Source organism: Neltuma alba, unplaced genomic scaffold (genome assembly GCF_004799145.2).
Source record: "Neltuma alba isolate B1F8T4 unplaced genomic scaffold, ASM479914v2 tig00011161_pilon, whole genome shotgun sequence".
Lineage (NCBI taxonomy): Eukaryota > Viridiplantae > Streptophyta > Magnoliopsida > Fabales > Fabaceae > Neltuma > Neltuma alba.
Window position 1 is genome coordinate 412,447 of NW_021635892.1, and position 72,089 is coordinate 484,535.

The following is a 72,089-nucleotide window of genomic DNA, read 5'->3' on the forward strand; positions in this document are numbered from 1 at the left end:
TTTTAGTCGGATTTTATTAGGATTCTCTTTTTTTTTTTTTTAATTTTCCAGAAGGACCTCCACTCAAACCTTCGCAAAATTTTAGGCCCCATTCTATAATTAATATATTAAATGGGCCTTTATTGCCAATTTTATCAAATTATTAACACTAATTTGTACACATGAAGAAGAGACACATTGATGCCTATGCTTGTGTTGCGTAATGCTGAGGGCATGAGTAGTATTGTAAAGGATGACCCTCAAATCAGTGCAATTAATTTCTCATGCTCCATAATGATGAGTAGGTGCTTCTGTTTAAGGTCTGCTTCATCTGCCCTATTTTTCTTTATGCTTGTGTTGCGTAATGCTGAGGGCATGAGTAGTATTGTAAAGGATGACTCTCAAATCAGTGCAATTAATTTCTCATGCTCCATAATGATGAGCAGGTGCTTCTGTTTAAGGTCTGCTTCATCTGCCCTATTTTTCTTAATTCCCTTCCAAACAGAATCCAATGCTATATATTTCTTCCGCTCCCGTATACCCCTGGGCCATCAACCCTCCCATATTCCTCTGCATTCTTATTCACAAGACATTTTTAATATGCTTTATTTGAATTAAAAAATTAAATTTTATTAATTCTGTTTTAAAATTTAATAATTTTTTTAATTTTATTCTTATTTAATATATATGTACACACTTTCCAAGCAAATAACTATCTGTTTGGTTTCACTACAAATGATAACTTTAACACTTTATAAAACAAAATTTATCTCATATTTATTTGGTAAATCACAACTTAATTAGAAATTAGATGATATTTGGGAGTAAAAATTACTCCATGCTTCGAATCTCTACTGGAAGAGGTGTTTATTTTTATTACCTAATAGTGTTTCGAACAAAAAATTTTTGATATGAGGATACCAGTGGTTAAAAAAAAAAAGTACTCCATCCAAAATATTTATTATCTCATTTCCTGAAATATCATTTATTTATTTTCTTATTCTCTCTCATATCTCTTTTCATAAATAAGAGTAATTTTTTTAAAAAAAGTTTACAATTTCTACATATTTGTTATCTTTAATCAATTTTAATTAACTTTTAGATCCACGTGATTTGATCAAATGTTTATTATAAAAAAGGATAAGGGGAGCATATTAACCTATTTTTTTTTCAAAAAAAAATCTGTGCAGAGTCAGTAAATTGGAAGAAGTCAGGAGACTTTTCAAATTTGAAGAGGTTGGATTCATTTTGAAATTTCAATTACGAAAACAAATCAAAACGAATTGGACCTATCTTTTAATTTGGAAAACAAATGCAATTTTTATTTATTTATTTTTCTTGCATGTACGTGGATACAGACGCCTCCACAAGCGATTACGTCAAAATAAAACGCCAATGTTGTGTCTTTTAGTGGTGTGATATTCTTGTTATTGCCACTAATAGGGAAACAAATATCTCTTGAATAATACGTTTTATTTATTTTTTAAAATTATGGGTGTACCCATTAATTCTTTTAAAAAAGAAAAGGTGGGCAGAAATTTTATTTAAAGGTTGTCCTGTCATAATTTTCTAAATTACTAGTATATGCGCATAGATTTAGTCAACCCATTTGGGAATCCTGCCATGTTCTGAGTGGGTGCCAGTGCCCAAGTTAGGTCGGAGGGGAGGTATGCACTTCGAATTTCAAACCAAGAACTGATAAATAATTGAATCGTCTAAATAAAAATATAGTTAAACTTAATTTAAATAGAGTAAATATTTTAAAAATATAAATTACTTTTTATTCTTATCCCTCTCATGTAAATAGTAGTTCAGGCTCACTTAGATAAGTAATGGAGTTTAACTAAATATTATTACTAATTAGTGAGATAAAATTTTAAAAAAATAATAAATATTTTAAACAAATCATTAAAGTATTTTGTAAATAGGAATAAGTTATGTCTTTTTAAAATTTTTATAAAAAAAGAAAGGAGGAGGGAGTGGAAAGTTTGAATGATTCCATGTTTTATTTATACTGAATCAATGATTAAATTATTCATCAATACAATTGAATGATCCAACATGGTCATGTGTCGCTCCACTGTTTTCACTTTCAGACCTGTGTTTGAATGTTCAGAGACGACATTATAATTATAATTATATACAATTTGCATGAACCTAATCCCTTGGTTTACGAGTTATTGGCAAATCTTCCTTTCTGATTGTGCCTCCGCGATTTGCTCCTATGCTTATCTCAACAAGAAAGTTCAAACTTCAAAGGACATGGAAAGTTCCTACCTTTTTTCCTTCGTTTTCCTGTAAAAAACACATCCTCCATGACGAAAAAAAAAGAAAAAGGTTCTTTTTTTACTCATTAGAATAATTAGCAGCCTCTTATTCTTATACTCCGTTCACATCTGGTTGATGACACATGTTATGTAGTGTATGTTAGTCTTTAGTGGAACTAAAGATGAATCATGGAACCGAGAACATTGTAACAGCTTCCACTTTGAAATTTGACTTTTAAAAGAAATGTGTCAGAGTGTCTTTAAGTCTAGGATTAAATATGTTTCCAACTAGTGGAAGCCCTCCCCTCCGATTGTGTTATGATTTGTTTGGTAGTGGTTAAAGATAAAGAGAGAAGCACTAAATAAGGAATGGGGCATATGATGAAAAATGCCAAACAGTGCGTTTGTTTTAGTTTCATACGGTAAAATCCATCCCCCCCCCCCCCCCCCAAAAAAAAACCTGTTCGGATATGTGTTATGAATATCAACCTGTCTGTCTGTCACCAACCCATAAAAGTTAAATCAATTCATAATGCTCTCTGTCTCATGATACTTCTCCTATTTTCCCATTCAGAAACCAAAGAAAATTCAAAGAACAATAACAAACAAACTCATACCGGGTGATCAGCAAACACACTGATATGGTTGTCTTTCTTTGAGCTTCTGCTTGAAGAGGCTAAAGGAAACTTTCTTTTTTCTGCTCCGGAATCAGAAATGAATTCTGTTCATTTCCTGGTTTCTCTGCTTCTTCTCTTGCTCGCATTTCCTAGTCTGCAATCTGTTCGAGGAAATGCAGAGCTCAGAGCTTTGATGGGGTTGAAGTCGTCTCTGGATCCAGAGGGCAAGGTTCTTGGTTCTTGGACTAGTGATGGCGAGCCGTGTAGTGGCTTGTTTGAAGGGATAGCATGCAACGAGCACAGGAAAGTGGCAAACATTTCGTTGCAGGGAAAGGGGCTCTCAGGATGGCTCTCTCCTGCAGTGGCTGAACTCAAGTGTTTGTCTGGTTTATACCTGCACTACAACAATCTCTCTGGAGAGATCCCCAGTGAGATTTCAAATCTCACTGATTTGATTGATCTCTATCTTGACTTTAATAATCTGACTGGAAGCATACCTCCTGAGCTCGGCAACATGCCCAATCTCCAAGGTTAGTATATTGTGAATTGTACTTTTGCTACAGATTATGTATCAGTTTGGCCTTCTCTCTTCTCCCAAGGATGCAGTGGCATGTTAGTGCAGATCATACATATCATCATAACTGAAATGATGAATAGGTTAGGGTAAAATCATCATTACTCAATCCTGATCCCCAAGAGTTCCATTATGCTGGAGACCTTAAAGAAAGAGAATTTTTTATGTTTGCAACTACTAATAGCGATAACTTAGTTCTGTTCTGTTTATCAATTTCCAGTGATCACAGCTATCTACTATTATATGAATTTATCCCTGGTTTCAACTCAGTCATGAGTTATTTAATCCCCCTTGACCCCTTACAGCCTTTGGAATTTCGCAGCCAGCGGAAAAACTGAAAAAAATCCGAGTCCTATTCTTGATAACCTTTTAGGTGGTTGATGTACCTGAGAGTTTGCCATCAGCATTACTTTGTCCAACTGAATTAGAAATTAATGATATTTCGAAGTGTTACATGTCTTCATTCCGTGAACCTCACTTCAAGTCTGGTATGATTAGTCTGAAGCGGGGTGCCATCAATGAGCCAAATAGTGTAAAGACTGTGTGCTTTTGTTTGTGTTTTGTATGCTAATCCCAGTTCAATGGGTCTGGATGCTGTTTAGTGCTGCAGTTAGGATATAACCAGCTCGTGGGAACTATACCAAAAGAGATGGGCTCCTTGAAGCAGCTTACTGCCTTAGAATTGCAACGTAACAAATTAACTGGTAAAATTCCTCTGAGCTTGGGGAATTTGGAGAAGCTAAGGATGCTAAATCTGAGTTTTAACAGCTTCAATGGTTCAATCCCCGCTACACTAGCTGATCTTGCAAACTTGCAAGTTCTTGATATTCGAAACAATTCTCTATCAGGAAGGGTTCCTACTGGTATGCCTCAATCCTTCTTTGCTTGTATCAAAATTTCACCTGGTTATTTTTTCTGCATTCTTTCTATCCTTTAAACCTGTCTTCTTGTTTCTTTTCATTTCGATGCTTACTGATTTATGTTTTTAAATTGAATGAAGCTTTGAAGATATTGAAGGATGGATTCCAAGGTGCAAATAACCTGGATTTATGTGGACGTGGGTTTTCTACTTTGAAAGCTTGCAGCAATGATCCAACTTTAAATCCTAACCAGATTGGCACTTCAAATCCAACCACAGAAAGTATTCCTGCAAAGGATTTTCCTGAACCTGCGAATTTTCAGCTGCATTGTAACCAGACCCATTGCTCAAAATCAAGAATGTTTCCTCAAGCACTCATTGCAGCAAGTGTTATAACAGTCATAATCACATTCATATGCGTTGGACTTTTTACTTTTCTCAGGTACCGTCGCCAAAAGCAAAGAATCACAAATTCATCAGAATCTTCTGAAGGGAAACTTAGTCCTGATCAGCCTAAAGAATTGTACAAAAGAAGTCCATCGCCACTCGTTAATCTTAATTACTATAATGGATGGGATCCAATGGCTGATGCTCAAAATGGAAACAGATTATCCCATGAATACCTAAACCGTTATAGGTTTAATGTGGATGAGATTGAATCTGCTACACAGTACTTCTCTGAGGCTAACTTATTAAGTAAAAGCAAATTATCAGCAGTCTACAAAGGAATCCTCAGGGATGGCTCCCTTGTGGCTATAAGAAGCATTAATGTGACATGCTGCAAGAGTGAGGAAACTGAATTTGTAGATGGATTGAACTTGGTACTTTCATTGAGACATGAAAACCTAGTTAGGCTCAGAGGTTTCTGTTGCTCAGCAAGTAGAGGTGAATGTTTCCTTGTCTTTGACTTTGCCCCTAAGGGTGACCTGTCTAAGTACCTTGACATGGAAGATGGAAGCGGTCAAGTTCTTGACTGGTCCAAGAGGGTTTCTATCATCAAGGGCATCGCTAAAGGTTAGTGTTTCTGACTACCATTATTCTCTAAGCAACGTATAGTCTGGAACATTTTTCCCAGCAATTTCCCACTTGCAAACAGATTACAACGTGCATTATCATTTCCCATTCAGTTGCAAGCGCACTATTTGTTGGTAGAAAACTTTTTTCCCCATATAAAAAGAATTATAAATAAGGACCTGATGACATTACTTAAAAAAAGAAAAACAAAATAAAAAAGAAAAAGGGTCCAATGAAAATGTTGTTAGTCTGAAACACCAAAAGAAACTGTCTCTTTTTCACCAAGTACACGTAGTCTTAAGGCCATACTTGAGTCAATCTAAATGATTAAATCGATGGTTTATTGTCCCACTTGGTCCATTCACTTTTAACATAAAACTTCTTTAGTCACACTTGAATATCAACAAAAATATCTTCTATTTTTTTTCTATTTTGTTTATACATCAACTAATTTTTACATAGCTGAGTGGGATCTTTAAAAGCATAAAAAGTAATGATTTCAAAGGTAATGATTGCATCACATGTGCTTTCTACCTTATCTTCCACTGAAAATCTTTCCATGGAAACAAATGCAGGCCACCTCACAGGTGCATTTCTTGTTCTTTTAAAATTGCGTCTAATGCTACATCGGGTTCAACTTTGTTTGATTTTGCTATTACCTTTTGATCAGGTATTGGACATCTACACAGCAATGAAACAAACAAGCCTACAATGGTGCATCAAAATATTTCTGTTGAAAAGGTTGTCCTTGACCATCAATTCAACCCCTTGATTATGGATTCTGGCCTCCCAAAGCTTCTTGCAGACGATGCAGTTTTCTCAGCTCTGAAAGTAAGTGCTGCCATGGGATACTTGGCTCCAGAATACATTACTACTGGGAAATTCACTGAGAAAAGTGACATATATGCATTTGGGGTTATCATCCTTCAAGTAGTATCTGGGAAAACTGTCATAGGTAGTTCAATAAAGATGGCAGTTGAGTCATTCAGATTTGAAGATTTTGTCGATTCAAATCTGAAGGGACGATATGCGAAATCTGAAGCAGCAATGCTGGCGAAGCTTGCAGTTATGTGTACTCATGAGCTTCCCGACCAGAGGCCGACAATGGTGGAAGTGATTCAGGAGATGAATGCATTTCCTGCTCAACATACTTCTTGATTCGTGTATTTCGCTTACTATGTGGGAATTAAGAGACGCTGAAACATCTTCCAAATAAACGTAAATTTAAATGGAATTCTCTTGCTAAATACAAGGACTCTAATAAAGGTTATGTCCCAGAACTATGCGGCACTCTTGAATTATAATTTTTTTTCCCTTTGTTTTAACATTCAATCTAAGGACCCTAATAAAGGTAATGGCCCAGAACTAATACTCCTCCGTCCCATTTATAAGAGAATTTTTAGGCTTCTATTTTGTCTCAAACCATAAGAGAATTGGAAGTTATGGGGGGTAGTAATTAATGCACATTTCCCATATTGCTCTTCATTGAATTATCATGGATAAATTAATGTGTCACCCTACAGTTCCAAGACAATATTGTTCTTTTGCAAATTTTTGGAGAAAAAATAATCTAAGAAAAATGCACAGTGATGCCCATGCAGGATCATACACATGGCATAAGGTCAGACGTGATAAACGTCCTTTTGGTTACTACTAGTGCAAGGCAACATTGTTCATGTTTTAAAACTTTTGATGTGATATTAAATTTACAAAAAACTTTTGGATACTTAAAGTTTCTACATAAAAACTTCAAGAGCAAAATTGAACTTTAACCTTTTAATCAACAAAACTAAAATTTTTCTTGATATCTAGAAAATAATATGTTTCTTATATCTACAGAAACAGGTAGTACCTTTAATAGTTTAATATCAAAATAAATACTACTTCCGGTCCTTAATATAAGACTTTATTTGACTTTTATTTTGGTCCTAAATATAAGATTCTAATCCATTTTGTCTCTTGTATTTATATTTTTTTTTTTTCAGGATAGTCCTCCTAATAATGATAATTATAACTAATACATTTAATTAGCAAGGATATTTTAGGAAATACAACACATATTTATGACAAATAACTAACTTAACTTCTTTCATTAATCTCCTCAAATTAGTCAACTAGTTCTTATAATTAGGACCGAAGTAGTAGTATGCATTTATAAAGAAAAACAAGTGTTTGCACATGTCAAGAAAAACAGTTAAAATCAGTAAATATGTCAACTAATTAATTTTTTTCCCCAAACCTTACTAAAATTACTCAGCATATAATCAGCACATAATAATAATTTGGTTGAAAAATTTTATTGGGGATAAAGCTAGAAAATTGTATTAAATACAGAGAATAAAGTTTAGGTATTTAGTCATTTTTCTTTTTCTCGTCCATCCAAATAGGAGAGATAATATTGTTTTTCTTGTTTTCTCCTTTTTTCATTTTTTTCTTTCTATTTTCTTTTTTTCTTAACTTTTCTTCCTATCCATACGAGTATTAGTTGTTTCTTGTAGTAAAGCCAATAATAGGAAAAAGACTCTGGTTTTTCCTTAAAATGGGTTGGGGGAGTATGACTTGTAATCTTTTTTTCCCCATCATGATTTATAAACTAAAACAACTTGTAACCATGAGATGAAAATTAAATCATGGAAACAATTGCTCGTGTGCGATAGTATCCTTGACCTGCCTGCATCAAAACAATAATCAATTATTACTCAGTATTTCCAGTTAGACAAGTGTTTTTGAGTTGGAAAAGGGCTTGTTCTCCGGAACTTCAAAACACCTGTCAAATCAACGTCAAAACTATAGTACGAGCATTGATTTCAAAAGCTTGGTTTCATGAGAAGATCAAGTAGTCATTCCATTGAAAAAATTTTCAGCATTGATTATTGATTTTGAATTAGGGTATAAATTCGTCCTACAAATTTTTATTAAGGAGAAATATTACCTCAAAATTTTTTTTTTTGAGTTTAAGGTTGTCTCAAACTTGTTAAAATGAGGCAACATTGCCCCTTGCTATTAAAAATATTAACAATCAACATAATTTTGTAACTGTCAATGTTAGTTATTTTAATTAGACAGGACAATATGTTTTGATACTTCTAGGGTGACATTAAAAAAAGTTTTCAGGACAACATTGCTTACGAATGAAAAGTTTTGGACAACATTGCTTACGAATGAAAAGTTTTGCTCCTTGATTATTTGAGTGTCTCTCTCTAAATATAGACAGCTAAATGTAAATATGGTCGAGTCAATCTGGTTCGATCATGGTCTTTATCAAGCTGAGATTTTCTCACACTGTAATCAATTCTTGTAGGTTTTACAACGAGATCACTTACAATTTATTCAATTACTTCGGGTTTTCATACAAGTCACTGATAATTAGTCACACAATGTTTTTAGACAACTCCCTCAAAAGTAATACTCCTCCGGTCCTTATTATAAGACCCAATTTGACTTTTTATTTGGTCCTAATTATAAGACCCAATCCATTTTGTCTCTTATATTTATGCATTTTTTTCCAAGATAATCCTTCTAATAATGATAGTTTTAGCCAATATACTTAATTAGCAAGGATATTTTAGGAATGACAACACATATTTATTATAAATAACCAACTTAACTTACTTCCTTAATCTCCTCAAATAAGTCAATTGGGTCTTATAATTAGGACCGGAGGAGTATAAAAATATGATCTTAGATTTGCCAAGGCACCTCTCATAATAGTACTCTTCCGGTCTTTAATATAAAACACATTTAACTAATTTGATTATATTAAGGAAGTTAGATAAGTTAGTTAATTATAAGAAAAGCGACACATTTTTCCTAAAACACTATAATCATCTTTCTTAATACCTCATCTCCCTCTTCTACTTGATTATGATTGAGGGAGTATTCATAGAGGTAATTTAGAGAAAATTGATAAATATGAGAAATGAGTCTTATATTTAGGACCAAAACCAACTCAAAAATTGGGTCCGACCGGAGGAGTATTACAAAATGTATTTGGACATTTAGAACTCGTTTAAAAATATTCCTGGAATCCATAATGTAAATTTAATTTAACTATTGCTCCGAAACCAAAAATAACCATTAAAAAATATCATTCAATATGAAAAATTTTTGTATAACTTTTCAAACATCACCTTATCAAAAGTGAATGCTACATTAATTATAATGAATCAATTACTTATAAAATTTAATTGTACCAAAGTGTGAAACAGGAAAAATATTAAATGTTATAAATATTATCAAACCAAATTTATATTTTGGATCAAAAGAGTACATTAGCGATAGGCAAGGCATAAGCATGACCCTTGCTTCATGCCTAACATGAAGAATGAACACGTGGTATTTTGCGACATATTGTAAAAGTCCAAATCATTTCTGGTTGGACAAAGGTGAGGTTTCTTATCCAAGTAGTGATATCTGCCTCTCAATAATAATAATAATAATAAAATAGCGATATCACACGTGAAAGAAACTCCATCAAATATAATAATATATTCATAATTCTATACCTTATAAATACTCAAAAAGAACAAATATAAGGGCTCGTTTGGTTCAAGGAAAATCTTGCAATAGAAATGGCAAATTAGGATTTTTTTTATTGGGGGTGAGCGTTTGGTTCAAAGAAAAGGCAAGAAAGTAATGGACCGCAGGGCCTGATTTTCCCTTAAAGAGTTGAAAATCTATCTCCACCAAAAATGTGGGCATAAATTTTCAGTTGCCCATGCTAAAGGCAGATTGACCCATTTGTCTCTGAAAACTCGATTATCAAATATGTCTAGTGGTTGGCCAGAGAGGACTATAGAATACTTACCGGCGATTTTCTCAAGCACAAGGTGAAGCTTGAGCACCAGCTCAACTCTTCTGCAAGTGTGGGCTTTCAAGATAATGAGCAATAACTATAGACACGCAGATTTAGTGGCTATATTCATACACACATATATGGGTTTCCTTCAATGATAACCGACCGCATCAAGTTGGGATTTCAACCTGAGCATATATTGCATAACAAATCAGAAGCAAAGAAGAGAAGAAAATGCACAGTATCGTGTATATAAATTTTACTCCTTTTTTTTAATATATATTTTCCTTGTAAATTAATCTTCTCTTGGTGGAAAAAATGTGAACCCAGTCCACCGCCACCCTTTATTTTATTCCTCACATATTTAATTCTTGTTTAATTCAGTTTGCTTCTTTAGTCATGATTGTGCCTGTAAAGACTATATACATATATAAATATATCAAAAATAAATTATACGTTCATGAGTTGTTATGGGTGTTTATAGTATGTCCTTTTTTGTTTAGAATTTTACTCTATTTCGTGCATAAAAAACAGAGTACAACAGATTGCAGTAGAACGGGAATATTGTGCGAGGGTTGGGAATATAGTGCAGGAAATTTGAATTTGGTGGAGCAAATTTGAAATTGATGGACCAAATTCGAATTTGCTACATCAAATTCAAATTCACCTGCTTTTTTCCTTGTCATATTAAAGCTTAAATTTGAATGGACATGACTTTAAAAATAATTTATTTTTGAATGGGTTTATTGTATTAGAAATTAGCCTCGGGAAGCTTTTTAGTGATATGTTATTTGTCTAATTTATACTCCTCTGGTCCTTAATATAGGACCCAATTATTGAGTTGGTTTTAGTTCTAAATATAAGACCCATTTATCATATTTATCAATTTTCTCTAAATTATCCCTATAGATATTTCCTCAACCACAATCAAGTAGAAGAGGAAGATGGGGTATTAAAAAAAGATGATTATGATATTTTAGGAAAAATATGTCACATTTCTTATAATTAACTAACTTACCTAACTTCTTTAATCTAATCAAATTAGTTAAATGGGTTTTATATTAAGAAGCTAAATTGAGAAATATATGTCCACTAAAAATTTAACTTCAAATTGAATTTGTTTACGTAGTTTGTTTATGTTCTGCTCAATACTTGAAAAATGCGACATTATATATATTATATAAATTTTTAAAATAAAATTATATGTTTTTCGGGTAGAAACAAATAGGCAGGGCGGCATATAGTATCCAATATCCAACCCTACTTATTAAGTAGCCTAACTTTTTTTTTTTTGGTTGCCCATTCTTTTGGGTGCAGCTGAACATTATTTTAAGTTTTGAATCACCACCATGATAAGCGGAGCACACAGTATAGTACAAAGATTTGAGACTCCAGTGAAGAGTCCAACAAATGATGATGTTGTTCTCATTTCCCACTCTGTCCTACATTTCTTGTTTTCTTGTATGTTTTTCAATATGTAATTACACATACTTTTAAGTTATAATCACATTCTAATTACCGCAATATTAGCACCAAGCTCCATACTCTTAATTTTCTATAAGAAACATAAAAAAGAGAAATTGTTCAAAAAGCTGCACAAGTCATTAGACCCACATCCTTTCTAATTAATTAAGATTGCTTCATTGGGCCATTTTGCATCCTACTAAACCAAGTAAACACTTTTTCCAATTAGGAGGCATTTGGATTAGCTTTTTGAAAGTGATTTTATGATGTACGGGATAAGTATATGTTATGATCTATGAAGATAAGACCCAAACCCACACAAAAAAAAAAACCCAAGTCTAGGATGCTGGCCAGTTGAGAAGTGGCCCCAAAAGTAGCACACGTGCCAGATGTGCACCCTGGAGGCTCATGGAATAAAAGTCATTATGAGTGGGGAAGAGGGGGTGTAGAATTTTTGTGAAGATCTTCTCCCTCTACATTATAATTCTAATTTCTCTTCTAGATCCTTATGGTTATTGCTTGTTATTCTCTGTGTTCTTCCTTATTTCCCTGTGATTTTTTGTTATTGCTGGATGATGATATTTGTAATCTGGATTGTATAGTTATTCATACTCTATGGATAACTAGTTATATCTATTTTTATCAATAAGATCTAGATATACGCATTTACATTAGTATTTGTTTTAGAGTCATAACATTTTGGTGCTTTCATTGAAAGATCCGTCATGACCGAAGCAACTCGATTCAAGGACATCCAAACAAAGTGAAGAATATGCAAGAATACATGAAACAAACAGAGACTTCATTGAATGCAAAGACTGAGTAGATTGAGTCATTGAGCTAAATAGGGGAATGCATTTGGGACAAATAGAATCAAATTCTAATACTCGATTTGATAGACTGGAAGCTACCATTGAAGCTTTTACTTGAGCTCTAGATACTCAATTTAAAAGGATGAATGATATCGTAATGAGCCTGGTAAGAAATGTGAAATGCATGGTCGTAATATCAAACGTCTAGGCCAACTGATTTTGGCGGGTGAAATGAAGATCGAACCAAGAATAAGGTCGAGTAACCAGATACCAAACAGGCCAAGATAGACTTTCTTTAGTTTGATGGCACTAATCTAACAAATTGTATTTTCGTGCAAAGATTTTGCCTACTATGAGGCGCTGGTTCCTCACCATCTCATGTTGGCTAACATTAACATGGAAGGTGATGCAGTACTATGGTTTCAACTATTGCAGAAGATGAAAGTCATCCTGCAAAAACTAACCCTGGTAATGGATATGAAAAATTAAGTTGAGGGCCAATATGGAAGATAGACTGGCTGACAAAGTTAGGCATGACATAAAATCTGGATAGGGTTCAGATCGGTATTTTTAGAATTATCGATTCAAGAAGGGCAAAATAGAAAAATTTGAAAAAAATTCCAGAAAATTCTTAGAAAATGGTAAAAAGATAAATTAGAGGTTTCAAGACCTCAATAGATGCCCTAGAGGTGAAAATAGTTTATTATAAAATTTCCTGAAAACAGAGGTTTTTCCAGAAAAATAGTGAAAATTAAGTGAAAATAATTATTATAATTATTTAGTGGCCTCAATAATTCTAGAAAAAATATGAAATAATTATCTAAGTATTTTTTTAGAATTTATAAAATTTATGTTGGGTCCTGGAAGTACAGGAATTAATTTTAGAAAGTTTATTCCCAAAGGTCTTACTGATAAAGCCCTATTCGGGAAATTTTAAAATAAATACTTAGAGGTGGAGAAAAATAGAAAAATTCTAGAATTTTTTAGATTGTATTCTTATAGTAAAATAAAAATTTTTATGGAGAAAAATATAATTTTGGAGGCCTAAAAAATTATAAAAAGTTACAAGTGAATAATAACCAATGAGCTTCAATATTCTTTGGAATTGATATCTAAATTGTGGGCCACATTTTTTGGGCCATTTCAGATCAAAAATGGGCCCCACATTGGGCCAGGGAAGGCCTAAAAATTTGTGCAAACTTGGCCCAATAATTAAAATAAATTTAAGCCCAATTTTCACATAAAAAATCAATGGAATATTCTTAGAATAAGGGTGGCATAATCTGAAAATTTTGAGGGTTTGATTGAAGTCACATGGCCATTTTTGCTGGCCAAATTTTGGCCATTCATTAGGGGAGGAAGTCAGAGTTTTTGCTTTATAAATACCCCCTAATTACACTAAAATAGCTGAAAAATTGATAAAAGAGGAGAGGTACTGCGAAACTGATTTCCTGATCTTAAAAGTAAGTCTTAATTAGTGCATTTGAAGGAGGAATTACCAAGTTTTGGTCAAGGATTCATCAAGGTATGTTTAAGCTCTATTATGATTAAGATTAAAGCTTGTTTTGGTTGGAAATTTGAGCTATAATCTAAGGCTAAGTTGCTGCTGTATTTTGGTTGAAATGAGTATGCTTTAGGGGAGGATAGATACAATTCGGCCACTATGGTTTCTTGGGGTAGGAATTTGTTTTCCTATGATTTAATGATTCCAATGAGTTTTAAATGTATTTTTGTGGAGGGAAACACCAAGAGAAAGTGTTTAAAATCATTAGAATCAGAAGTGGAAATTTTGGAACATAATACCCACTATTCGGCCAAGTTAAATTGAAAAGGAAGGAGTGTGATTTTGTAAAATCTGATTTAATATTTGGATTCTAAATAAAAAATTATATAGGAATGAGTTAAGAGATTGATGGAATCAAAGGAGGAATAATTATGTTAAAGAAAAAAAAGGAGAATTAAGAAGATTTAAGGTTAAGTGTTTGTATTTAAGCTTGAATGATTGTTAATATGGCTTGTAATTACACTTAAATTGATAGATTTTGTGGAGGAAAATCAAGGAGAGCATAAACCCCTTGAGAAGGCCGAATTGGTTCAAGTGTAAGAGGTAGCATTGAATTTAATTTGATTGTTTTCTTGCTTACTTAATGTGTATTTGTTGCTTGTTTTGCTTTGCTATGAAATGATTGATTTATACTATGGTATGGAAGGTCCTTTGATGTTTGACATGCTTTGGCCAAATGCATATTGATATGAAATGTGAATATGTACTAAATTTCCTTGATGGAATAATTTGCTATTCATGGAATTGAAATTGATTATTATGCACTGTGACATATCATATTTTGTAAAGTATGATTAACATAAAAATTATTATTCATTGCTACTGAAATTTCTATGAAATCTCATTCCTTTATATTTCAATATTCACCGACTAGGAGTTGGATCAAGTAAGGAGAAAGGAAAGGGATTCACTTGGAAGATGATTGAGTTTATTGTTATTAAAATGATATTTTGTATATATACATTATTATGTATCATTGTGAACTATGTTGAAATGTTGTATCAATGATTAAGGATGCTCCACCTATGAATAATTGGCTAAGGAATTATGTTTAACTATGTGTTATATGATTGGAAAGGTTATATAAAATGAAAGGAAAAGAGAAACCAAGAATTTCATGAAGAAAGGATAAAAGTTAACTTTTTAAGGGTTAAGTTTGACTAATGTGATTTTAAGCAATTGGATGAGTCTGGAGCTAAAATTTGGCATGCTTATAAATCTCATTTTTTGTTTTAAAACATGTGGTAATTCACTAAATTTAGAGTTTTATACAGAAAGTTATGCTCTTCTAAAATTGGACATAAATCCTAAAAAATTGAAAAAAGACCAAATGAACAGTATCACTTTGTATGAAATTTGAAACTAATTGGTAAATTCTGGATACCAATGAGTACTTTTTTCTTTTAAAGATTGCATTAAGAGATTTAAGTAGAACTTGGAACCATCTCATTTTGATTTGTTTAGAATTAGTTATGAATTTTCAAAGTTTGGCCTTAAACCAAATTTAAGAAAATCTAAAGTTTGAATTTTTCCAACCCAAGGCCATGATAAGTGATTCCAAATAATTCTAATTGGTATATAAAATGAGGTATAAAAACAAGGTGTGACAATACATGACTGAGCTTTGTTGACTCAGGCTTTAGAAGCAGAATATGACCTATTATTACTGTAGCAACCTTGGCCCAAACTATTCAAGCTTATGTAGACTAGGTCAGTAGAAGAGTATTGTCGACAATTTATGGTGCTAGCTAATTGAACAAAAGGATTGACTAAAGGTGCCCTAATAGACTGTTTCACTAGTGGACTTAACATAGAAATTCAAAGAGAAGGCATCTCTAGGAGACCATATACCCTTTAAAAGGCAATTGAGCTACCGAAACTACACCATACTAAGGCAAAAGCTTCAAGTGTGTCAAATGCAAGGGTTAGAGGCTTGGCATTTGGTGTGCAAAATTATACGCCCTCGTAGGGTTTGAGTTTTGTAACAAAAAACACCCTTCCTCCTTTGTTGCCAACTCCAAAGTTGAAGCCATTACATGTGTTGAAAAAGATATCCCTTACTGAGATGATGTTGTGACATGAGAAGGGCCTGTGCTATACGTGTGATGCCAAGTTTACTCCAGGACATCATTACCCAAATAAGTAGTATATACTTATCGAAAGTAAAGAAGAAGGAACGAATGCGGAAGTACTGGTATAGCCAATTGAGATCATTTATTGCTATAAGCTTACCATGGGTCACTCAATAAGGCTATTAAATGCTTTATGGGTTCTATTGCTAGCGCTAAAGTACAAATATTACTGGATGGGGAAAGCTCTGACAGCTTCGTTAAGCCAAGAATAGCTCAATATTTAGATTTTCCAATTAAGAGGACTAACAATGTTAAGGTCATGGTCAATGATGGGAATTCTATGTGGGGAGAGGGCTTGATTAAGTATCTTGAGGTAAAAGTCGAGGTCACATGCTAGAATTTCTAGCTTATGTTTTGGTAATAGCAAGATCTGATATGGTGATAGGGGTATCGTGGCTAGCTACTCTGGGCCACATATAACTAATTACATGATTAGGGAATCCTACATAAAGTTCTATGACAAGAATGATTTTATTACTCTAAGAGTAACTACTAGACCAAGGGTGACACAAGCCGGGTACAATCATTTATGCCATACATGAGTGCTACATGTTACAGTTGAATGTAGTTCAACAAGAACAAGATAACAACTTGGAAGAACAAGGAAACTCCTACCACCTGATAGCAATTTGAGAAACTCAGGGACTTCCTCCTAACAAAGATCATGAGCACTGTGTAATTGTAAAAGATGGGATAGAACCAGTAAAGGTCAAGCCATACCGATATCCATTTAGCTAGAAGACTGAAATAGAGAAAATGCTTTTTGAGTTGTTGATAGTCTCATCTAGCCTAGTAACAGTCTTTTTTCAACACTAGTGATACTTGTAAAGAAGAAAGATGGCATGTGGTGTTTTTGTGTGGATTGCAAAGCCTTGAATTCTGTAATAGTGAAGGATTCTTTCCCAATGGCCACAGCAGATGAGTTACTGGATGAGTTGGGAGGGTTTGTGTACTATACAAAGCTAGATTTATGCTTAGGGTATCATCACATCCTTATAGATCTGATTGACAAAGCAAAAGTAGCATTTAGAACACATAAAGGCCTTTATTAATGACTTGTAATGTCATTTAATTTGTCAAATGCCTCTATCATATTCCAGGCTATCATGAATTCAGTATTCCAACCATTTTTTAGGAAATTTGTCCTCATTTTCTTTGATGATATCTTAATTTATAGTATCACCTAAAAGCAACATCTTGATCATGTAGAAAGTGTATTACAAGTGATGGAAGTGCACCAACTAAGCTCTCAAAATATTCTTTTGGAAAGATTAAGGTTGAGTATTTGGGGCATGTTATTTCTGCTTGTGGGGTTGGAATGAATCCTGCCAAGGTTGTATCCATTCTATATTGGCCTGTTCCTTAGGCAGTGGCATAGCTGAGAGGATTCTTAGGCCTCTTAGGGTATTACAGAAGTTTTATAAGGAATTATATTGATTTACCACAACCATTGACCAAATTACCGTAGAAGAATGTGTTCGTGTGGAACCAAGAAGCATAAGAAGCTTTCAAAAGATTAATATTGTCCTTACACAAACCCTAACACTAACACTACCTGATTTTTCCAAAACATTTGTTATCAAGATAGATACGTCAGGGAAAGGATTTGGCACTGTGTTTAGCCAAAATGGCCATCCAATAACATATTTTTCGAAATAGATATCTTCATGAATATAGGCACAATGTGCATATGTCAAAGAGTTGTCTACAATCATTCAAGCATTAGCTAAGCTTCAGCATTATGTCTTTAGCCAACACTTTATTATCCTAACGGATCAAGAAAGTTTGAAATATTAGAAGGGGTAGGTGGTGCAAACTCCAGAGCAAGAAGCATATTTACCGAAGTTAATGGGTTATGACTTTACTATTGAGTGTAAGCTTGGAAAATCAAACCAAGAAGCCAATGCACTTTCCAGAACCTCTTACTTATCATTAGTTTGGTTTCAATCAGATCAGATGGCTGACATATAGTGTAACGTCGCCACTTACCTAACTATAACGAGCCATGATAGAAAGAAATAAAACCAATAAACATACCCTAGCATGGTTAATTAGAAGCAATCTCATCAATAAGGGGCTAACTATGATAGAAGGGCATTCGACCTCAATTAAGACTATCATGGTAAAAAAAAAAAAACTTATATCTGTAATCAACATACACTATCATATAGCACATTTACATACAAATCCATGTTAGGAGAGATTAGTCATAGCTAACATAGTTATAAAACAACATGCCTCCGATTGATAAATTATAATAGCAGTTCTGATTTGGCTATTTCAATCAATACTAATAATGACTAAATTCGTAGAAATTGCCATTGTCACATCATGGATCCATAGATAATTCAACCACACACAACCTAAGGGCCTCAAGCACACTACCAACACTTCAAGCCAGTATCTCAACAAAATAAACCAAAGATAGAAGATGTAATATGTTCATCAAGACAAATAATATAAAAATATGAGAAGGTAAAATAAGATCCAAATGAATACAGTCCTGACGCATGACAATATACTAAAAGATTGCATAAAGTAAGGCACAGAAGCTTTACACTGTTAGCTGCAGCTATTAGCCTCAGGAGTCTTCCCTGAAGGTCCTACTGATATATTATTTCTTGAAAATGGTAAAATAATAGGAGTGGATAATGTCTCAATAACTAAATCCTTTCATATCACACATCCTAGCATGGGCTAGCAAGGTGTCAAATGGGATACGCAGAGTTAATAACAGTCAATAGATATTAATTTAACATTTAAACTCACAATAACCATATAAGTTAAATATTCTCGCCAATCTCATATAGCTATAATTTCAAAAGAGAAAACATACTTTTGATTTATTTAAAAGATATAAATATCAATGAAGATCTCATGTCATATGCAATTCTTGAACCCAAATTCATCCTTATATCCTTCTTATTTCCGCTGACTAGACCTATGGGCTAAGTTCTTTCTATTTGACTGGCTATTCCGACAAACACACTACATGAGTGATATGGATTGGCCAAAGACTACAAAGCACTCGGTGGACCATGAGTTCTACCTCGAAGAAGTAGTAGGGTGTCGCAGTTCCTTAAAGAACTAGCGGGACAATAATAGTGGCTAACCATAGAGCTCTGTATGGACGCCAATACCACATGGCATGTATATATCTGTATACCCCATCATTTCCTCCCCTAACCAAACCAAATGCATAGGGTTCACAATAACACATTTATATGCATAATCAAATAAATTCAGAATAATACTTCATAGTCATAATCATTAATTTCTAACAACATAAAGATTTCAACCCTTTTCAAAATAGCATTCTACAAGGTAGTTCATATAAAACATAATATATATATATATATATATACAAAAATTGGTTATAAAATCACTCATTAACCTTTATATCAATTTCAAATCATTCCAATATTATTGACCTTAAATCTTCTAGTCTTATCTCCTCTTTTATCATTTTTACTCTTACATTCCAACCATTATATTTAACTTCCCCTTCAACCTTCTTAAAATGTTCCTTTAAGGATGTTGACCCAATATTACATGTCTTTTTGCATTCTAACTTGTAGCAAAAAAAAAAAATCCATCACAATGTCAGTTCTCTAACAAAGATATTTCGTCAATTTTCAAAATCAACCCAATATAGTCACCTTTTGTATTAACAACTTCAATATAACGTTTTACAACTACACTTTCGTTATTAACTATACACTTCACAAATTATTACTATTCATATTCAGACTCCCAATCCACATAATCATCACCAAGCTTCTTCAAATTTTCCCAAACTTGCCTAGAACCCAAATCCTGTCCAACACTAACCAAGCCATATGTTCAAATTTTTAACAATTCTCATACCTAAAAAAGGAGGAACCAACACCTAACTTGAAGAACCTTCGACTTCCGTAATGCGCACTTCAGCTCTGTCTGAATTTTCAATTACCCAGAACCCAAAACCATCAAAATGAAAAAAAATAGAACACCACAATAATGTTAGGAGGATGAAAAGAGTCATATGATTTCAAAAAAATACTTACACTTTTGAACTAGCACCTTCTCCTCACCTTCAAACCAACATTATGCACATTCTCTATCTTTTCCTTCTTGCCAAACTTCATCTTATGCAATTGAATGTGGCTGTTCCTGTTTTGTAATTGATAAGGGCAGCTTGGTCATTTCATTTCACTTGTCTTGTTAGTTTATTGTGATATATCTATCCTATGATTATTTGTAAAATTTGTACATTTTATGGAGAGGTTTTCAAATTATTTGCTTCCCACTTAATTTACCTTTCGCTTAGTTCATGAATTATATGTTATTAGAAGGCTTCTCTATTATATATGTTACCTATAAGTTTGGCTTGGAATCTAAATGTCAGAAAATTAAGGAATGTATGTATTACATTGTTATTGATTTCCTAGTCTAATTGTTCATACATTGCATTTTTATAGTTAAAATAAGAAGCTATAAATTTGTTAGATGAGTCAACTTGTTTTGGTCATTAATTTGGGGTAATTTTTTTTTCTTCATTTGATAGATAGATTTTGAAGGGGATTTTTTTATATAATGGTAGGAAATGCGTCAGAGACTTGTAGCCTGCCTTATTTATCTTGTTCAGTATTGTGTGGCTCAAATATATAATCATAAGAAGAAAATAACTTATAATATGAGTTCCACAAGAGAAGTGGTGCGTGAAGAAGTGATGTATCGAATAACTTGTACTTTTAGTGTAATAGATATTGTTAGAATGAGTCTTGAAGTCTTCTTAGGATTGTGTGACATGTTAGAAAGAGATGGTGGCCTGAAGACCATAAGATACCTGAATGTGGAAGAACAAGTTGCTAAATCCCTTTACATCTTATCATATAAAACAAAAAACCATGTGGTTAAGTTTTGATTTAAGCATTCTAGTGAGATGGTTAGTTGCCATTTCCATAGTGTGTTTGTTTCTATCATTGAATTAGAAGATTCCTTATACAACCAAATGGCTCTAGAGTCCCTCTTGAAATTCAGGTTAATGACAAGTTTTACCTATATTTTAAGGATTGTGGTAGAGCTATAGATAAACACATATATGTGCCAAGGTACCTATAGTAGATGCTCCTCGTTATTACTGTAGGAAGGAATTCCCTACACAAAATGTGTTAACAACTTGCTTGTTTGATTTAAGGTTCACTTATATTCTTGTTGGATAGGAAGGCACTACATCTAACTCAGGGATTATAAAAGATGTATTAAGATGAGAAGATAACCTTAAGACTTCTCAAGGTAATTATTTCACTAATAAGTAAAAAGTGACATAATTAAATAACCTCATAAATTTAAAACTAATAAAGTGACTATTTTATTTGATGATGGGGAAATATTACTTGGTCGATACTGGATTCATGTTAACAAGTGATCTTATAACACCTTATAGAGGAGTTTGCTATTATTTGAAGAATATTTAGATAGAAATCTACTCTAAAATCATAGAGAACTTTTCAATCTCTGATATGCATCATTGCATAATGCAATTAAATAGGCTTTTGGGGTATTGAAAGAAAGATTTGTAATTTTATCAAGTGCCATAGAGCTTACTTATAGTGTCAAAGCTCAAAAGTTGATCATTGCCACGTGTTGCATTAATGACTTGATGAATGTAGACCCTGATGAAGAGCTTATCCATGAAGTAGATGATGTACTTGCAGCTCAAGATGAGTTGAACAATGATAGTCATACTCCAAGAGGCGATTGAACTAAGGCAGCTCAAGGTGAGATTATAAGGGATGCAATAGCTCATTAAATGTGGATTGATTATGAAAATAATCCTAGGAATAATGCGAGGAACTAAACTTTATATGTTCGTTTATTGTATGGTTAGTGGTTAATTGTGTTTCTTGAATATGAACATTTGATGTAATAATTGAAAATCTTGTGTTGTATTGGTTATTTGATGTATTTGTTTGATATGAAACTTTATTGTATTTGTTTGATATTGTTATTTGTTTATTTAATGAATCCTTTTCAGCACATTATTTACTTATATGATATTTTTATTTGGTTTAACTTCTATTAGTATGGCTCTAAAGATTACTGATAAGAACTTGATTTGGACCTCCAAGATGGATGATGCCTTGATTGATGCATTCATGCATGAACTTGATATTGGGAACAAAGTTAATGGAATATTTACAACTAGTATGCTTGTTGAATAGGAAGGCACTATATTTAACTCAAGGATTATAAAAGATGTACATGGGAGTTTCGGAACGTGATTAAACTATATTCAAGCCCAAATAAATTTCTAAAAGGCCCATACATGCTTATGGACATGAATAGGATTTATGAAGATCCATTTGAAAGGTCTAAGAACATTCAAGAAGGTCAAGAAGGCATCGTTTATGAATTAATTATGATTTAAATTCATTTTTAAGAAGTTTTCTTTTCTTTATTTGCTTTGAATAAGGCCTTTTGGTCAAGGATTATTCTAAAAGATCATGTTCTAATCTAGTTTCCTATTTTCAAATAGCAGACTTGTTCTTGAAGTTTAAGTTATTTTCTTTTATTTCTAAGTAATAAATGGTGCCTCCCATAGTCAAATAATCATTAATGAGACATCATCCGTAGCATTTATGTCTTAATATGTTGATTCTAGAGTGTTTTATGGTTACCTATATATAGGCTATGTTTTTTTGTAATTGAATCCAGACTTAGATGAATGAGAATTGAATTTATTTCTCTCTATGTGAGCTTTGCTTGCATCCTTGTATTCTTATGAGAATACTCGATAGTATTAAGGGATCGATCAACCTTGTAGTGTCTTCATGGCTAGGGTTGTAAGAGATAAATTCTCTTAAAGTCCTACCTAGATCAATCGTCTGTTTGTTACTTGATTTTAGCCGGCCGTATGTCCCCTCGTATCAGTATGAGTGGCTTTTCATAGAACTCATCCACTAATAGATGGGAAGCTGAGGACCAAGTCTGTGATCAATTGACTGAGGTTAGAATAGTAAATCTTTCATTTTGATATTCATACTATTTTTAGGTTAAACCAAATATATGAATCCCGCCATCATGCTAGTAAATTATAGGACAAATTGGAATCAATTAATAACATGTTCCATGATTTTAAGTGGTAATATGATAGTCAATGTTCACAAGCATTCTTAATGTCCTTCCAAGTAGCTAGTAATAACAAACATTTTAACATTGCTTTCTCATTTACACAAGTTGGGCACTTAGGCAAATGAGAAATCCGTGAAATAGGGGAAAAAGAAAAGAAAAAGAAAGGCATATATGATAATAATTTGTTCAACAATGATATCACCAATTGCTGCTTTACCTTGCTTTACCTCTTAGTCAAAATAAATATCATCACACATAATCTCTACCATCTCTCAACAAGAATTCATTCAATCATATTATTTTTCATTTTGATATTCATATGACTTTACATGTTCACTTTCCAATGAATCTGTCATTTGGATATTCATGGTATAAAATGTATTTTTCAGGTTAAACCAAAAGCAGCACTTTAGAGAAATACGCATTTGCCCAATTGTAAAAAGATGTTAACTCTTTATAGAAATGATAGAGCTGATGGAGATCATGGTAATACCCCTTCAAATATGAAGAAACAATGATGTTTAAATCTTCATGAATTTGTTTATTTTAAATCCTCAAAATGAAGTGACTTTGGAGAATTTCTCAATCAATATGGAAACTCTCCCACTTGATGACCACTCTCCAGAAGTAAATAGTGAGACTAGTAAAAGGACCAAAAAGAGTGGTACATCTAAAGATAGATATCTTTCTTAAATACATCTAATTGCAGAAAAGATGGAATTCATTGCAAATGCTCTGAGTGAAGGAAACGAAATATTTAAAGATAGATATGTCTCACAAATTTTAGGAGAAGAAACTTTGAAGATGATTGTTGATGCTGAATGTGAGCAAGACAACATATTTTTTGCCTACTCATGAATGATGTGGCTAAGCTAAGGACAATAATTCAATATTCACCTCTATTGTGCAAGCAAGTGATTGTGGAGATGGTTTTCGGTTCTTAGTGTGTTGTTAATTGGAAGGACAACTCTCTTTTATTGTACACACTTTGTAAATACTTATTTTGGCATTGTCTCTCTTTTGATGTTTTTTTGTTCGTCCACATGATGGCATTTCATGCCATGTCCAATGATATTTTGTAGGGTCATGTAATGGCATTTAGACATTTTATGCCCAGCCTATTGATATTTTGTAAGGCCATATGATACATGATACTGACATTTTATGCCGTGCCATGATTTATGCCCAGCACAATCAATATAATTATTTTCATGATGACAGGCATTAGTTCTTGACATTTTATGCCGTTGTTCTTGATAATTTGAAGCATATGTAATATATTGTACACAATCAAGTTTATAATTATTTTCATTATCTTCAGGCATTAGTTCTTGTTATTTGTTCTTGATAATTTTAAGCATATCCTAATATATTGTAATGTTTATTTATAATATATAATTATTTTTAAATCAGAATAATATTTATAATTACTTATAGCTTTTAGTATAATTTTGGATATAAATATAATTATAGTTATTAATATGTACTATCATTATATTTATCTAATTTTGCTAATTATAAAAGTTGATCTTATATATTAAATGTTATTTATAATTATATTTTATTAATTACTCTATAAAGTTTGTAAAAAGCAACTTATATTAGCCCATACAAAGATATTTTCTCTCTCCTCCCTTTCTAAACCAAACAAGTAATATTAAAATCCCTCATCTTCCTTTCATCTCTTTTTTCTCTATTAAAATCCTTCCTCTCCTATCTTTTTTATTGAGCCAAGCACACTCTTAATATCTTAGACTAAATTTTTAAAGTATTTAATATTTTGGAATATTTTTTCAGGAACATTTAATATTCTAAGCGTAAAAAAAAAAAAAAAAGAGTATATGCCTCCACGAGCACGAAATACGTAGCCCAATGCCAAATTTTGGCGGGCAAATCACACTTCGGATGATATTAAGAAATTTTAAAATTCTAAGAGATTTCCAAAAAAAAATGACAAAAATTACAAAATCCCAAATCAGATATTTTTACAAAAGTATATTTTTGGTCCTTTAACTTTGTACAATGTTTCAATTTGATCCCTTAACTTTAAAAGTATTCTTCAGTTCTTTAACCCTAAATTTTTTTTAATGATGATATTAAGATCTTAAATATTGATAAAATATTCTCAAATGTTAACATATTAAATTTAATTTTTAAAACATTAATGATTGTTACAAAAAAAAAAACATCATCGAATCATAATAATCTTAGGATTAAAGGACCAAATGTATACTTTTCGAAGTTAAAAGACTAAATTGAAATATTGTAAAGGACCAATATATACTTTATCAAAACATGTTAAAGTGTAGTAACGAATTCTAATTTCAAATTTAATAATTTTGAAGGTTTTTATTTGTCATTGGCCTTTTTCTTCCTTTCTAATAATACAATTTCCCATTTCTCTAAATGCTACATTTCAAATTAAGAAAGATCAATTATAAATGTCTGTGCAGACATTTAATTTGAAGGCCGCAAAAGAAGAAAGGTCGAGGATGGAGACCGGCGAGACAATCAGATTTTAGGATGTGAAATTCTTGACAATCAGTTGAATATACTTGGGATATTCACGAAAGAGGATCCCCTCTTCTATTCTCCCCTTTCTCTACCCTCATTTTTCTCTTGAATCTTCATTATCATTGGATCAAAATTCCAATGGTTCGGATTTAACATTTCATTAAAATAAACGTTATAACTTAGAAAAAAATGCGTAATTTAATTTACTTTATAATTGTGAATTGTTTAGATTAAATGTTAATAGTTTAAATGGAGAAAGAGTGTTGAGGAAATGCACTACTCATTTTTCCCCCTCATTTTTTCCCCAAGGTTCCGGCAAAGACAAACAAAAATTCCATACACATTATACGAAAAAATAGAACCATAAATTATTCATACAAAATGTTCATGAACAAATGACGATATTATTCAAAGGAACGAGTAAATCATAACCAAAAATTTTTGCGCTCATATTTATTTCAAATAAGGGGAAAAAATATTAATTTTGACAAGTTTCTTGTGGGCACACGTACTGCCCTATTCTATTCTTCTGTCAAATGATCCTATTGCTGGAGTTTGAGCACTGGGAATGCAATTACATCTCTGATGCTGGGTGAATTTGTCAAAAGCATCACAAGCCTATCAATTCCAAGCCCCTGAAACAATATATTTATTCATTAATGTTAGCTCATGAAAACAAAAGCTCAAGAAGTTAATAAAAGTAAGTAAAAGGCAGCAAGCAAGCTCAGCTAAAACTGTGTGTGGAAGTAAAATGATCCGCCCAAAAACAAAAAACACACACACACAAAAGGTAAGCTTGCTACATGACTTTCAAAGACAGACATACAGGGTTTACTTTCATAGGTCTTATCAGTCTGTTATAAGAGAAAATACAAATCGCCATGAGACATGAAAAATAATATAAAGCATGACAGTGCAGCGAATGCTAATCATAAGTGGGGATTTGACCAATTATCAAACTTGATACGAAGACACGTGCGGCTACAAAATTAGCGCCTTGAATTGGCTTTGTTGTAAGGGGTTAGAATAAAAAGCATTCTGAGTTCTGACATAGAATTTCTACAGAAAACCGGTGTTTTTGTTACTTCTAATATATTTCAAACTAAATAAGAACATGGAAACAGATAACGATACCATTCCAGAAGCTGGAGGCATTCCATACTCCAGAGCTGTCAAAAAGTCATCATCAAGAGTGACTTCATATGAGACATCGTCATTTTGCACCCCCTCCTTCTTATCCCCATCTGCTGAAATGGTTCCCTCTCTCTTCTTTTCATGCTCTCTAATTTGATATTCGAAACGTCCTCTCTTCCAAGTGAAAATAAAAACCATTTTATAAGAAAAATCAAACCAATATCAACCAAACGCAAACAATAAAAGTAAAATTGCCCACAAATAATCACCCTGAAATTCATTTATCATCCCGATATATTGCCATAAAACAGTCTCTTTGTCCATTTCATGCAGATTTGAAAATAAGATAAAATCCTCTGAAAAAATACGATGATTATCACAAGATGAACACTTCATATCAATTCGGGGCAACATTTTCCAGACATACACCTTCACTACAAAGTCAGTGCTACTGTTTTTAAAACAAATAGACCCACACCAACACAGTTAATAAATGTTCCACAGAGAAAAAGCCATTAAAAGTGAAAACCAAGGAAGCATCAATAGTTACCAAAAATACATAAGCTAGAAAAATCTTCAGTATATTTTCAACTTACACAGCTTTGCTACAACTTTTATATAGCTGAATAGCATGGACTCTAATAAATACTCCAAAAATTAGCATTTTTCTAAATAGTCACTTCATTACCAGCTTCATGAAATATTATTATCCACACCCATGAATATTCATTGTTTACCTGTAGATATTTAGTTCCTGATAATTCCCATGCTTCAGAGTTTGGATAGCATTGTATTGTCTAAAGGACTACAAGTTTTAAAAACTCATCTACAATCTGAAGGCTTCTAATTTGGGCATGTTTTAATGTGTTAGACAAAAGAAAACACAATGTTTTATTCATTAAGAGGGCATCAAAAGACAAATACCCAAAGCATTATGTTAATTTGCAGACATTATTGCAAACACCCATTGGACATAGCTAGAATATACCCTTAGAATATGGATCAGTTATCCACAGTCTGATAGTCATTTGAGTTTCTCAGTCAGAATGTACCCCCATCATATAAGCGGTTGTTTCACTGTTATTTGGCTTCCAGTTCACTTTTCTCTATCTTGAGTTTGTCCCTTTTCGCTCTCCTTTTGTCTTGATTTCGTTCACCAAAGAATGACCGTCTCTGTTGAAGCTTCAGAGATTTCACTTGTGATGCATTCTGATATAAGCTGTCATCTGGCTTCCAGCTCACTTATCTCTCTCTAGTTTGTCTTTTTTCTCCTTTTTTCCTGATTTTGTCCACCACAGGATGACTCCCTTCGGAAGCTCCAGAGATTTCACTCGTGGTGCATTTTGATATATGTTGCTTCAATCTCGGTTCTCTTTTGACTGCTATGAAGGATGTGTTTTGAGAAGTTGATTTATGATCTGGAGAAGTTAACTATTGATTCAGTTTTCTGAAGTTCTCCAAGTGTAATCATCCTTAGAATGTATTTGTTGCCCAGGGGAGCTGTGAGCCAGTAATTGTGTATAAATAATCAATTATGTCTGCAAGTTGTTGGTTAAGGACTTGATGTTACTGATCTTCCTAAGGTCTCGTTATCATCATATTAGCTACCCAATATACATGTTGAGGTTTGTGGACTTTAGTAGCATCAAAATTTTGATTGCAAAACTTAGTTACTAATGTCTAATAAGAAATTGATTTTGAGAGGCAGATCCAACATTCAGAATTTTTCTATCATGTAGTTCAATTCTAAGCAAATAAGCCATTGAACATTCAACAATATGAAAGCTTGGAAGCCTCAAATCAATGATCTCTTGATTTCGGAGAAAGATACCATAAAAATTTTCTTACCTGATCTATAGGATCAGTTAATTCAGAGAATGCATTGCCCAGCTCACGACCACAGATGAAAAGTTCAAACCTCTCCGTCAAACCTGTGAATCTACTGGGAAAAAAGGGTATAATAAAAGACCTTGTCCAAAAACAATGTAGGAAGATCAGAGCTAATTAGTTAGAATTGCTTATCATGTTTTAAAAGAATTTTTCTCACTGCATTCCAAAAATTGAGAAGTAAAGACATAAACCACTATACAGTTTTTATGCCAGGCATGAGGAAACAAGGAGACCGTTCAATAACAAAAATAATGGGAAGCTTAAATATATCAAATGCCAAGAAAATTGAATGAAATTGATGAGAACATAGTACAGCATTTAATCTAAAGACAAAAGGCAAAGAGCCAAAATATTAGTTTCGGGCAAAGAGCAAGGAACCTGAAATTATCCTTGCCCGAGATCATATAAGCTTACAATATTTTGCAAGCATTCAACAGATTTTATCAAAAAGAATATGTTCATCGTGCTCTTGCGTTTTGATAAACCAATGAAAAAGGCACCTGACGGAATCAATGTACGTTGAGATAAAACAATAAAACTATTAACTAAATGAACACAAACATCTCACAAATAGAAAGCAGCTTCCATCAAGTATTAACCAATGTTATCAAAACCAGACTGATTATAAAATTAGACGAAGAATTAGTTCAAGATATATTGGGTGGATTGTGGTTGAACTGGGTATAATTAAATTAATATATTTTTAATTTTGCATATTAAATAGTAAGAAATGATATTTTATAACATATTATTCTATACGATGAAATTAAATAAAGTTTTGCTTGGTTTTATGAATTGTCCTTTTATCAGCATATAATATTCCAAAAATCTTGATACCATGTATTATTTATGGCACTAGCTATAGGAGACAAATATGTATTTTGGATGATTTGTTAAATTAGTTGGAATATCTAGTTGGAGGTTGATAGGACCCTCTTATAAAAACTTACAAGAAGACTAAAAATCAGAAATAAACAAGGGACACTTGAGATTGATAATGGTTTTGCTGAATAACAAGGGAATAGATGACTCTTACGCTAAGCTACAATGAACTACAATGGACGTGATGATTACAAACTAACAAACAACAGAACAAGATACACAAAAAGAACAAGATGCAACACAATGGACTACCAGACTTGCCAAACTTTTGAGAGGTTGGCTCTCTCCACCCCAAGGGCCAAGACCACAATTCAAATTCTCCACCCCTCTTCCTGCTCAGCCGAAGATAAGATTTATAGACCCAAAAAGTAACTTTCATAACCCACAACTCATAGATTTTGACTATAGCAGTCCTATAGCTGCCCTACTCTTACTTCTTTCTTCAGAATAGCCAGTCAAACTTCTGCCCACCAAAAAGTAATTTTCCCTTTCCATGAATTTTCTCTAAACTTCCAGATGCGATCCTAACAGAGTTTCGACCTAAGTTATCTCAAGTTCACACGCACAAAATTGGAAGTCTTAGCTTTACCACAATGAAATATGTATAGCAACAATGATTATCATTTGATTGTATTACAGATGAGGAATTGTTCTGTATGTAGGCTCTAACTGTACTATATGAATTGAAAAGAACAGGCGAAAGGTCGAGCATGGAATCAGGGATGTGAAAGCCATGAACTTGCAGAACTTGAATTTTTTTCCCTGCAAGTTTCATGGGGAAGAAAAAATAAAAAACATATTGTTTCGTACAAGTGTAGCAGTTGGAGAAGTGAAGGCATTGTCATGAAATGGGATATATAGGCCTTTTACATCCCTTTCTTTCATTACTTTTGGTGTTTGTTGTTCATTATAATTATAGTTTTCAAGGGATTTCATACAAAAACATTCCTCTACAGCCTTGATAGCGTCCTTAAGGATCCCTTCTTGGGCTTTGGCTATCTATCTGAGGCCCCAAGTTTAAAGTGTTCATAAATTTTCTACAAAAACCAGAACTGGTCGAGTTTTTAACTGGATTTTCCAGTCATTGAGCAGTTTTTAGGAGGTCCAGTTGAGTGTGTTCTAGACCAAACTGGTGCCAGTTTTCCACTTTGTATGACCTGGTTTACTGGCTAAACTGGTTTTCTGAGCCTTTGTGTTAACCTCAGATGTTCAATAACTATAATTATGCTAAACTGTTATAAAGTGTCAAAAAAAAAAAAAGGCATTACATCCTTTATGGATCCTGATAAACTAATAGCAATTGGCCGGAAATGCCAAAATATACAGCAAGACAATATCAGCAGATGGTTAAGATATCACTACCTTCGGTGGGGCTTAGCCAGAGGTGATATTTCAATTGGGTAGTCTAACACAAATGTAGGTTGTACAAGTTTTGGTTCCACAACAATCTCAAAAACCTGAATAAACAAAACCAACGAACTGCTTAGTCTATATAAGTGAACTTGAAAATACAAAAACTTTCCAAAGTACAACCAAAAGGAAGTTGAATATATTAATAAAGAATAATCAAATTGAAAAAAATAATAATAATAAGTGACTAGCCGCAAACAAAATCAAGTACATGAAATAAAGAGAACTAAAATGCCTTGAAGAACGAGATAGAGAAGCTAATCAACCTCATTAAGTAGGTGGCCATGTGATTGGCATGCTTCGATGGAAGCTTTATCATTGTTATCAAGGTTATTGCCAAGGGTGCTTAGGGTAATTTTCTTTGCAACATCGACATCACTTCCCAACTCATTGAAATCAATTCCAGAAGTTTCTTTTACAAGGTTGTGCATGGTATCTCTTCTCCAGGGCCGCTCCAAACATATTTCATTCCCCTGCATTAGTTCATTTATCCCTCTTCAGCAGATTTGTTGCGTTGGAAGAAAATTGGAGTAATTGAACAATTTTATAACTCATGAATTACTAGTGTAACAGTATTGTAGAATAAGAAGTAAGTTTTTTGAATTGGATCAATACTCCCAATTTTTTGAGTATGAGTAAAGGATCCATGGAAAAAGATATAGAAAGTTTTTTTTTTTATCGTAACTAAGTCTTCCATTTTTTTGATTTGTATAGGAGAGATTGAAGCAAAATAGCTATTAAACGATTACTTTAGTTTACTAGAGATATCGGCATATTTTTTTAGCTCGATGAAAATGCTTTTCCTAATATAATGTCATCATAAACTTCGTCTAATTAGTTACCACGAGTGATACAAAGAAATGTATAACCACTATGTAGAGAAGTTAAAATCCAACTTCCAGTCCCGAGATAGTACGTTGGTAATAAAACTTGAAAGGTATTAAAAGATCAGATGGTCTTTGAAATTACCTTTCTTCCTTAATCAACTACATGAGAAAAGGGGATATTTGAAAAGGCCATTAATTTCAGTTAAAGGTTTGAAATAACCTGCATATGACATCATGAGACAGACTAAATACAAAATCTACCTGGTAATCTATAGTAAGTTTCCCATGAACTGCAAGAGCACACCGAGTGACAATCTCCTCTGCCAAATTCATCATGCTTTGATAGTCTGAATATGCCTCATACATCTAAAATTTGATAAATATTAATAAATTATAATGTCTTCAAGATATAATTAGAAATACATTTATTACAACCAATATACATATACACACCAAACACCACCCCTAACCTGATCAATATAAAATTCTTAAGGTAATCTATCACATCTGAAAAGAAAATGAATGGGCGCCTGAAGATACACCCCCCCCGGGGGGGGGGCCTGCATACATAAAAATTTACCTACATTTATTACAATAGTTGGTAATCTATCACATCTGAAAAGAAAATGAAGGGCGCCTGAAGATACACCCCCCCCGGGGGGGGGCCTGCATACATAAAAATTTACCTCAATAGTTGTAAATTCAGGATTATGACGAGTAGAAATTCCTTCATTTCTAAATATCCGGCCAATCTCATATACTTTTTCAAAACCTCCAACCTGTCATGCAAAAACACGTCAAAGTGGTTAGCTACTTTAAATTCATAGCCCCAGGAAATCTCTTCCACGCAACATTTGAAATGTATACTTTTCCAATATGTCCCTCAGAATGTTGCCATGTCCAGAAAGATCCGAGACCCGGAATAGTAACTTAACATCTTTTGCTGAAAATTCGTTGATAATACTAAATTTATCTCCATTTTCTCTATTGTTCTGTTATACTAGATGCACTGTATCTTCAAAATATCAAATGTAAGGACGATTATTTAATATTCCATTCCCCTAACAATGAAAAGAGTATGTTCTGTGAACACTTGTTGCTTGACGCTTTAAACAAAAGAAAAACCAGAACCTCAAAGATGACTCTTTTATTAGAATTCACTATACAGTCTGTTCACTTTACAAAACGTCTCACCAGCATTCTCTTTAAATGCAGTTCAGTTGCAATCCTCAGATACAAGTCCCTTTGAAGAGAATTATGATACGTAATAAATGGTCTGGCTTCAGCTCCCCCAGCTGCACCCTGGCGATAAAGTTAATCAAAACAGGGCTGAGACAAACAAATTCCAAAAATGATGGCATTTAAAAAGTATTGTTTTTGGCCCCCCGGGGGGGGGGGGGGGTCTAAATTAAATTAAGGTTAAGAAGCATGCAGGCAAATACAGGGCCGACATAACAAAAGACCAACAAAGTACCAAAATACAAGCATAAAAAGAATGACATAACGACCAGACAGGTTAGCAATTAGCCGTTGAGATTACAATAAGGATTGTTAACAATTAAAATACCACTTTTAAAGTGTGTGCATTGTCTGTGTCTGTGTGTGTGTGTTTGTGTAAATACACACTATAGGGGTGTTTGAATGGAAATTAAACCATGGTTTTAAAAATGCTTTTACAGTTTATGAAGTAAATATGTAGAGGAGTTTGCCTCGTTTTGCGAAAAAATGCTTCTCAGAAACACTTTTGAGGGTTGCCAAACACCCCCTATGCCGTTCTCCCTACAGGCTACCATTATGGGTCCTCGGCACTAAAAGTGCACCAAGTGCTGTTAATGAACTGTTATTTTAAAAGAAAAGGTATTAGATTAAACTGTAACAGGAAGAGTATCAAACAATTATATGATGCCTGTTGCTTTAGGATACCAACAACTGCCAATGAAAAGCTTATGCACTTGCATTGTTTCAGGAACAATCGTCTACCAAGATAAACTAAAATCAAATAAAAGAATCCAAATAAACTTGAAGGCACATTGATATAACAAACCTGCAAGACTGGAGTTTCAACTTCAACAAACCCTAAGGAGTCCATTGTTGTCCGTATCTCTGATACAATCTTTGGAAAGGCAAAGAGTTATATTAATTTAAGCATAGAACTTACTAGCTCATGCACAGTGTGAAAAGCAATAATCAATTGAAAATCAACTATTAATATCCTATTTCATATCTTCACCCCTGATGGCAATCGAAATTATGAATGCAACCAAAAACACACACACACCAAGTAAAATAATATTGAAGACTTCTGAAGGCCCCCAGTGTTCTATAGTTTAGGGTGGGTACATGCTACCAAAACATTCAGTAACTGCTTGGCTGGTTTTCGATGGTGAATTAGCTACTAAGGACTGTCCTAACATTTCAAGTTAAAGCAAGATGACCTCTGCAATTTCTGTCAAGCTTATCCAGAAACATTTGGTCATTTATTTCTTGGGCGTTCTGTAGCTGCTAATATCTCCCAAAAAAAAAATTGTTTATGGTATTACCTCTTCAAGGTTATACTCGTTACATGTTTCTTGTGCAAACTAGAAGGAAGACAAGGCTGTTGTATAAGCTTAGGATGGCTATGTTCTGTGCTGTGATTTATGCTCTTTGGCAAGCGAAAATGCTTTGCTTTTTTTGAGAGAAACTCCCTGATGATACGCAGATTGGTCATAAACTAGCAAATAATTTGAGAGTTAAACGGAAACACTTGTTCATAGGCAGGAACAGGTAAACAAAGGTGTCAGGTAAAACACATAACATCTTCTGGGTTGGGTTTGTTTCTATCTTGCAGATCAATTCTGTTTGCATCCTATAACTAATGTGAGTTTTTGCATAGGGGTTAATGCCTCTGTTTGATATAAAACGTTTTTATTTGAATATAGTTTCATTCACCTTTCAAAAGTATTAAAGCAAGAACCATATTCAATATAGCTATTTGTGATGGATGATTTTACCAAGTCATGCATCAGACAACATGGCAGCTATCATAGTACATGGAATTCAAAATTTCTTACGATTAGCAATCCGCAAAAGCATAGGCCAGTAATTTAGTTGAAATGAAATATTCAGCAATACTCTATGCATTAACTTCGTTTTCTTCATTTTTAGCTTCCCATATACTTATTCCTTCAGCAGTTACATTCTCTTTAGCAGCATCAACTCCTAACATCGCATTCCAAGCTATGGTCCAATAGAGACATTAAAAGCAGAAGGAAATCTTAGCATTTTAAAAAAAAAAAAAAAAAGGGTAGCATAAATATACTATGCCTTTAAAATCTAAACTAAAGGACTAATCATCTATTATAGATATTCATAGAAAATAATAAGATGTGAACCACCAAAAACAGTTGTATTCTGATGAAGAGGTCAGAGAAATGAGCCACCTTTGCTCTTTTACGAAATACATCAGCTACCTCTGGATTTGCAATCATATCAACATACCTAACCACAATTAACATAAGAAGGAAATACTTAAACAAAAGGCTAGCCAAGTTTCAGTCCATAAACTTCCTAGGAATCCAAAATTAACAACAGGCAATGAGTTCAGAAATGAAGATCAGAGAAATATTCAAGTTAAGAGGAGTTCAATTACTACACTGCAGTTGAAAAATCACAAAACAAAGAAAGAGGAAGACGTGGGAACCAGGGAAAACAAGAAGTCCACAGAGGAAATAAAAACATACAATACACGTTCACATGAAAGCATACAAATCATAACAATTATTAACATAAAACCCTGAAAAGCAAAATGAGGAGAGAATTGGTAGTCAAAATTTACATAGAAAAACTAAGGTAAAGGACCAGAAGATCCAAAGGATGGATCAATTATGACAAAATAAGTTAAGTATATTATTTGATGATAAATGTGAATAAACTTATGACCATGATGCAGAATGGTAGCGGATGAAGGGAGTGGGAGAAAGAGGTAGAAACATCAAGGTAAAGAGGGGAAGTTGGTAGAGAAAATAAAGAATAAAAATGACAGTGTAATCCAAAATAGACAAAAATCTACTTCAATACAATTGATGAGGGCTTTATATATACCCCATGGAATATGTCCTGCTAATTCAAAAGTAAAGACAATTTAATTAAAATAAATGTAATTTAAACTACTAACTTATGATCCTAATCCTAAGTAATAGGTTCTTTCATTTATCTTTAATCCCTAGTTTACATCTATTAATAATATATTATCTAGTCTCTTCTCACACATGTTGGATAGCATGTTTGAAAATATGAAAGGAGGAAAAGTCAGTATTCTAATCAAGGGTTTGAGAATAATGAAGAAGTATCCGTTCCCTCATCTCTCTCTTTCCCTCTCTATTCTGTTCTCTCTATTTCTCTTTTTCTGGCTCTCGTTCTCTCTCCCTCTCCCCCTCTTACACATTTTTCCCCCCCTCCCCGTGAGAAGATAACCCCATGCTCTTTGTTGTGAGAACCTAACACCCAATGCAACACTAAAAGCCAAGAGAATAAATTTTAAGGACATTATTAAAAAGAAAATTATGAAAGATGTCATAATTCTCCTATGAAAAACTAAACACATCATTTTCATTGTACAAACCAAGAAGCCATGCCCCAAACCAACCCCTTCTCACCTAAAAAGAAAGAAAAAGGAAAAAGAACACTAAACATACCATTACCAAGAACTGGAGAAAAAGGATGCAAAACATTGAAATCTGTACTAACCTCTGGCGATAACGCTTATCTATGTCAGTTAATCCATGGTATTTGTCAGGTAGTGGAAGCAGAGATTTTGTAAGGATCACAAAGGAATTCAGATAAATAGAGAGCTCGCCTGAAGAATGAAGAAAAACAAGAAAATTAACATAACATTAAGTAGTATTGTAAGAATGCTCCACCCCTTGTCGTAGTTGTATTAAAACATAAGGTCATTAAATAAAAGATGTGTAAAAGACCAGCAAGATGCAGATCAACCAACCATAAACAAGGATAATCTCCCATCTTAATGGATCACGGCTTTGAAACTACAAACACTTTTCATTTGACTTGTATTTCTAGGAATGAGCATCCAAGTAACAGTATAAGAAATTAAAGGTAGAAGGCTTAGAGCCCTCTATGATTGCGTGAATCAGAGCCAGTAATACTGTGTGTCTTATTCCAGAGGAAACAATTACATTACATGGAATTTGGACACCATGTGACATCAAGAGCAGTCCAGGAATACAATCAAATCAAATAAAGATGGCAGGGAAAAAACACTTCCCAAACTGAAACGCAATAACAATAGATAAAAGAGGAAATAATCATCTCATGCAAATGTAGGAAACAGGCAGCTAGGTCGAGGGTAGGAGTTTTAGGCCTGGGCTTTTCAATTTCTAACAATAATCCACATAAGGAACATTTCGTTTATCGGACAAACAAGAAAGGACTTTTCTTCCTCGTTTATTTGGCCCTTCAAATAACTTCCAAAGTGCAAGTGAGACCAATAAAAAGTGATGATACGGTAAGCAGTAGATTTTGTTTTCAGTATCATTATCCAGCAAGTGATAAAAGATGCCAACAACAGCTAGAGACAGATAATGCACACAAAAAATTACTCCTGGTAAGAGAAAAATATGTAAGGCCTAGAAATCATATGTTGGAACTCGAGCTCAAAATGGTACTCAAATTAAGGATAATCTGCCAGAGTGTAGGTCTAAACAGATGAACTACGCAGAAAATAACAGAAAAAACGGACTAAGCTAGCATTTGAGAGGCCAGTTTAACGCAGTCATGGATTGCTTACCTCACTCATGTCAAATCTATCCTACATATTTCCTTCTTTGTAACCAAACCAAACCCCCCCCCCCAAAACACAAAAAACCCCAACCTCCAGTCTCACGTAATAGTGATGCAGCCCTGACCCCTTTTTGGACTCCTCACCAATCAGCATAACAGCCCTAGAACCCCCCATATTACATCTATTTGTCCAGGGCTCATCATCATAAAATACTAGAAATCCAACTTCTTGAAAGACCCATAGGGCTGATAGAGAAAAAATAGGAAGTAATGAAAATACATAATGAAACCCCACAGGGACTTCTTTTAGCTGCTCAAAATACTAAGTTCTCTTCAGAATTACACACAAAATAACATAACTAACATAGGATAATAATGTGCCTAAGCCAAACTACAAATAGCCCATCAACTTTGATTCAGACACCCACCCAAAATCCACATGGAAGATGGCATTCCCAATTCTAGAAGTCCTCCAAATGCAGATGTCCAAATTGTACAACATTGTCTGATAAAGTCTCCATGTTTCACATGAAAAAATTTGTCAATATTTCAGCATCTTGCTCTGTCCTTTTTCTCGTTAAGCCTTGTTACCAAAGACAAAATTGAAGCATATTAAGAAATAAACTAAACTAAACCATTTGAGGTAATGACTCACAATATAGAACGTTAGAAATGCAAGTCATAATAACTCTATCGAAGAATTATGAACTAAAGAAAGCAAATTTAAAAGAATAACAGAGTGATACCTTTCTCAGTGCGTTTTATAGAACCTCTAGCACCTAATATGTCACCGATATCAACAAATGCTTTTACTTGCTCAAACTGATCGTCTGGGAGCCTCTCCTTATCGCAGTAAAGCTGAAATTAAATATTTCAATAACTTCAGTCAGCACCTCACTACAACACCTGCTGCATAGATGCAACACATGCTCTAACATTTCTATAATTAAGAAATGGAACGAACTACAAGAAGACTCAACTATGATTCAAATATAAGAACTATACAAAAGTTCACATCTAACATCTCATAGTGAGCAGCCTACGATGTGTTTTCAGAGAGAATAAAATGAGTCTTCAAAAATACCTGAATAGTTCCTGAATCATCCCTTAGCGTCAGGAAGGCAAGCTTTCCGAATGTCCTCCTAGCAATAATCCTTCCTGCCACAGACACTTGATCTTTCTCGCCATTTAATTCCACTCCATTTTCTAAATTTTTATATAAATTCTGAAGCTGATCAGCACTGTGAGTTCTATCCCATCCATAAGCATATGGATCAAGCCCCTTGCTTCTCAATTCTTCAACCTACAAAACAAGAATGAAGTTAAAGTAGTTTAAGCGATAAGATTGAGTTTAAATGAAATAGAAACATCAATTTTCACACCTTATGATAAGAAGTTAAGCAGTTAATCAAAACCTATCGCATTGCCTCTCCTATCCATAGCTGAAGGGGGCATTTGTCCTAGAAATAAACTTGACATAGAAGTTCGCAACTCAATTTCCCCAACTGAGTGTCTATAGAAAGGCGAAGAAAGGCGTCAAATAGAAAAAATAGTAAATTCCCATTACTTCAAGATTAAAATATTATTCTTAAAGTCCCTATGATGGATTATGCCACAAATTGGACACAACCCAACAGCAAAGCTAAAAAAAAAAAATGAAGAGAAGGAGAAGGAGAGAAAAGAAAGAAAACGTCACAACTTTATATAGTACAATGCAAACTAACTCCGGACGGAACTATATTCTCACAGAACCCCCTCAACCTCATCCCAATCCCTTTACTTTACTAAGAACAAAGGATTGAAATAAAATTATAAATCACAACACAATCATACTGAAATATTTTTCTACCTTCTTCAACCGAATGGCTCTAACAGCTTCCCTATCGGAAGTAGAAGACGAAGACGAAGAAGACCGGCGATTACGGCCGGGGCCCTTGGGAGGACCTTGGTCAACATTGCCAGAGGTGGTGGCAGTGGAAGAAGAGCAACAGCGAAGAACCACCCTAGAAGGTGTCCGCCTAGGGGTGGCAGCGGAAGAAGAGGCGAGGCGAAACAGATGCTTCAGTGGCTGCGAGCCTAAAGTCCATAATCTCAGTGTCTCCATGGCTCGGTGGGGCGGGGGGCTTCACTCCTTTCACCAAAGCGCTTACTCTAGGCGCTCAGCTTCTCTCCACTGAACTGCGTTTCCCGTCCACCGGGCCTCCACTTCGGATATGCGTCTTGACTCGAGGAGGTAAAACGCGAAACAATGGCTCTTTTTTTTCCATGCTAGGTATCCTTCCGTTGAAAATAATTTTATTTGAAATATTATTTGAAATACTATCAAGTACTAAATATGAATATCTCTCTCAGCAGGAATTTAATTATTGGTTTGTCACGACTACAAGACTCAACTCGTGTTGGTTACAAAACAATGGCTTCAAAATGTCTGGAGAGTTTTTGATAGGCTATAAGTAGGTTATTTTAGTAAGTAGTTTACTTTGAGAAGAAGCCCAATTCAAAAATTTGTGCTTGTTTGGGACAGCTTGTGGACTACCGTGCTTGAGGGCCGAAAGGAGTAGAAACACGATTGAAAATAACCTGAGGGAGGGAGTTTTTTTGAAGTAGACCATTGGGATAATAATTATTTTTGTCTGATTATTCTCACTATTACAGTATCACGCCGTGTCAAAAGTACCTTTTTGTAGGGGCTTTGAAGGTCAGCAAGGATCCAATTAGCACATTGGCAACAAGCGGCGCTAGGAAGTATGAACTCTCAACAACTGCTGCCGGTAATGCAATCACTCTCCATATTGGAGTTGACTCCTCCTAAGTCGCCAGTACAGTGCTAGACTCCACTCCTATTGCTATCTTCACCGTTGATAGCGTGCTTCTTCTAACTGAGTTATTCGGGAAGTCGCCGTCATTGGCACCTGCACCAGAACCAGTGAGCTCCCTTGCTGCAGCACCAACATTAACACTGAAAGCCAGGTCACCTGCTCTAGCTGCTGAGGTTATTGAAAAACATAACTCAAAACATAGGTGCAGTGAGATCGTGATGATCGATCATTTGATCAATAAATCACGGATCGATTAAGAAACCAGACAACAACCTTGAACAGAAACATATTGATAATCCAGTGAGTTATTAAGCCATGTTTGATTAGGTTATCGAAAAGTCTCTGATCGATGAATGGTGAATGAAACAGAACATAGCTTGAGTGAAAGAGCTTTACCATTTATCTGTCTTTTCATTAATAACTTATTTATCGATCATGTGATCAATAAATGCTTACCGGAATAATATCCCTTTATTTGTCAGTTGTTTATCATCTAATTATTGCTCAAATGATCAATAATTTTCTACAGACTTTTATACTAAACATTGTTAACAATGATCGATCAATTGATCGATCAACACATAAATTGAATTATCTATCAATTAATCAATCAAACTTAGTGCCCACCTTTAATTACACAAAGACAATTTATCTGACACTTGATCGATTACCTTTTGATCGATCAGGTAATTGGTCAACATATTAAATCAGAACATACTTGATTTGCTATAATCAAAACTTTAAATCTAACACATAAGGCTAAGGATAACACTATTAGGTAAACATTTCATTAAAGCAATTGCATTAAATGGTAATAGCAATAGGCAAGAAGTTCTTATACATAGAATGGACATGAATCCTTCGGAATCCAGGCTACTTTTCAGCATGGTAAGGAGGCAATTTCTAGTTATCATTTTGTTTGCAATGACTATCAACAAGATTCGAAGGCCGTCCATGGACAACATTGGATTATACCTGTCAAATCCTGTTTTCTCACATGGACAATTATATGTCGCTTTGTCAAGGGTAAAAAGAATAAAAGGGCTTAAAATATTATACTAGATAGTGATAGTATAAGCATAAATGTGACAAAAAATGTCATTTCAGGAAGGTATTTTAAAATGTGGTTTGTAATGTCACCACTTACCTAACTAGAACTAAGATAGAAAGGAATGAAACTATACAACATATCTTATCGTGGTTATTTAGAAACAATCACATCTTTAAAGGTCTAATCATAATAAAAAGGCATTCAACGTCAATTAAGGCTATCATGGTTAGAAAAAGAAATAACTTATCATTTGTAATCAACATATACTATCATATAGCACATTCAAATGCAAACCATGCTAGGAAAGATTAGTCATAGCTAACATGATTATAAAACAACACGTCCCTGATTGATAAATTATAATAGCAATTTAGATTTGACCATCTTAATCAATACTAATAACAACTAAACTTGTAAAAATTATCATTATCACATCATGGATCCACAACTAATTCAATCATATGCAACCTAAGGGCCTCAAGCCCGCTACCAGCACTCCAAGCTAGTGTCTAAACAAAATAAACCAAAAATAGAAGATGCAATATGTTTATCAAGACAAACAACATAAAACTATAAGAAAGTATAATAAGTTCCAAATAAATAAAGTCCTAATGCGTGTGGTATATAGGAAAAGATTGCATATAAAGTAAGATTCAGAAGCCCTACACTGTCAACTACAGCTATTGAGCCTCAGGAGTCTTCCTCGAAGGTCATACTAACATATTCTTTCCTAAAAATAGTAAAACAATGGGAATAAGACAACATCTTAGTAACGAAACCCAGATCTATCACACATCTTAGCATGAGCTAGTAAGGTGTCAGGTGGGATGCATAGAGTTAATAACAATCAATAGACATTTATTTAACATTTAAACTCAAAATAACTATGTAAGACAAATATTTCCACCAATCTCATGTAGCTAATAATTTCAAAAGAAATAACACACTTTTCATTGATCTAAAAGATATAAATGTTAATGAAGATCCCATATCATATGGAATTTATAAATCCAAATTCATCCTTATATCCTTCTTATTTCGCCAACTAGACACATGGGCTAAGTTCTTTCTATTTGACTGGCTACTTTAACAAGCTCACCACACAAGTGATATGGACCGGTCAAAGACCACAGACCCCTCAAAGAACTAGTGGGGTGTCACAATCCTTCAAAAAACTAGTAGGACAATAATAGTAGCCAACCATAGAGCTCCATATGGAAGTCAATATCACGTGGCAAGTATATAGATCTCAGTAACTCCAATCATCTCCTTTCCCTACCCAAACCAGATGCACAGAGTTCACAACAACACATTTATATGCATAATTAACCAAATTTTAGAATAATACCTCATAGCCATAACGATTAATTTCTACTATCACAAATGATTTCAACTTTTTTCAAAATAGTATCCCACAAGACAATTTATACAAAACATAATATACGTGTACAAAAATTGGCTATAAAACTACTCACCAACCTCATACTAAAGCATGCAATAGATAGAAATTTAGTTACCTAGTCTCATAGCTAATAGTCAAATACAACCATGGCTCAAACTTAAAAACACCACAATAGGGTTTATATCTACAAAGTTAAAATGTTATTCTATAGTACTAGAGTAGGCTACTCACAAAATTCTAACATCTAACTCCTCCTCTAAAAGCTTCAACTTTTACTCAAAATTCTAGCTCAAAAGGCTTTTTTCTAAGTTTGGAGTGAGAAATATATGTATGATTTGGACTCAATTCCTAAATTTTTCTTAACTTAAATATCCTTGAATCATCAAATTCATAACTTAGATAGAAAAACCCTAATTTATAACTTATGTTCTATCTTCAAAGGACTTAGATAAATAGATTTAATATAAGCTAGGTTATTCTCACTACAAAAGTTAAACTATTGATCTAACCATTGAATTAATTTCTTATTATCATAATTCTATTCTCTAAATTATGGCTCAATCTAATAGTGAACAAAAATGCTAATTTACTATTTATGACTCTATCTACCAAATCTTAAAAAAAATAATTTGAAAACGTACCTAATAACTTATAATTCAAAGATCGAACTCACAATCCAATCATTGAAATTGACGATTTGGATGTCCTAGGTGGGCTGACCAAATTTTAGTCTAATCTAATAGTTAACAAACTCAAAACTAGCAATTTTCTAAAACTGTCTCAGAAATACGTGAAAATTATTTACTCTGAACTCCACCCACCACCTCCTATATACAGGCTCCTCAAGCTCTTTCACTCTAGTAATTAGCCAATGTGGGACTTCTATACCATACTATACTTTTCTATTTCCATAATATCACTCACACACGCAAAAAATCATGATTAATTCAAAAATGATTTGCCTATATTTAAATTTCCATTAACTTGATACTAAAATATATTTATTTATAAAATTAATTAAATTCTAGATATGAAAATAAGGATGTTCATGTTTCCTGTGCTTTAATGTATGGAAGAGTACTTGATTTACTTATGTTTTAATTTTGATTAAATGATCATGTTGTTGGAGTCTGATATGTAATATGAATTCATGTGTTTTGTCATCAAGTTTTGTTATGATATAGATTTCATCAACTTTGTAAGAATAGTCATGCTATGATCTGATGAGATTTAGTTGGTCCTTTGTTAATTTTTCTTTCAACCCAAACTATAAATTTAGTAAATTGTGAGTGTTTATAAATATGTTTGCTAGGGATGTCATTTACTTGTGTTTTGGTTTGGCAAAGTGTGCATGTTATATCATTTATTCTTATATGGTAATGTCATTGTATATTTTTTGTGTGCTTGGTCATAAATGTTATTGTGTCTTGATTAATTCTAATCGTATATTTTCTATATAGTCAATTGGTCGATTACATGCTCGTTGGAACGTGTAAGTTTTCTTAGTAGTCAATGGTATACCATCATCACTGGGGTTTCTGTGTCTAGTTCGGATTGAAATTAGCTAACAAGTTGAGTTTAGCAAAAATGACTAATTTATCATAAGTTGAATCAAGATTTGGATTCTTGTTAAAAGAAATACTCATATTTAATATCTGATAGCACTTCTAACAGGAAAATACCAGTGATTAGCCAAAAAAAACAAAAGTAGATTGAAGTCGCAACCTCTATAGATAAAGTTCACTATTTATTTTATTTTACATATTTAGGTCTTCATTAAAAACAGTCATCTTTAATTTTTAAAAATAAGCTTTTTAAATTTACTCATATTTAAAATCATAAATTAAATCTAAGAAGTCAAAAAATTTGTAAACTATGATTTTTCAATCTAGAACAAACTTTGAAAAAAATGTAATTAATACCATACTAAGTGATTTTAAAGACAATGGATGCGGTGTCACCAAAAGAATAATTACAATAGACTTTTTAAATATTGCTTCACAATAAATACAAAAGGATTTATGTTAATATTAGGGTTAATACTGTTATTAGTCCATGCAATTCGATCAAATTTTGATTTTAATTCATATAATTTCAAATTATGATTTTTGGTCCTTATAGTGTGTGTTTGGATCCATGTTTTGATCCAAAATAAGTGGCTTATTGGGGTTGTTAAGCATGTTTGGACTCTAATTGGTGTGTTTGGTGAAGCTTTTGGCCCATGTGACTTATGGGCCAAAAGTTGGTTTCAATCTGACTTTTTCAGAAGCCGTTTCTCTCTTACTTATACCTTGTATCTAATCATGCTTGTAAGCATTTAAAGAGTTGGTAGAACCATTATAAACAATTATTGGTGGCTTAAAAGAATATTATTCTCTCTCCTCTCCTCATTTTTGTCTCACTCTTCATGCTTCTCTCGTGTCTGAGCTCATCTCCTCTCCTTCATAGATTCGTCACCAATAATGGTCGCCCTTGCCAATTCATGCTCTCTGTGGGGAAGTCAGGTCGATCTATGCTCGCCATTCTTCCAACCTTTGGCTTTGTCAGATCTATTCATCATACAGAAGTCGCGATTGCCGCCTCCAATGAGTCGTTGGCGTCACTAGTTTGTGCTTGCCATTGTGTGTGGGTAGGTTGGCTTGAAATCATCTTTCCTTGTCAGATCTCCTCCTCTCAAGTCGCATAGGTCTAAGATTTGGTACAAGTGAGATTTCGTCAAACCAGTCACTACATGTACCAGATTTTGATAGGTTGTTTGTTTGATATTTTGAACATTTGAAGCTATTCTAATAGGGAAACTATGAACAGGCATTTAGGGAAACAATTTGAATAACCACTTTGTTTGATATTTTAAATAGCACATTTGAACAGCCATTTGTCTATTATTGACGCTACATTTTTTGCTTGTTTTGGGTGTATTTGTTGTTGAATGAGAAAGGAAGTGAAATAAAAAAACTTAGCTTGTTTTTGCTATATCTGTTTGATATTTCGCTTGTTTTGGGTGTATTTATTGTCGAATGAAAAGAAACAGAGCAAAAAGAAGTCAACGGTATGAAGCCATTGGGCTATATCTATTTGCTTGTTTTTTATGTGTATAGTGCCAACTCTAGGGGAAATTAGGGGGAAGTTTGCTCGAGCTGACGTTTAAATTATGGGGCTATCACCTTATAATTCAATGAAAAATTTATGCTTTTCACTATCTGCTCTTTGTTCCCTCTATGTCATTTTCCGATATAATTTGTGATGTGATGTGGCCATTTTATGTGACTATTTGTGTAGCTTTACTTGCATACAGATTCAAGTGTTACCATCTTCCAGACTTTCAACTACAAGTGGGATTTCGAAATGGTAATGAAGTCTTCAATTATTATACTCCTCCGGTCCTTATTATAAGACCCAATTTGACTTTTTATTTGGTCCTAATTATAAGACCCAATCCATTTTGTCTCTTATATTTATGCATTTTTTTCCAACATAATCCTTCTAATAATGATAGTTTTAGCCAATATACTTAATTAGCAAGGATATTTTAGGAATGACAACACTTATTTATTATAAATAACCAACTTAACTTACTTCCTTAATCTCCTCAAATAAGTCAATTGGGTCTTATAATTAGGACCGGAGGAGGAGTAATTCTAGTCTAAGTGCACAATAGAAAGAACATTATAGTTACAAGCTCCAAATACAAGTGTACATAGCTTGTGCAACAATAGCCATTCATAGCCACTGTATTGAAACAGGACCAAACTGAAAACCAGTTAATTGATCACCTGCCTAGTCCAGTTAGCCCATATGAATCAAGAAAATTTGACTCGAGATGACCCTGTGTGACTTGAACTAACTTGAGAGCAACCCAGCTAACCCAATTAGTTTGGTGGTTAACCCAATTGCATTCCCTTTTTTTAAAAAAAAAACTATTTTGATGAAAAACTTTTTCTTTTTTTAGACAATTGATAATTATTAATTGGTGATTGAAGGATTGTAGGGAGGAATATTTTATTATTATATATGTATTTTGATATTTTGCTATGATGAATACTTAGTGATTTTGGTAGTATGATATATGATTTCAATTTGTTAAATGAATTGTATAGAAAGTTGTAAAGAAACTGTTAGTATATGATTATTTATTAATGATTCAAGTTATTGAACTAATATTTAGTCCTTAGACGATATGATATGAGAATTTAATTTTTTTATTTTTTATTTGTTAAATATTATGATTTCAATTTGTTAAATGAGTTGTATAGAAGATTGAAAAGAAATTGTTAGTATATGATTATTTTATCAGTGATTTAAGTTACTGAACTAAATTTAGTTCTTAGATGGTGTGATATAAAAATTCAAATTATTTTTTATTGTTTTGATTTTTTATCGGTTTGACTCCCAAGTTGACTCTGATCTAACCCACTGACCTTTAACCCACTACCTCAACTAGTTCAATGACAGCTTTAGTTTTCAGTACCTTCTTCATAACATTATAAAGAGAAATTCAAGCCCCGACGACTGCTTCCTAGAAACTAAAAATGATGCTATAGTTCAAGAAGACGATCACATTAAATTCAATTAAGCATCATCTTCAAATGTAACATCACAGTTTTCATCGTATATGAATTGTATCCGTCAAATAATCACAAACCAAATTGCACATAGCTTATCAGTGAATTAATTATGTAATATTATTTTGTTCAACCTTGTCACAGTACAATGATTTAATTTAAAACATATTTTATCCATTAAATATGACATTTTCCTATTATGATATTTTAATTTTAAATTTATAATTTTACATTGTTCATCATTTTAATTCTCATATTATGTACACATAATATGTACATAAATAATTTTGAATTTTACAAAATTATGTTTCACTTTATATTTACCAAAAAACATTATAATGCCTCTAATTTTTTTAAAATATACTTCAGTCATTGAATTTCATTACTTCCTACAAAATAATTTAAATTTATTATTATATTATGAAAATTAATTTTTTATTATTTAATAAAATTATACCCATTTTGATATTTTACAAACTAAACTTAATTTGTTTCAATCATAAACCAAATAACTTCTGATCAATCAAACTTTTAGAAACTAATTTTTACAAAATCCAATCGAAATATAAATTACATTATCCAATTTAACTTTTACCTAATCTAACTTTTTCAAAAGTCAAATAAAAAATAACTTACTCTTTATACCGCGAACCTATAATTTTATAAGAACTTGGTTTGAGTTTGATGGTTTTAGTTAAAAATTAGCGCCATTTATTACAGAGACACAAAAATTTGAACGACTTTTTATTTTGATCCATTTACTTTAATAAATTTTAGTTTTAGTCCTTATTAGTATATTTAACAGCTTTAACGTAGACCAATTTTTATAAAATTATGGTGAGTAGAACTCATAATTTAAAAATATAAAAATCAAAATCAAATTTTGATCAAATTTTAAAAAAAAAATTAACATTAACCCAAAAATCATATTAGTATGGCATGGCTGCTTTTAAAAAAAATGGTGCCACGTGGCACGAAACTTGAAAATTGTGGCTAGCTAGCATGTGAATCATAAATTTTATGAATGCCTATTTGCCAAGACATTCTTGTTCTGGCTGTAGCTTTTTTTTTTTTCTTTATCTGATTGTTCTGGCTGTAGTAGGAACATGTGATTTTATTTTAATAATGTTTGGATAGATTGGATGAATGGAACGGAACGTGCCGGGAATATGGGTTGGGGCCTGCAGGCCAGCCCATTATAAAAGAACGGGTTAGGGTTAGCATTTTGCCAACCCGCCACAAATGCGGGCTGCTCTAGCCCGCACCGCATAACCCGCAGGCTGTGGCGCGCTAGCCCGCGGGTTGGTGGGTTGGCCCGTCTAACCCACCACCTTTTTTTTTCATATAAATAATATATTATTATATTTGAAAATTTTCTTCTCTCATTTACATCTCAATTTCATGTTAATAATACATATGTAAACAACAAATATTTTTTAAAAATAAGCATACCATATTTGTAGCAAAAATTTAATAACTACAATCAAATATAAGATAATATTTATTATGGAAAAAAAGTATTTTAGAAAAATATGGTGAATGAACTTTAAAAAAAGTTAGATAAATGCACTTCTAATTTATTAAGAGATAGTGTTTTGTATCAAACATGACATTTGTATAAAAAAAATTATAAAATTTATCACTTGATAAGTTGATGTTGAATGTTAGTCATGTAAAATATTTGTAATATATTGTTTTATATTTATATTGACTATTTTAAATGTGGTTAAATATAATTTATACTTGTGATTACTTTTGAATTTTGGATCACCATTTATTAGTTTAAAAAATTAAATAAAAATAAGATTTAAAAATGAGAATTAAAAAAAAAAAGATGGCGGGCTGGCAGGCTGGCCCACCAAACCTGCTGTGGCGGGTTAGGGTTGGGACTTTTCCAGCCCGTCAAAATGCGGGCTACTCCAGCCCGCACCGCATAACCCGCGGGTTGTGGCGGGCTGGCCTGCAACCCGCGGGTTGGCCCGTATTCCAGCTATACGTGTAAGCTGATTTCCGCTAACACTCTCACGCTTCCTTTGACCATTCAGTCTTCTTCTTCTTTTTTAGGGTGTTTAAATGAATACTAAACTATAGTTTTAAAAGTGATTTTACGATATATAAATTAAATATGTAGAGAAGTTTACCTCAATTTATAAAAAAAAGTACATTTTAAAAATACTTTCTTAGTTACCCAAACACCCCCAAATTTGACTCTTCCTTTTCGGGCCTTTCATATACTGCAAGTCATCTCTCTTCTTCTAACTTCATTTTTATGTTTTTCCTTTTTTGAGTTTTCAAGAAACAAACCAAGAAGATATTTTTCTTCTGTTTGTTCACCCCACTAAGCTAGAAATAATAACCTAAATTATGAGACAGAAACATTTGTTTTTGCAGATATAACTTAAAACCGTATTATCTGCTGTGAAACCAAATGAAAATACTACCATAATTCTTAACAAGGAAACTTCTATATAAAAAACCTAGTAACTATGATATTTTTTCATCAATAATACTATCTCTATTCTCTACTATAATAACTAGTTTAACATTCAATATAGTCCTAAATACAAGATCCCAGTCACTTTGTCTTTGACATTTGTCCTTTTTTTAAAGTAATCCTTGTAGAAGTTGCACATGTTAAATATTCTATTAAATGGTAGTTTGAGGCAATACACATGATTAGTAAGGGTATTTTAAAAAAGATAATACCTATTTATTACTACCTCGATCTAATTATAAGACCCAGTTGACTTATTTGAAGAGATTAAGGAAGTAAGTTAAATTAGATATTTGTAATAAATAAGTGTTGTTATTCCTAAAATATCCTTGCTAATTAAGTGTATTGGTTAAAACTATCATTATTAGAAGAACTATCTTGGAAAAAAATGTATAAATATGAGAGACAAAATGGATTGGGGTCTTATAATTAGGACCAAACAAAAAGTCAAACAGGGTCTTATATTAAGGACCGGAGGTAGTATAATCTACTCAAATTAATTAACTAACTTTTATTAATGATTAGAAAGTATACAATCTCTGGTCCTTAATATAAGAGCTAGTTTGACTTTTACTTTAGTTATAAATATAAAATATCAATTCATTTTATCTCTTATATTTATTTAATTTTTTAAGGTAGTTTTTGTAGTAATGGTAGTTCTAACCAATACACTTAACTAGCAAGAATATTTTAAGAAAAACAACACAAATAACTAGTTTATCTAAATTTTTTAATTTATTCAAATCAGTAGTATATGAATTTGAAGGCGGGACAAGAAAAGCCAAAGGGAAAGAAAAAGTTAGATTGTTTGTGAAATGTTTGGGAAAACCGTTAAGACGGAAGGGAAAGTTCTTAGAATATGCGGTTCCCAATTTTAAGCCCAAAACCAGACACTATTGTAATCACGCAGTCATATGATTCAATCTCACACGTCGGATCGATGCTGATGACGTGTCACTGATTCGGTCTCCTAGAAAATTCGGCTTTTTAGACCCCATGCCCTTTCCTTTCCTATCTCACCAATCAAGAAAACACTCAGAAATGAAATTCAAGTTCTTTTTTTTTTTTTGGACTCAAGAAATGAAATTCAAGTTCATCAAATCATCTTCATCACAAAAATGAAACTCGCATGGTCCCCAGATTATGTAACAAAAGCACACCTCGATACTGTTAAAACGGTAAGTCTTGTGACATTCTAAATTTTAAGCCTAGAAGTACTAGAACTAGTCTGAAATGTGCAGGCTACTAGACTCTTTTGGTATAGGTCCCCGAGATTCCCTGAAAGGATAAAGAGATTCTCAGGGTTTAAATCGCAAAGGAAAAGTTTTCTAGAACTAAGAAAAAAAAAGTTAGAAACTCTGGTAAAGTCTCGGGGCCCAAAAATGAGAAATAGAGATCAATGTAGGCCAATGGTTATGCTGTAGGCTCCAATGAGATGAATTTTGGATTAAGCCAAACTAGGGATAAAATTGAAATTTTGTAAAGTTTCGGACTGGTAAGGGCAGGGCAAAACAGAAATTATGCCTGAAAATTTCAGGAAAATCCTAGAAAATTGGAAATGGCATGTTAAGGCCTGTATGTGAAGTTTCAGGGTCTAGTATAAGAAGTTGAGGTAATTAAAGGCTAAAGGTTGTGCTAGAAACCTCAATAAAAGGATTCATGAGGCTAAACTCGAGCAGGGACCTAAAATATAAATTTGAAAAGTTTCAAGCCAAAAAGGGACAATGATGGAAAGTTGGCTTGAATATCCCAGAAAAATTTCATAAAAATAGGAATATGGTTTAGAGGCCCATATAAAGCTAAAAATGATGAAAATACTAGTGGAAGGAATTTGTGGAATACCTAGGGTTTCGACTAATTTTGAATGTTAGTGAAAATTGAATTATTTAAAATATAGGAAGGTCTCAGATAATGGATGAAATAAAAATGGAAAAAAATACTTGAGGAATTATCATAAGTTTTAAAAATCATTTCGTCCCGAGAAAATAAAGAGGTTGGCTTTAATAGAATTTAAAGCATATTTATATACTATCCGAGGAAAATCAAAGTAAATTATGACTTAAAAAAATTAGAGAAATTCCTCGTAATAAACAAATAGTATTAGTACCTAGAGACAGATTCTCAAAGTTGAGGACCAATAGAAAGAATTTGGTCAAGTTTACTTCGAAATAAATATTATTAATTGTTTTAATAGAAGAACAAGAGAAGAGCATTACTTCCTCTATAGGAATGTTATACAATGCCATGTAAACTTATTTGAGGTGAGAAAATAGTGCCCAAAACATGTCCCAGTCCCAGGGAAGTCAGGACCTGAAAAAGTATCCCATACGGTGCAAAATAGCAAGATAAATGGAGGAATACCTAAGAGCTTCATTTTGCACAGATTTTTTTAATTAATTTTCTCCTTATTTTAATGCCAAAATGATGAAGGGACATGCAAAAGACACTTGTACGATTGGATGCACGACACGTATACAGTCAAATGCAAGACACGTGTACAGTTGGATTAAAGACATATGGCTTGATGATGTAAGCATGATGTCATAAGGACACTTGTCACCACAAGACAAAGAGAAAAAACAGACGGTTAAGATTAAGCCACTTATTTACAAGATCAAGAGCCAAGATTCAATCTTGTTTTCTATATATCCTCTCCCCTCCTCTCATTTCATCCAAGCCTATGAGAAACTATGGGCAAGCTCTTACAAAATGAATTCTAAAGAGAGAAAAGAAGAAGGGAAGAGAAAGACCAAGTGATCCCATGCAAGATTAAGCTCTAAAACAAGGTATGTTCATAGTTTTTTTTATGTATTTTCACTATCCATGTTGTTTTTGAACTTGGTTATAGATTTTAATGGTTTTTAGGAGGTTGAAACCCTAAGAGGACATGCTGCACAAAATTTCTAAGTATAAGGGAAGATGAAATTGATTTAGAATAATATTTAAAGACTTACTTAAAAGGAACAAGAATCAAGTGGTTTTATGCTGAAAATTGGTTAACTTTTATGATTGTATAAATTGAGGAAACATTTTGACTAGACTGAGTTCTATGTGTTAGGATTGGATTTTGATGATTTTGATGCTTTTAATGAGTTTAGAATAAAAAAACTATGTGGGGTAAAGAAGCATTAGAATTGAAAATGGAAATTTTGAACCTTAAAAGCATACCATTTAGCCAAGGTAAGAAATGAGGGAGAAGGAGTTAGATTTTGATAAATCCAAGCTCATATTTGGATTCCTCGTAAAAAATTGAGTGGGAAATGATGAAGAGAATGATTTTAAAGGCTACGGTAAAGAAAGTGAAAATTAAGGTCAAAGAGAAACAAGTTTAAGAGTTAAAATAGTTAATGGTTTTTCATGGTTTTAATAGATTGCCTATTATTGTGTATTGTGAAATTAGGGCCATGAGATACCAAGAAAGAGGAATGGCAAGGTTGTTCAAGCAAAAAAGAAGTAAGAAGAAAGCTTAAAGGTTATAAGGTAGTAAACTTACCTTTCTTGTGTGCTTGATATGCATGTTTGTGTGTTGATATGCATTATATGATTTGATGATGTTATGAGATGTTAATGCTAATAAGATACTCTGTTTCATTGATGTTTTCCATAGCCATGCATGTTAATATGAATCATTGAGCATGAGAATATGTTATAAGTAAGCATGAGCTAGATTAAGTAAGCATGGCATACACTTGTATCCATCTTGCATGCATAATAGTAATGTTTGCTACTGAGATTTTTCAAATTTCACTCTTCTTAACCAACCATAATAGATAATAATGATCAAGCAAATGATGCATAAAGTGGAAGTAAGGAAAGAGGAAAAGAATTGAAGAAATTCATTGCACTAAATTATATAATTTATATGTTAATTGATGATATAAACATGCCATTAATGTTATGTGATATTAAATAATAATGATGGCATATATAATTAACTATGATAATATATGGGAATAGTTTATGAATTAATGGAATGAGATTATGTATGGAAAGAATTAATCACAAATTGTTAATGCAAGTTAGGGGATAAAACATCTCTAAAGGAACCATGAATTAGTAACAAAGTGGAGGTGAGGCAAATGATTGCTTCTGCCTATGAAATTTGGTATGGTTAAAATACACATTATATTTTAAAACAAGTAATAAATCATCTAAAATGTATATGTATGCTAAGAGTTATGCTTGATCAAAGTTAGGGCAGAGAAACTAGAAAGTATAGTTTTGACCAAATGAATAGTAAATTTCAGCAAACAAACTATACGAATTAGCAAGGGTTGAGTCTAGTTTTATATTTTTTTTCCCTGTAGGGAATTGAAAGAGCTATAAATAGAATTTTGAACCACCTCAATATGATTTTTTTTTTATAATTAGTTATGATTTATCAAAATTAAACCGAAAATGGAAGGGAAGTTAACTAGTGAACAATAACCAGAGAATTAACTTGCAAATTTTCAATCCACGGGCTTATTTTGTTCCGTTTGAATTATAATACTTAAAACAAGTAATAAATCATCTAAAATGTATATGTATGCTAAGAGTTATGCTTGATCAAAGTTAGGGCAGAGAAACTAGAAAGTATAGTTTTGACCAAATGAATAGTAAATTTCAGCAAACAAACTATACGAATTAGCAAGGGTTGAGTCTAGTTTTTATATTTTTTTCCCTGTAGGGAATTGAAAGAGCTATAAATAGAATTTTGAACCACCTCAATATGATTTTTTTTTTATAATTAGTTATGATTTATCAAAATTAAACCGAAAATATGGAAGTTAACTAGTGAACAATAACCAGAGAATTAACTTGCAAATTTTCAATCCACGGGCTTATTTTGTGTTCCGTTTGAATTATAATACTTCTAAATGTGTACTCTGAAGAGTTAAAGGAAGGATGTCTTAAGCCTCAATTCTTGTGTATTGATAAATACTTTTAAATAGCTCGGTGATATGTTTTCTCTGTTTCTGTTTGTATTTCTGACTGTTTTCTTCAATTTCCCATTTGATTTCACAGTGTCAGGTTTTCTGTGAATCAGGAGTGGTGGAGCTTATGGCAGCGCTTGCCACTGGCTGGAACACACAGTTTATCTTTGAGAGATGGATGCAAAGATGAGCAATCGCCACTAGCATAGGGTTAGCGATCACGAGGTCGCACACCGGAGGATGGCACGTGTGTGTGGTGTATGATTAACAGTCAGGATCAGAGTACACAAAAGCTTGAGTGAAAGCCCGCATACTGTGCCGAAGATAGTAGTGGGTGATGCAGAGGAAGTGATGGATGGTATAGTTGGGATAGATTTTCTGGTGGTAGATTGTAGGTAGAAGGATTTTCGAGAGTATTTAGATTAGTGAAATTGAGTGAGAAAGGAGGAGTTTTGGCGTGCAATAATGCCTATTCAAACCCAGCTTCTAGATTTAGGTGGCGAAGCGTGGTTGATGAGGAATTGTTGTCACACCTTATTTTTTACCTCATTTTATCTCATTTGAAACCGTTGGGAATTATTTCTTATGATCTTAAGTTGGAAAATTTGAACTTTAAATTTTTTTAAATTTGGGTTATTATTCATTACAACCCTTATACAGACCAAATTTTAAAAATTCATAACTAATTCTAAAAAAATCAAAATGAGATGTCTCCAAGTTCTATGAAAATCTCTTGACATGTTCTTTAAAGAAAAGATACTCATTAGCATCTAGAACTCATCAGAATTCGTTCAAAGTGGTACTACTCATTTAGTTTTTTTTTAATTTTTCAAGATTATACCCAATTTTGAAAGGATATAACTTTCTGTATAAACTCTAAATATAATGAAATACCACTTTTTTTAAAGTAAAAAATAGTCTATATGTCTGCCAGGTTTCAGCTCGAAATTCAACCAATGCAGAAGATTTATTGGTCAAACTTGACCCTTAAAATTCAACTTTATCCCTTTTTTACAATTCTTGACTTATTCATTTCTTTTCCTTTCACATACCCTTTCCAATCACATAACACATAACTAAACATGATCCCTTAATCATTACTCACATGTAAAGCATTCTTAATCATTAATACCATATTCCAACATAATTCATAAATATACATAACAATACATAATATATCACAAAACATAACTTTAATGGTATCAAGCTCAATCTTCTTCCAAAGTGAATTCCTTTCCTTTTTCCTTGCTTGATCTAAACCCTTAGTTGGTGAATACTTGAATATAAAGGAATGAAATTTCATAGAAATCTCAATAGTAGGAATTATAATAATAATGTCAAACATACAAGGTAAGTTACTTATAGATTCATGAACATTCTATGTCATGCAATTATTACCACAATTCACTAATAAATAACATGCTAAGGCATCTTCCCAAGACATATGATGCAATCAACTAACATGTCATTTTCATTAAATAATCTCAAATATAACATAGCAATTATTCAAGTAATCATATTATGCAACAACCAAGCAAGTTAACATTATAACTTGTGAATTCCATGCTACCTTTTTTAGTCCAAGATTTTTGGCCTCTTTGCTTTCCTTGGGTTCCTCCTTGTTCTCTTACACAATGCCTACTAATTCATGCATAAACACATTCCAAAAAATCCAAGCATAAACATTAATGCTCAACCTTAATTCAATTAAAACCTTTTTTCCCCCTTGATTTTTGACATAATTATTTCCTCTTTATTTCTATCAATCTCTTGGCTCATTCTTATACAATTTTTCATATAGAATCCAAAATCAAATCAGATTTTACAAAATCACACTCCTTCACTTCCATTTTGTCTTGGTAGTATAAATTTCAAAAAATCCTATTTTATTCCAATGATTTTAAACACTTCTCCTTAGTGTTTTTCTACATAAAAAACCATTTTTAAATTCATTGGAATCATCAAATCATAGCAAAACATCATATGCTTTGAAGTTTAGGGGGGTATTTATAGACAATTTTCTGCTCCTCTCTCCCTCATGAATGTTGTGATTTGGTGCCACTTAAGGGGACAAGTGGCTGCCATCATACGCTTCATAATCTCATATCATGCCAAAGTGTAAAATTTCAAGAATATTTTATTGATTTTTATGTGAAAATTAGGCTTAATTCCATTTTAAATGTGGGGTCAGGTTTTGTACAAAGTTTATGGGCTTTCTTCGCCCAATGTGGGGCCCAATTCTGATCTAAAATGGTCCAAGAAGGTGGGCCTACTATTAAGATATCAATTCACAGCAATATTGAAGTTTATCAGTTACTATTTACTTGTAACTTTCGTAATTTTTCTAGACTTTCAAAATCACATTTCTCTCCATGAAAATCATATTTTAATATAAGGATGTATTTTGGAAAATTTTAGAATTTTTCTCCACCTCTAACTATTTATTTTGAATTTCCTTCAAATAAGGCTTTATCAGTAAGACTTTGGGAAATAAATTCCCTAAAATTAATTCATGTACTTTTAGGGCCTAAAATTAATTTTATAAATTCAAAAAAAAATATTTAGATAATTATTTCACATTTTTTTAAGAATTATTGAGGTCTCTAAACATCAAGATAATTATCTTTCACTAAATTTCTACTATTTTTTTTGAAAAATCTCTGTTTTTAGGAAATTTCCTAATAAACTATTTTCATACCATTTTTACCTTTAGGATCTCTATTGAGGCTCCAAAACCTCTAATTTTTATTTTTACCATTTTTTTGAGAATTTTTTAGATTTTTTCTCCAATTTTTTTTTTTGTCCTTTCTAAACCAATAATTCTAAAAATATCAGTCCGAAATCCTATTCGGATTTTATGTCATGCATGACTTTCTCAGCCAGTCTATCTTCTATATTGGCCCTTGACTAATTTTTCATATCTATTGTTAGGATTAATTTTGCAAAATGTGAGAAAAATAGTTCGGTCGGCGTTTTCTTCCGATGGCAAAGGGATTGGCCATAGCTCATGTTTCCCCCGCTACCGAGGTAATCCCAGCAGAGATGGATTAAGCATTTTTGACCAGCGTTCAGGGGAGCTCCATGTTACAAGAAAATAATCCATTTTATTATTATTTTTTAAATGACATGTTGCGAAATAGCATTATGTAGTTCGGCGGGAAAAAAAATAAAAAGCCCTTTGTAAATATATATATACATGCACATTTGTAGTTGGAGGATATTTACAAATCAACTCCATTCCATTCCTTCATTTTTTTGTTCTTGTTTTTATTTTCTTATGAGTGAGTGTGATTTTTCCTATGTATTCATAAAATTGACTCTTGTTTAGCAAGAAAAATATGCTCAATTTTGAAAATGATTTCCCCAGAAAAATGATTTTTAATCGATACCTAATTTTCAATGTCTTGAGCCTGAAAGTATATTAATCTAATTTTACGAATAAACTTTGGAGAAGACTACTATGTGGGATCATTTTAACATGGATTTTTGCCCTGAATATTTAAAAAGTCGAGAAAAAGGATATAAAAAGGAGCAATAAATATTATGAAGAATGAAAAAATTAATTTGTAAGAGTTAGATATCGAGTGATCCAATATTAACTTTCATCTATAATGTAAGAACTATATAATTAATTTATAAATATTAATAAAATTAGTTAAGTTAGTTACTTATAACAATCATGTAATATTTTTTAAATATGATATTTGATTATTTATATTGAAGTATCCTTTATAAAAACATTTATAATATATGTGATAACTAGTTATAATTTAGGAAAAAATTATAAATTTGGAGGAAAAATAAATTAAAATCTTACACATAAAATTAAAACAAATTTCTTAACTAATTGAACAAAGTACAACGCTGCTGCGCCCTATAAAAAACATTACAAGAAAACTTTTTTTTTTTTTTTGCGGATTACAGGCACCAAATTGAGAGATGATCAAATGAACTAGAAGAAATTAATAAATTTGCCAAACTCCAAGAGAAATTTCTCAAACTTTCCCATCACACTACAAAAAAAAAAAAATATATAATATATATATATATGATTAGCAATAGAATTTTTATTTAGTGATGGAATTAGTGATGGATTAGCGAAAGATGAAATTAGAGACAAAATTTGTTCCATTGTTAATTTTTCTATTACTAATTGGATTAGCGATGCGACATAATTGAAATTCCATCACTAATTAGCCACATATTAGCAACAAAATTTTCCGTCATTAATTAGCGAATGAATTTTTCGTCACTAATCCGTCACTAATTATTAACAGAAATTTTCGTCACAAATTAGCCATGGACAAATTCAGTTGCTAATATGATTTTCGGAAAAAAAATTTAAAATGCCATGCAGCCCCTCCACCAATCACCACCTCATCACCAGTGACAACCACCGGCCACCTCACCTCTGCCTACCACATGTCAGCACCATATAATTCGTCCTCAAAGTAACTTCTCTGTGCTCAAACTTGGGACCTCATCTTTGCACACATGCGGTTTGATCAGTTGAAGTGCAATGAACCTATTGACATATTATGCAAAATTATATATATATATAATACTACCTCTGGTCCTAATTATAAGATCTAGCTGATTAATTTGAGAAGATTAAGAAATAAATTAAGTTAGTTATTTGTAATAAATAGATGTTGTCTTTCCTAAAATATTTTTACTAATCAATTATATTGGCCAGGATTACCATTATTTGAAGGACTATCTTGGAAAAAAATGAATAAATATGAGAGACAAACTGAATTGATATCTTATATTTAGGATCAAAATAAAAGTAAAAAAGGTCTTATATTAAGAACCAGAAGTATTATTTTTTTACATAAAAATTTATATATACATATATGTTACTAAAACTAAAAATAAACCATATGATAATTTTAATCATACTATTTTAATAGGAAAATAATTTTGGAATATTTGTTTTACTATTTATTTTGTGATTTTTTATTTTTTTAAAAAATTTTTTAATATAATTTTAATTTCTAATGACACCAATTTTGAATTTTAAATCATAAATAATTTTCTTCATAAATATGTTTCTTAAATTTATTTTTTAACATTGATAAGATATATAATTTAGTTATATATATTATATTACATTATATTATATTATCTATATGTGTTTTATATATTTGATGAAAAACCTTTATAATTAGTAAAAAAAAATCTTGTTATTCAAAAAATAGCTACTATAATAAAATCTAATAAATTATTTTATATTAAAAAATTCAATGATTTGAATAGATTATGATAAACAATATTCTCCTACTTATATATGTATCCTATATAATTTTTTTCTTGAAGTCATTTGTATATACCATTTGTTTTTGTATTGAAGACCAAAATCAATCTATATCATGAGTATTAATTATATTATGATTAAATTTTATTGTTTAATGATTGAAGTTTAAAATTCACTTCAATATTACTTTGATTTATAATCATAAATTGAGGTGTTCATATAAATTGATTTTTTGGTTTTGAATTTCTATTATATATTACATCTTTTAATATATTGTACATATGAAAATTATTTCTTTCTTATATAAGTTTGTATAAGAAAGTTATTAATGTTCTTATTATTTTTATTAATTATTAATAATCAAGAGGAATCAATTTTAATGAAATATAAACAAATTTTCTAAGAAATTGTCTTTCTATTCCCAGTATATATCTAATGATGACGATACCTTTATTAATATCAACTCCATAAATATATTAATTTATTTTACAATTACAAATATATTTAAATTATTATATTCTTAATTATGTTATTATATAAATTGTTGTAAGATTATAATCTAAAATAAAAATTTAAAATTAGTGACGGCATTATGAAGGAATAGAATTAATGACAGAATTAGTGACAAAAACTTGTGTGACAACTAATATAGCAACGAAATAAGTGACGAAATTTTTCCTTTACTGATTCCGTCGGTAAAAATCTTATAATTAAAATTAGCGACAGAAATTTACAATGAAAAGAATTCCATCGTTAAATATTTACTGATAGATTTTTTGACAGATTAGTGACGAAATTTAACGAAATTCTATCACTAATCTGTTACTAATATTAATGATAAAATTTTCATTAATAATTTATTAGAAATTAGTTATGGAATAATTTTTCATCGCTAATTCTGCTAGTAATAAACTGTTTTTTTAAGTGTCAAAATACAGTAAACCTATGTGGATAAATATTCTCATGTACGAGATTACTCTCAAAGAAATGGAAACATTGTGAGCAAAGACCATTTTGTCTCATCAAAAGATGCTCGTGGCAGGTCATGTCCCTTTTTTTTTCCTCGGAGAAGATGCAATATGTATGAGGGAGAAAATCTCTCACAAAATGTTTCATCATAAAATAAAAAATTATTTTTTTTCATCTTTCACCCAATAAAAAAATTTACGCATCTAACTTACAAAATGTCAAACCACAACCTCTTATTGCTGTTAAAATTCGAGAAAGTGCTTGGTATTAGTTAATCCAAATGGCTTTAACAACCTTCTCTTAGGTTGTGGAGTTGTCTCTATAGGCTCTCTCATTTATTTTTATTGTGTACTATTTTATTTATTTTTATTGTGTACTGTATTTATATTTTTTATTTTATTAAATTTTATTAAAATTATTAAATAAAAATAATATTTTAAATGAATATAATATTTATTATTTTTATAATAAAATTAGGGTTATGGTGTAAATTTTGTTTTGGAAGTATTCACTCAAGAGCATTGGGTATCTAGATTTTTTTCAAAGCAAATTTGCCACAGAAATTTAAAATCGTAGTAATATTGACCTGTACCATTAAAAATGTTAACAGTTAGCATTACTATTTTAACGGTGTAACACCATTTTTTTTTCGTAATGATCATAGTGACATAAGGTTGTGTAATTACGAGGAAGACAAATTCAGAAGAGATCTACCATGGTAGAAAAATTTGAAACCTGATTGATAAAAGTTAACCATGATAGAAAAGATAAAACTAGAATGACAAAAGTCTACCATGATTAAAAACTGTATACTTATTAACTAGCAAAAATAAAACTATTTTAAGACTAAGATTAAAGTATAAATAGAATTTTAAGTATTAAATAGCAGAGTTATCATGTAAATCGAGTATTTTTTTTTAAAAAAAGAACACGAAAGAAATATCCTAGAGTCATGGCAAAGTTAAATATAAATGGAGGAAACATGTACCTTCAGGCACATAAGGAATACAACAGAGCCTTCAGGCTCACTCCTCAGGTGCCTTCCCTCATTTTGAACTTTTTCCTGAAAATGTTAAATTAAAAGGGTGAGCACAAACGTCTCAGTAACCAGAGTTCAACCATGTAGATACAATCATTGCCCAACCACTTTCATATTAGCTAGGTAAACAGATATTGCAACAGCTTAAATAATTGTTAGCAAAATATGTAACTAATTTAATAATATATCATGTTCATATGCAATGGATGCTTCCTCCCTTATTGCTCCATCCAACCTTATTCCGCTGACTGGAACCATAGGCTTATACATGGTCTGGCCCACACACTGGACTGACCAAAGCTACTCCAATACTTAAGATATATCTGGCCAAAGATACAGAGCCCAAACCTAAACTATGGCTCCTCTCCTTAAAAGAATCAGAAGGCATCACTGTTCCACGTTCCCCCTCTACAAACCTGGCCAGGTAAGTATTAAGGAACGGGGCCCTAAAAAGGCCAACCACATTGCACTAAGTGGAAGCAAACCACGTGGTCACAGTTTATAACATATATTAGTATCACAAACTCCCAAGTCCAACCGCCTATGCATGTCATGAATATGTAGCAAATGCTGTATATGCAAGCATACTTGAAAGAAAACAATTTACCATAAATTTCTACAAAACAACCAAAACATATTCATGCTTGCAAGAGAATTCAAATAACACAAACGTTAATATTATTATATCCTTTTACTTTTTCAGTCTTATTTATTTATTTGTACCAATTAAGTCGATAGAGTCAATACAAATTTAATCATAATGGATAAAGATTGCACACACATGGAACAACCTCAAGTTACCTGGTTTCTTCTAGCTCTCCAACAATCACAATAATAATTCCAATCAAGAAGGCTCTTGAAGAGAGTCTACAAAGTCAACATAATGAAATATTAATTTACAATTTTAGACAAAAAATTATATCTTATACTTATTTTAATGTTACATGAAAGTTACTCTAAAACTTCAAAGTTATCCTAAAGTCCACAACACATAGTACTAATTTCTTTCAATTAACTTTTCATAAGTACTATTAAAATTTTGCATTTCATAATAACTTATATGAAATCCTTACTGTATGTAAAGTTCAAGAATATATATATATATAATTGCCGAATGTATTATAGATATATACATGCCTATATATAAAGGGTGGAGTACTGAATGTCTTACACACACACACAAGTCTTATATATACATACATGCCTATATATGTACACACACCCATTATTAGAAGGGAGAAATATCAAAAAGGGTGATGATATAAAGGGTATATATATTTATTCTTATTTCCATCAAGCATATACATAAATATATACACACAACAGTCATACGAAGAGGTAGAAAAATCTAAAAAGAAAAAGCATGATACAAGGAAAAGAGTAAGGGAGGAGAGAAAAAAAAATCAATGAAGAAAGAAACATTAAGTTTTAAAACGATAGTTAATGGTGTCAAACCCTTCTCATCCTTTTTCCTATTAATGTATATGTGTGTATTCATGAATAATAGTTGTTAAATGTGAGAAAGAAGAGAGAGTCGAAACAGGAAAAGAAAAGTAGGTACACACCTTAATAAATATATGTAGGCTTGGAGATTATGATGACAAGAAGGCTTACGGTGGACTTGAATTTATTTTCATTTATGAGGATGGAATGTTTAGAGTAGAAAAAGGAGTAGTGCTTTCTGAAAAATCACCAGTCTACAGAAGTGGAAAAGCTAAAGAAGAAATTAAGTGGCGGCTAAAGGATGAAGAATGAGTGGGTAGGAAGTAGGGTTAAGTTATTTTATTTTTAAAATTAATAAATCTTTAGTTAATTAATTAATTACTTTATCTTATTGTGATTATTATTGAAATCTCATTATAACCAACTTATATGAAATCTGCCAGAATCATTCAAAAGTTTTTTTTTTAAAGTTAAATTCAAATTTTTTTAATATATAATTATAAATATGTATTTTATTAAAATTCATATAACAGATTCAAAATTTGAATTTCAATCTATTTCATATCATCATCATCATCATCCATTGCCATTTTTTTTCACTTTTATTTTTAAATGCCTATACACTTATTTATAATTTTGTTTTATGTTATTTGACTCTCTTTTAAATATCTCATTTTCTTGAATTTATTATTTTATATATATTTTTATCAAATATTTAATCCAAACTTTCTATAAATAACTACTTATAAATCCAAATAAAATTTTGGGATGTTATAAACAGTCAATGAAACAACCTTTCTAAATAAACCAATAAACTTAATTTTTTTCATAGTAACTTTAAGAAATAACTTTTTATAACCAAACCTAATAGCATACCAGGAGGCGTTGAATATGAAGGTCATGAAGCCCAAATAGTACTCCTTCAATTAGAAGCCCAACAAGCCCTCTAGAATGTTCAAGGGATTTATAGCTCTACAATGCTTACATGGAGAATGACACGGATACATACGAAGCTTAACATGACATATGAAAGGCCACCCCGAAAACCACCATGGCATATAAGTTATTGGAGTATAAACACTTGGACCTTGAGAAAAATAAGAGCACGTTCTAAGAGCCCAAAAGGAGCATTTAAAGCCAGTTTTCATGTTGTTGAAGGCCCAACACAATTATATATGAATGGAGGAGTCTATTAGAGCTATAATTTTTTAAATTGGGACCCAAATGCATTGTGCTATATATCATGGGAATTCCAGAACGTGATTCAACCACATTCAAGCCCAAATAGATGTTTAAAAATCCCATTTGTGCTTTTGAACGTGAATAGCAATGAAGATCCATTTGGAAGGTCTAAGAAGATTCAAGAAGCAACAAGAGTGATATTATTGACATTAATTAGGATTCTATTTGTTTTAATTAGTTTCCTATTTTACAGTTTCTTATTTTCAAATAATAGACTTGTTCTTGAAGTTTAAGTTTTTTTTTTATTTCTATATAATAAATGATGTCTTCCATAGTCAAATAATCATTAATAAGACATCATTCCTAGTATTTATGTCTTAAGATGCTAATTTTAGAGTGTTCTATGGTTGCCTACATATAGACTACGTTTTTGTACTTAAAATTAAGACTTAGATGGATGAGAATTGAGTTTATTTCTTTCTGTGTGAGCTTTACTTGCATCCTTGTATTCTCGTGAGAATAGTCGATAGTATCAAGTGATTGATCAACCTTGTGGTGTCTTCATAGCTAGAGTTGTAAGAGACAGGTTCTCTTAAGTCCTACCTAGATCAATTGTTTGTTCGTTACTTGATTCTAGCCGGTCTGTACATCCCCTTATATCAAAACCATGCTAAATAAAAACTCAAATTATATCACAATCATACAAATTAACTTACTATATAATAAGATTATTTGTGATAGAAAAGAGTATCAATCAATCATACACTCTATCATGAATAAAAGAACTTTTCTTGACTCACTCAAAAGTAAACTATGTTATAAATGATCGGTCTGATCTAACATGGTTATAAAACAACATATTACACACACACACACATATAAGATCATAATTATTTTAATTGCTTATATATATTCAATCTTTTTTATTAGATTATAATAAATATCTACTTAAACCTGAGGGATAACAAAATTAAGATGCTACAATTATCCCCTCCTAAAAAAAATTTTGTCCTCAAAATTTACCTTCCAAATATGCTTATTATAGCTTTCTCTATCTCACTTTTCTTAGTTCTATCATATACAATCTTGTTATTTAACTTTCATGTATAACGTCACCACAAATACATGTTACATATATATATTTTCCACAATTTTTGAACCACAATTCTACTATGCCACTCTCATTAAAAACTTTTATTTTTCATCCATTCATAACATTCTAGTCTAACTATTGTCTATTTCTCTTTTTTTTTTTTAAATTTTCTTAAGAGCCGTCCATTTTATATTACTAACTCTACCATTTTATCAAAAGTCTCAACAATTTTTTTTTATTTTTTAAAAAACTTATTGATGTTAATTTCATGCAAAAAATAGTTCCACATCCACATATAGGGACAATTGTCATAAAGTCATAAACCTTAGGTGTAAGTGCTCCTTCCTAAATAGTAAATACCAGAAAAAAAAATTTGGTCTCTTGCACTAAACACATTGGTTTATAACAAGGTTATACAATTACATTATCTATGTTAATCAATTCATTGAACCTCTTTTTTTTTCCTCTATAAGAACACAAATTACAAAGACATTTGCATAAGCTCTAGCAACTATGACATAAGAGAAAGGGTAGAAATGTTATATTAATAAGAGAAAGGATAGAAATGTCATATTTATATTGTAACAGTGTTTCTAAGGTTTACTAATCAATTCTTTATTCAATTCATACTCGTACCAAGATTTTCATAAAAAATTCAATTCTCTTATAAAGATCCCAAACATTATTGTTATTTACCAATAACTTTTTTATAATTTGTAAATGGATCTATAAACTCATATTAACATTTCATAGAACTTTTCACACATGCACAATCCTAAACATCTATTAAGATTGTGAATAATCCTTATCTTCTAATTTCCTTAAGAAATTAATCTTAGGATTTAATCAAAATGTTTGACTATAGTAATTTATATTACTATTTCGAAATATGATTAGAAGTGGTTAACATTATGCAATGCCATTTTTAATACAACTTCATCTTCTTTATTTGGATGCATGCTAAAAACAAACTCATATTTATAACTATTATTCATCATTATTCCACAATATTTTTGATATTTACAAATAATTTTCTATAACTTTCTGAATAAAATATTTATAAATGAAGAAGGACTATTGACGAAAAAATACTGAGCAAATTATAATTTAAGGAATATCATTTTCTTTTAATTTGCACAAAATTTTCTAGTTTACAACATTTTTCTTAACTCATTTGTAAGAATAATTTTTTTTATTCAAATATGGTAATGTTCTAATAGCAAATCAGTCATGCAAGATATGCACGAAATTTAGTATTGCATCTAAAATACACACACATGTATAGATTCATTGAATACTATCTCATATCATCTTATGGGTTGCAAACAAGTTGAAATAAGTTCCTATTCACTAATGTAATGCTTATCATTAAATGAATCAACTCTTTCCAATATTTGTGTATTTTGTTTATCATTCAAAATTGAGATTGTTTCAAAATAAGCAAATATAGCATAAGAGCATGAAATTACATAATGGTGTATGCCTTGGATTGTTGATTTTAAATATCTATTATTAGTTTAACAATTAAGAACAATACACCCAAGCTAATGACCAACAAAACTCCAAACTAATCTATCATCAGCAACATACAAAACATGCACATTTTTGTACACATACAGTGAAATACACACACACACACACACACACACTTATAGCATATATTATTTGTCAAAACACAATTTACAAGCATCTTCTTATTCTAAATGCATCTGTCAAATAAGAATAAAATAATTTACTATAAGATTTTGAAAATCTTATATGTATGTGTACATCAATATTTTTCAGCTTACAAGAAGATTAGTGACTTAACCCAGCTTATCATCGTCTATTAATTAACACAAATAGAAGCACTTTCATATGAATAATACTCACAATGATTACTCATACTTCCTAATCCAATATTTCCCCTTAAACAGTACTTGAAGTAATTTCTATTATTAATTTCCCAAAGTACTCATTCATTTTATTTTATTTATATATATTGCTCACTCATTTATAACCTTTTTTTTAATGTGAGTATAGAATTTATAAGAATTTGTAATCCATGAACCATATTGTTATTAGATTCGTTAACATGTAAGAATATGTTTCATGATTTTTTTTCACTTATTCAAAGGTAGTTTCTTTTTTTTCTTTTTTGTAAAATTTGACCATTACTCTCCTTAGAAGCCCATAAATCTTCTTGGTATAAAAAATAAGAAATAACATTATTTAATTTATATGTAAAATTACCAACTTTCAAAAATAATTTGAGAACAAATTTAATGGAAGAAATTTGTCAATTTTAAGATTTCAAAGTAAAATCTTTAAAAGTACTTTTTAACGTAAAAATCTTCAAAATTCAAAAAAAGAAATAACAATTAACTTTACTTTATCTTGCCAACACCATTTTATGTGAACTCTAAGTCAAAAAGAATACATCAATACAAATAAATGTACACTTAAATATATATATTGAAAAATCTTTCATTCATTTAAGCCTCGCCACTCTACTATATATTTATTCAATAGTTTCACAATATCTTTTCTACTACCTATGGTCTTATGCTTAATTCAAAATATCTATCATTAACATAATTTGGTGACATATACCTCAAGTTTCACTTACTAGATATTTGTCTTGTTTATCAATATTCCTAACAGTTAATCTCTATTTCTTCTTCTTCCTTTTTTTTTTGAGATCAATTATATAAAAGCATCAAACGCAAATATATATATATATATATATTATCAAAATCACATAAAGCTATTGTATTATGTATCACAGTTGTTCTTTTAATCGTAAGTAGTTTCTTATTGTCTTGAGTTTCATATAACTTATATGATTTTTATACTGTTTTTTCATTATGACTGATAACAATTTATATAGTATTTAAATTCCTTATGCTTTTAAAAATATACTCTTAATTATACAAGAAATTTAGGTTGAATTACAAGCTACATTTCCTTATAAGGGTGTGTTTGGATGAAACCAAACCGTGGTTTGGAAAAGTGATCCTGGAGAATAGATTCTGGGGAGAATAGATTCTGTGAAAAATAGATTTTGTAAAAAAGTGATTCTGAGAAGTGAGAGTGTTTGGATAGTTGTTATCAGAAGCACTTTTTATATATACAAATTACTAAAAAAAAGACACAAGTTAATATGATAATTACAAAAAAATAGATTTTATGATATATTTTAATTTGAAGGAATAAAATTGTTAATAATATATTTTTTACCAACATAATTAATAATACATAAGATAATATAATTAATAATTAATTAATGTGTATATATATTTATAAAATATAAGATTAATATGTTTATCAAAAAATATGTTTATAAAAAAAATTAACAAGATACATATCATATAGGCTCTCACACTCTCCCTTTTTTCTCTAAAAGCAAAAAAATTTTGCTTTTCCAAAACCATGGTTTGGTTTTTAGAGGGGTGTTTGGGTGGGTGACACCCCAAACCATGGTTTGAACCATGGTTTGAGTCCCCAAACCATGGTTTGGGGTGTCACCCAAACACACACTAATATGAGCTATATCGTCAAGTTAAGGTAATCTACTTAACATCTCTTAATCAGGAGTATTCATTTTAATTCTACTCTCTCCCCAAATATTTGGTTTTCATTTATTGGTCAGTATTCTATACAGTTTTGTAATTCAAGATATTAATGTAAAACACTATCTTTCATGCATTTGGAAGTTATTAGATTATCTCAATTACATATTATTATTGATATTACTATCACAAATGCCTACTATCAAGACTTAACATATGATAATGTAAACACACAAGATTTCAACATGCACTTTACAACAACTCTCTCTCTCTCTCTCTCTCTCTCTCAAACATAGTATCATCAAGTTTTAATTGTCACTATATTAAAAGTCCACAGTTTGTTTTTTTTTTTTTTACATTTCACATCTGCACTTATTTTCTCATAAAAAAGGTATTACATTTTCCTTTAAATAGTAAGAAAATATTTGATAATAATTTTATCAATGCTTCTAAAGAATTAGTTGTTTAAAAAATAATAAAGACAAGCTATCATGAGAAACATATTTATTACTCTCCTATGGAGGATCTAACTAGATAACATATTTCTATAAATAATTATTTATACTCTTATTAATATCATAATTTTCCAAATTAGTAGTTTCCACTTACATTAAAAGACATTTTTTATGTGACATTATGGTTAAAAGCGATATGAAGTTTAATTATCTCACTTAAACACAAGATATCCTTAATTATATTTATTTGACATCTCATCTTATTTATTTTTATCTCAAACATTCAAATTTATCATACAAATATAACATTATCTCCTTTATCTAGCTCAAAATTACATTGTTTTTAGTTACAAATAAAAAACAATAATAATGTTTTGAACTTCTTAGTTTTGCACATATTTTCCCCTCCTAAGGATGCAACCAATCTTAACAAAAACAAAACAAAGGAAAAAAAAAAAGCACATAAACTAAGAGGTTAGCAAGGAATGATATGTTAAAAACTACATAATGCCACTATAATCGGTATGCAATGCAACAAAAAAACCACAGAATTGCAAGACTATTGGCTCTGATACCAAAATGAAATAACTTTCCTAAATAAACTGATAAACTTAACTTTTTCATAGTAATTTTAAGAAATAACTTTTTATAACCATATCATGCTAAATAAAAACTCGAATTATATCACAATCATATAAATTAACTTACTATATAATAAGGTTATCCGTGATAGAAAAAAGTAGCACCCAATCATACATCTTATCATAGATAAAAGAACTTTTTTTGACTCACTCAAAAGCAAACTATGTTAGAAAGGATCGGTCTAATCTAACATGATTATAAAACAACATATTATATACACACACATACACGCATACATAAGATCATAATTATTTTAATTGGTTATATATATTCAACTCTTTTTTTATTAGATCATAATAAATATCTACTTAAACCTAAAGGATAACAAAATTAGGATGTTACAGTCAACGTTAGTTTTTTTATGACGGGAGGAGATAATATTGTTACGATTTTAAACTTTTAGGACAATTTTCTCCAAAAAAATTTGAGATATCCAGTGCTCCCGAATAAAAACTTTAAAACAAATTTGCACCTTAACCCAAAAAATTATTTTTTAATATGTTTAATATGCATGATATTAATATGCTTATTATGTTTGTATTTTAATTTTATCCATCATGTTTATTAATTTTTCTTAAACTAATATATCTGTCTTATAAATTGATCTCTAATTTAATTTTACGTATAAATATTTTAAAAAGATCATATAAATATTTTAAAAAAAAATTATGTCATATTGGTTATAATTAAGTAATTTATTAAGTTTTTTTAATCTACTCAAATTAATTAAGTAGATGTTACATTAGGAGTCAAAAAGATATCATTTAATGTTATATATAAATATCTTAGAGATATTATGTCATATTATATTACTTTCGGTTTTTAATATAAGGGATGATTAACTAATTTGAGTAAATTAAGAAAAATAAATGACGCACTAGTCCCAAGGAGTAGATTTTATTCATTTAAAGTCTGACAAAATGTCAAAATTATTAGCAGGTCTCAAGAGACCTTAGAGTATTATATTCTAGTTGTAAAATGACATCATTACCTCTCAAATTCCCAATTCACGTTTTCTCTGCCATTGCGATTGATAACCTTAGCAGTAACTATTAACAATCCAATGAGAAGCTGTTGACAACCTAAGCAATATCCGCTGACAACTTACTTTATAGGATCATATAACCTCCACATAAAAGTAAATTATAACTAAATAGTATAATACAACAATTTTAACACAGAAATGGGAGGCTTTTCGAAGGCATTAAGAACTTTAATTAAACCCAATAAGATTATAGCAGAATTTTAATACGGAGATCCATTGACAACCTCAACGGTGAGTATTAACATTCTGAGAGGAGCTGTTGACAACCTAGGCAGTATTTGTTGATAATTGACTTTATTATAATTTCAGTGTTAAAGTTCTAATATAATGTATGAAATCATTTATATTATTCTATAAAGTCAATTGTCAACAGATACTGCTTAACTTGTCAACAACTTCCCTTGGGTTGTTAACACTCACTATTGAGGTTATTAATGGATTTCCACATTAAAATTATGCTACAATCCTATATGATTTAGTTAAAGTTCTTAATGTCTTCAAAAAAATTCTCATTTCAGTGTTAAAATTATATATTATA

General features: G+C 31.6%; 2 protein-coding genes across 2 annotated transcripts; one reads left to right on the forward strand and one right to left on the reverse strand.

Annotated features, from left to right (window-relative positions):
- Positions 1 to 2,771: 2,771 nt before the first annotated feature.
- On the forward strand, positions 2,772 to 6,587 carry LOC114762003 (probable leucine-rich repeat receptor-like protein kinase At5g63930). Its single transcript, XM_028951456.1, has 4 exons — positions 2,772 to 3,393; positions 4,040 to 4,300; positions 4,438 to 5,310; positions 5,981 to 6,587. The coding sequence occupies exons 1-4, from the start codon at positions 2,961 to 2,963 to the stop codon at positions 6,466 to 6,468; spliced, it is 2,055 nt and encodes a 684-aa protein (XP_028807289.1). The 5' UTR covers positions 2,772 to 2,960; the 3' UTR covers positions 6,469 to 6,587.
- Positions 6,588 to 26,027: 19,440 nt separating this feature from the next.
- LOC114762001 (lysine--tRNA ligase, chloroplastic/mitochondrial) lies at positions 26,028 to 39,816 on the reverse strand. Its single transcript, XM_028951455.1, has 14 exons — positions 39,481 to 39,816; positions 38,716 to 38,934; positions 38,378 to 38,489; positions 36,579 to 36,687; positions 35,273 to 35,330; positions 33,895 to 33,963; positions 33,045 to 33,152; positions 32,537 to 32,629; positions 32,112 to 32,216; positions 31,290 to 31,496; positions 30,976 to 31,070; positions 28,690 to 28,780; positions 26,842 to 27,015; positions 26,028 to 26,342 (listed from the first exon to the last, which is right to left on the reverse strand). The coding sequence occupies exons 1-14, from the start codon at positions 39,733 to 39,735 to the stop codon at positions 26,250 to 26,252; spliced, it is 1,788 nt and encodes a 595-aa protein (XP_028807288.1). The 5' UTR covers positions 39,736 to 39,816; the 3' UTR covers positions 26,028 to 26,249.
- Positions 39,817 to 72,089: the final 32,273 nt, after the last annotated feature.

What these genes read in the sequence shown, in the direction of transcription:
- LOC114762001 (XM_028951455.1), bottom strand. Translation starts at nt 39,735, where the DNA reads ATGGAGACACTGAGATTATGGACTTTAGGCTCGCAGCCACTGAAGCAT. An exon ending in TTGAAACTCCAGTCTTGCAG is followed by an intron (nt 33,153 to 33,894) that starts GTTTGTTATATC and finishes CTTTATCGCCAG; the next exon opens with GGTGCAGCTGGGGGAGCTGA. An exon ending in CTGAATTTACAACTATTGAG is followed by an intron (nt 32,217 to 32,536) that starts GTAAATTTTTAT and finishes ATCAAATTTTAG; the next exon opens with ATGTATGAGGCATATTCAGA.
- LOC114762003 (XM_028951456.1), top strand. Translation starts at nt 2,961, where the DNA reads ATGAATTCTGTTCATTTCCTGGTTTCTCTGCTTCTTCTCTTGCTCGCA. An exon ending in ATCAGGAAGGGTTCCTACTG is followed by an intron (nt 4,301 to 4,437) that starts GTATGCCTCAAT and finishes AATTGAATGAAG; the next exon opens with CTTTGAAGATATTGAAGGAT. An exon ending in CATCAAGGGCATCGCTAAAG is followed by an intron (nt 5,311 to 5,980) that starts GTTAGTGTTTCT and finishes CCTTTTGATCAG; the next exon opens with GTATTGGACATCTACACAGC.